Source organism: Rhinatrema bivittatum, chromosome 4, assembly GCF_901001135.1.
Source record: "Rhinatrema bivittatum chromosome 4, aRhiBiv1.1, whole genome shotgun sequence".
Classification (NCBI taxonomy): Eukaryota; Metazoa; Chordata; class Amphibia; order Gymnophiona; family Rhinatrematidae; genus Rhinatrema; species Rhinatrema bivittatum.
Window position 1 is genome coordinate 240,263,559 of NC_042618.1, and position 62,049 is coordinate 240,325,607.

Genomic DNA, 62,049 nt, shown 5'->3' on the forward strand with positions numbered 1-62,049 from the left:
CTCGATATGATGGCTGCCACCCTAGAGGTAGTTCTGTGGGCAAGGGCACATATGCACACTCTTCAGCACACTCTGCTGGATCGTTGGAATCCACAGTCTCAAGACTATTTGATACTTCTTCACCTGCCAGTGGAGGTTGCAAGCAGACCATCTAAGGAAGGGGGTTTCCCTATGATCACAGGACTGGCTAGTACTCTTGACGGATGCGAGCCTCCAGGATTGGGGGGCCCACTTTCAGGAGTTGATAGCACAAGGGTGGTGGAGTACAGAGGAGTCCCTCTGAAGTATTAATCGGCTGGAAGCCCAGGTCTTCCACAAGAATATAAGAACATGCCATACTGGGTCAGACCAAGGGTCCATCAAGCCCAGCATCCTGTCTCCAACAGTGGCCAATCCAGAACATAAGAACCTGACAAGTTCCTAAAAACTAAGTATATCCCATGTTACTGTTGCCAGTAATAGCAGTGGCTATTTTCTAAGTCAACAATTAATAGCAGGTAATGGACTTTTCCTCCAAGAACTTATCCAATCCTTTTATAAACACAGCTACACTAACTGCACTATCCAAATCCCCTGGCAACAAATTCCAGAGTTTAATTGTGCGTTGAGTGAAAAAAAACTTTCTCCGATTAGTTTTAAATGTGCCACATGCCAACTTCATGGAGTACCCCCTAGTCCTTCAATTATCCGAAAGAGTAAATAACCGATTCACATTTACCCGCTCTAGACCTCTCATGATTTTAAACACCTCTATCATATCTCCTCTCAGCCGTCTCTTCTCCAAGCTGAAAAGTCCTAACCTCTTTAGTCTTTCCTCATATGGGAGCTGTTCCATCCCCTTTATCATTTTGGTCACCCTTCTCTGTACCTTCTCCATTGCAACTATATCTTTTTTGAGATGTGGCGACCAGAATTGTACACAATATTCAAGGTGCGGTCTCACCATGAAGCGATACAGAGGCATTATGACATTTTCTGTTTTATTCACCATTCCTTTTCTAATAATTCCCAACATTCTATTTGCTTTTTTGACTGCCGCAGCACACTGTACCGACGATTTCAATGTGTTATCCACTATGACGCCTAGATCTCTTTCTTGGGGAGTAGCTCCTAATATGGAACCTAACATTGTGTAACTATAGCATGGGCTATTTTTCCCTATATGCATCACCTTGCACTTATCCACATTAAATTTCATCTGCCATTTGGATGCCCAATTTTCCAGTCTCACAAGGTCTTCCTGCAATTTATCACAATCTGTTTGTGATTTAACTACTCTGAACAATTTTGTAACATCTGCAAATTTGATTACCTCACTTGTCATATTTCTTTCCAGATCATTTATAAATATATTGAAAAGTACGGGTCCCAATACAAATCCCTGAGCACTCCACTGCCCACTCCCTTCCACTGAGAAAATTGTCCATTTAATCCTACTCTCTGTTTCCTGTCTTTTTGTTATGAATCTTGCTAGGGAGTTAGCAATCTGCTAGCGCTCACCCCGCCAAGAGGGCGGAGTGAGCAATCTGATATCGATCAACTTCTCCCAAGGGGAGGAGATAGCAATCTGATAGGCTTGGCTCCTGTAGGAGGAGGAGTTTAGCAATCTGTAGTGCTCTGCTCCCCCAGAGGGAAGGAGTAGCAACTGTTATGCTTTGTTCCTGTAGAAAGATGAGCCAGCAACCTGTATGATCCCCACGGGGAGTTAGCTATCTGATATGGATCAGCTTCCACAGAGAGAGGAGTAATGGTCTGATGTGGGTTGGCTCCCACAGAATGGCAGATGATAATACCGCTCTATTAGTGTAAGGAGTAACACTTAGTAGAAATAGTGGGGTAGATTTTAAGAAAGTGCGCCTTCGCGTACTTTTGTTGGCGCACCAGGCGCCAACAAAAGTACGCTTGATTTTAGTAGATACGCGAGTAGCCGCGCGTATCAGCTAAAATCCAGGATCGGCGCGCGCAAGGCTGCCGATGTCGTGTAGCCGGCGCGCGCCGAGCCGCGCAGCCTGCCGCTGTTCCCTCCGAGGCCACTCCGAAATCGGAGCGGCCTCGGAGGGAACTCGCTTTTGCCCTCCCCTCACCTTCCCCTCCCTTCCTCTATCTAACCCACCCCCCCCCCCCGGCCCTATCTAGACCCCCCCTCTACCTTTGTCGGGGGATTTACGCCTCCTGGAGGGAGAAGTAAATCCCCACGCGCCAGCGGGCCGCTAGCGCGCCGACACGCGACCTGGGGGCGGTTCTGGAGGGCGCGGCCACGCCCCCGGGCCCGCCCCCGAAATGCCGCGTCCCGCCCCAAAACGCCGCGCCGATCCGACACGCCCCCAACACGCCCCCGACAAGCTCCCCTCGAAAAACCCCGGGACTTACGCGAGTCCCGGGGCTCTGCACGCGCCGGTAGGCCTATGGAACATAGGCGCACCGGCGCGCAAGGCCCTGCTCGCGTAAATCCGGGCGGATTTATGCGAGCAGGGCTTTTAAAATCCGCCCCAGTGAATCCCTGGGCCGATGGCAGATGACAGCGCCCTCAAGTGGAGATTCTGAGAGGGGCCACCAGCTAGGCTGGAGTATTGAGACAATACTCCACCTAGCAATTGAACCACCAGAGGTGGCAGTAGTGAGTTGATGTGCCCGGCAGGGCTGAAGTCCCTCTGATACTGGAACTACGATCTCTGAGTTGCTGAGCTGTAAGAAGAGAATATAGGTAGTGAGTAGACAGGGTATGCTGGACATAACCAGTGGTAGATGATACATTCACACTTGTAGATATCTGTAATGTCTTCTTATGCAACTGAGAGTCTTCAGTATTTCAGGAACAGGAGCTGCAGGCAAGTACTGGTTCTTGTAAGCAGTCTGAAATAGAACTCACAATAACTGTATATGGGATGGCTTCTGGAAGAGAAGAGAGGCTAGGAGAGATTTAGGAACATAGGCCCTCGTGGCGCGAGTACCGGTTCCTATCTCAGCATCCTTATTTTATGTGCCCTATTGTAAACCGTTGTGACGGATCCTTCTTAATGACAGTATAGAAAAGATTTAAATAAATAAATAAATAATCATCTGTAATAGTAATCCATAAGATATAGGTATGCGATATCTTCTGAGGAAGAAGAGAGTCTGAGAAAGGTATTAGGAACATAGGCCCTTGTGGATTGAGTACCGGTTCCTATCTGCAATCTGCAATGGTAACTCACGATCTCCATACCTGCGATAACGTCTTAGACTGAAGGAAGTCTTAGAGATTAGGAACATGGGCCCTCATGGAGTGAGTACTGGTTCCTGTCTGTAATAGGACTCACTGTGTTCACGTCTGCGATCGTCTCTAGGCAATAGGAGTCTTCTGGGTATTCAGGAACGTAGACCCTCGAGGAGCGAGTTCCAGATCCCGTCCAGCAATCTGAAATCAAGAAGAGAGAGACCAGGGCCCCCAAGGAGCGGGTACCCCTAGGTGAGTTTGTAGAGGCAGAGCAGCAGAGAAAGGATTCCCCGAGAGTTGCGAGGAAGGGATTCCTACCCTTGTCCTTGCTAAATCGATTCGAAGTAGCAATCAAAGACCTTTTATGTTGGAAGCGGATGACGTCACTACGGGGGGATGCCCCCAAGGTTCAAGCCCTTTCTGGTGCAAAGTCTGGAGCGTGCGCGCACCCTTACGTCATCAGGAACATGGCGGATCAGTGGCGTCAGGCCAGCCCGGGGATTCCAGGAAGAAAATGGCGAGAAGAAGCCGCTGCAGCATCTGTCCGTCAGACCTGAAGGGAGTCGCCACAAGGTAGAGAGGTTGGGGCGAGGGCGAGAATAGGCATGAATGCAACACTTTTAGCCAGTTTGTAATCCACGAAAGGACATCGCCACCTATCCCATGACTTTTTACTTTTCCTAGAAGCCTCTCATGAGGAACTTTGTCAAACGTCTTCTGAAAATCCAACTACACTACATCTACTGGTTCACCTTTATCTACATGTTTACTAACTCCTTCAAAAAAAGTGAAGCAGATTTGTGAGGCAAAGCTTGCCTTGGGTAAAGCCATGCTGACTTTGTTCCATTAAACCATGTCTTTCTATATGGTCTGTGATTTTGATATTTAGCACACTTTCTACTATTTTTCCTGGCTCTGAAGTCAGGCTAACTGGTCTGTAGTTTCCCGGATTGTCCCTGGAGCCCTTTTTAAATATTGGGGTTGGCATGCTTACAATTTTTGACTGACTGCAGGGTCAAGTGGTCCAGATAATGTCAGACAATGCAACGACAGTCACTTACATCAATCACCAGGGAGGAACCGAGAGCCAGCAAATGTCACAGGAAATACCCCAACTCATGGAATGGGTGGAAGTGCATCTTCAGGAGATTTCAGCCTCCCAAATTGCAGGAAAAGACAATGTAAGAGCTGACTTTCTCAGCAGAGTCTGGACACAGGATAATGGCAATTGTCAAACAAGTCATTCCAGCTCATAGTGGACTATTGGAGCTTCTTGTTTCTAGACCTGCTGGCAACATCTCACAATGCCAAGGTTCCTCGTTTTTTCAGTCGCAGGATAGATCAAAATTCCTTGGGCAACAATGCCCTTGTGCAGGAGTGGCCGGTGGGTAAGCTCCTATATGTCTTTCCCCCATGGCCCATGTTGGGGAGAATGATTCAGAGGATCGAGAGTCACATGGGGATGGTGCTTCTGGTGGCACCAGATTGGCCCAGGAGGCTGTGTTATGCAGATTTGCGAAGATTCTTGGTGGACCTTCCTATCTGATTACTGGTTCACAGGGATCTACGGCAGGGACCTGTTCTTCACGAAGATCTGACTCGATTTTGTCTTATGGTATGGCCCTTGAGAGGGCTCGGATGCTGAAGTGTAGATATTCCACTGTGGTGATTGCCAACTTGCTATAAGCAAGAAAGTTCTCCACTTCCTTAGCCTATGTGCGGGTTTGGCGAGTGCTTGAGGTTTGGTGTGATCGAGGGATTCTCCCTTGTTCGGTTAAAATCCCAATCATTTTGGAATTTTTGCAGGATGGATTGAGAAAAGAGTTGGCCCTTATTTCATTGAAGGTACAGGTGGCGGCTCTTGCCTGTTTCCGAGGTCAGGTGAATGGTGGATCCTTGTTGGCTCATCCAGATGTGGCTTGTTTCTTAAAAGGGGATGAAGTATCTTTGTCCTCCCCTTCAGTTGCCAGTACTCTTGTGGAGTCTTAATTTGGTTTTGGATTTCCTGGTGGGTCTCACCTTTTGACCGCTGCGCAGCCTTTCCTTGAGGATACTTACATTGAAAACAGTGTTTCTTGTGGCAATTTTTTCTGCGCGTAGTCTCTGAACTGCAAGTATTGTATTGCCGGGAACCGTTTCTGCAAGTGATTCCGGGGATGATACAGTTGCGTACTGTTCCATCTTTTTTGCCAAAGGTGGTCTCAGACAGGGAGAGAGATGTGGATGAATATCGCCTGTTACGGTCCTTGGATGTCAAGAAACATATCTTGAGGTATTTAGAGGTTTCTGAATCTCTCAGGAAGACAGACTGGCTGTTTATACTCTATGGTGGCAGCAGGGCCGGCAGAAGCACTAGGCGAACTAGGCGGTGGCCTAGGGCACCAGGGTCTCAGGGCAGCAGCTGCAGCAGCTACTGATGAGCAACCCGTCTGTCCTCACCTGACCCAGCACTTCTCTCTCCCTCGCAGGCACTGACAGCTCGCCAGTCATGCAGTAACCTGGTCCCACCCCCCACCTTACCTGCGACGGCTCCCTCAGGCCAGACCCCGGCTCATGCTGCCTCCCGCCATCTTGCTTTGGCTTTCTCTGTGCAGAGGAGTGGGAGAGAGTGCATGAGCCCGGGCGGAGCAGGGCAGCTTGACGGGGGGGTTTGTGCTATTGTCCTCCTGCATGGCTGCATGTTCCAGGGATTACTGGTGTCAATCCAGTCTCTAGATTTTCTGAGCTCAGTGTTTTCCTGTTAGCTGAGGGCTAGAGTGGTTGCCTGTTAATAATCAAGAAAGAATTGCCAAGGAGGTAAAGAGAGGTGACAAAACATTTTTCAGATACATCAGTGAAAGGAGAAAAGTCCAAAGTGGTATACTGAAATTGAAAGATGAAAAGGATCATTGTGTGGAGAGAGATGAAGAAATGGCAGAAATATTAAACAAATACTTCAGTTCAGTGTTCACTAAAGAGGACCCTGGAGAAGGACCATCGCTAGTTAACAAGAAACTGGAGGGGAATGGAGTAGATGTAACTCCATTTACAGTAGAGAATGTATGGGAAGAGCTGGGGAAACTGAAAGTGGACAAAGCCATGTGGCCTGATGAGGTTCATCCCAGGATACTGAGGGAGCTTAGAGATGTGCTGGCGGGTCTGCTGTGTGACCTGTTCAATAGATCCTTAGAAACGGGAGTGGTGCCGAGTGATTGGAGAAGAGCGGTGGTGGTCCCACTTTACAAGAATGGGAACAGAGAAGAGGCTGGTAACTACAGACCGGTCAGCCTCACTTCGGTGGTGGGAAAAGTAATGGAATCACTGTTGAAAGAAAGAATAGTGAACTATCTACAGTCGCGAGAATTGCTGGACCAGAGGCAGTATGGATTCACCAGGGGAAGATCCTGTCAGACAAATCTGATTGACTTTTTTGACTGGGTAACCAAGGAATTGGATCAAGGAAGAGCATTCGATGTCATCTATTTGGATTTCAGCAAGGCTTTTGATACGGTCCCGCACAGGAGACTAGTGAATAAAATGAGAAGCTTAGGAGTGAGTGCCGAGGTGGTGACCTGGATTGCAAACTGGTTGACGGACAGAAAACAATGTGTGATGGTAAATGGAACTTACTCTGAAGAGAGAGCAGTGTTAAGTGGAGTGCCGCAGGGATCGATGTTGGGACCAGTCCTGTTCAATATCTTTGTGAGCGACATTGCAGATGGGATAGAAGGTAAGGTTTGTCTTTTTGCGGATGACACTAAGATCTGCAACAGAGTGGACATGCCGGAAGGAGTGGAGAGAATGAGATGGGATTTAAGGAAGCTGGAAGAATGGTCAAAGATATGCAGCTGAGATTCAATGCCAAGAAGTGCAGAGTCATGCACATGGGGTATGGAAATCCGAAAGAACTGTATTCAATGGGGGGAGAAGGGCTGATATGTACGGAGCAGGAGAGAGACCTTGGGGTGATAGTCTCTAATGATCTGAAGTCGGCAAAACAATGTGACAAGGCGATAGCTAAAGCCAGAAGAATGCTGGGCTGCATAGAGAGAGGAATATCGAGTAAGAAAAGGGAAGTGATAATCCCCTTGTACAGGTCCTTGGTGAGGCCTCACCTGGAGTACTGTGTTCAGTTCTGGAGACTGTCTCTCCAAAGGGACAGAGACAAGATGGAGGCGGTCCAGAGAAGGGCAACCAAAAAGGTAGAGGGTCTTCATCGAATGACTTATGAGGAGAGATTGAAAAATCTAAATATGTACATCCTGGAGGAAAGGAGGAGCAGGGGTGATATGATTCAAACTTTCAGATACTTGAAAGGTTTTAATGATCCAAAGACAACGACAAACCTTTTCCGTTGCAAAACATTCAGCAGAACCAGGGGTCATGATTTAAAACTCCAGGGAGGAAGACTCAGAACCAATGTCAGGAAGTATTTCTTCATGGAGAGGGTGGTGGATGCCTGGAATGCCCTTCTGGAGGAAGTGGTGAAGACCAAAACTGTGAAGGATTTCAAAGGGGCATGAGATAAACACTGTGGATCCATAAAGTCTAGAGGATGTGAATGAAGAGAAGAGGCAAGGGGGTGGCTTGCTTGTGGGAATGACAGCTACTACCTGGAGATTAATATCCTTATTCAATAAACATACACACGGTTAATGTGACTCCAACATTGCTATATGCTTCAACGGCAAGAGGAAATGTGGAAAAAAGGATTTGCATCCACAAAAAAAGCAGGGGAGTAGCTTGCTTGTTACGGCGGTTACTACCCCAAACCAAATAAGCCTGATACTTCATTTTCAATGCACATCCAGCATAGCTCTCTGCTTCAACGGCAGGGAAAATGAAGAAAAGATGATTTATATTCAGCATCAACCAACAAGGAATGACTTACATAGTCTGGGTAAACAAATAAGCATGGGTGTAGCTTGCTTGTTACGGCGGTTACTACCCTGAATCAATTAAGCATGATACTTCACTTGGAATACATATCCAGCGCAGCTCACTGCTTCAACAACAGGGGGGAATGAAGTAAAGATGATTTATATCCAGACAACCAACAAGGACTGAATTGCACAGGCAGGGTAAACAAGCGGGAGTAGCTTGCTTATTACTGCGGTTACTACCCCAAACCAATTAGCTAGATACTTCACTTAGATGCAGCTCCAGCACTGCTGTCTGCATCGATGGTGGGGGTGGAAGAGAATTGGAACCAAAAAGTTACCAATAAGGGCCCTGACCTCAGCGGTCAGAGTAACAGATAAGTATGAAAACAAATAGGTGTGAAAGCTTGCTGGGCAGACTGGATGGGCCGTTTGGTCTTCTTCTGCCGTCACTTCTATGTTTCTATGTTAAGATTTTGTTAGTTTGTCCACAGTTGGCTTTTGCAGAAAATACTGGCAGGCTGATGTCAGAGCAGGAGTATATATACCGTGATGTCAGCTTTGCTCCGTCTCCATCTTATGGTAGAAGTGCATATCCCACTGGTTGTGGATCCATCTATCCTCCTTAAAGAAAAGGAAATTATCAGGTAGGTAGTTACTTCTCCATATAGATCCGTTGTGCAACTGCACTTTGAGTATTGCATGTAGTTCTGGTTGCCCCAGATCAAGAAAGATAGTAAAACTAGAAAAGGTGCATTGAGTAGCATCAAAAGTGATAAAGGGAATGGAACTGCTCCCTTATGAAGAAAGGTTAAACAGGTTAGAGCTCTTCAGCTTGGATGAGAGACAATTAAGAGGGGATTTGATAGAGGTTTATAAAATCATGAGTAGGGTGGAACAGATACATAAGGAAACTATTTACTCTTTCAAATAAGTGTCAAGCTGGTCCTGGAATACCTCCTAGTCAGTCGTCCATAATAACCAGTACCATCTGGGAAATCAGGGATGCAGAAAAAGTACATTATGCCCCATAAGTATGGGAGAATTTTGGGCAATCCTGTCAGTAACATTGAGATGTTAAGATTATTAGTTATGTGATGAGAAGGTTTCAGTTTGCAATGTCAAAATACTGTACATAATGTAAATGCTGTATATATGTAAATATTTTTTGTTTAGAAACAAACTAGAATTACCCTCGCCAGTCAGGTTATCAGAATATCTACAATGATTATGCATGAGAGAGATTTGCACTGCCTCCATTGCATGTAAATCTTTAACGAATAACATCCGATGTGTGTTAAATGAAGTTAGCATGGGGCACATTTAAAACTAATCGGAGAAAGTTCTTTTTTACTCAATGCACAATTAAACTCTGGAATTTGTTGCCAGAGAATGTGGTTCGTGCAGTTAGTATAGCTGTGTTTAAAAAAGGATTGGATAAGTTCTTGGAGGAGAAGTCCATTACCTGCTATTAAGTTCACTTAGAGAATAGCCACTGCCATTAGCAATGGTTACATGGAATAGACTTAGTTTTTGGGTACTTGCCAGGTTCTTATGGCCTGGATTGGCCACTGTTGGAAACAGGATGCTGGGCTTGATGGACCCTTGGTCTGACCCAGTATGGCATTTTCTTATGTTCTTATGTTCTTATGTGTTATCATCCTAAATGTGAGATTCTTTTAATAAGTCAAGAGAAAGTCACTAGTATGTCCACTGGTGACATAGGATGATCCATAGGAAAAATCTTCTGCGTTTTGACAAAAATATAAATTACTGCTTAAGTACATCCTCCACACAAGCCAGCATTTGATTTCAATCCTGAAGTGGATGGGAGGATTTTTTCTGTGTTCAAATATTTCTTCATCTTTATATCATTAGAATTTCTCTCTCCTGTATCACTTTATCAGACTTTCTGTTCCTCCGTGTCTTATAATCGTGGTCTCTTTGCCCTGTCTGACTGAATTCTTCCTCCATATATTAAGCGTGCTTGTCTCTTTAAGACGTTGCTCCATCCTCCGTTGCTTGGAGAACAGACACAAACATGAAGTGAGAAGCTTTGCATCAGGAGCAGGTTTTTTTTTTCCTCTTTCTTATTGCTGATTTAGAGATTGAATGTATTTGTGAGCAAAAGGAGGCACTGAAAGATGTTTCTGGGGAATGGAATACAGAGTAACCTAATTTCCTAAATTTTTTTGTGTGTCTTTAAGGGAAAAGAATGGGGGTGCAAATTTCTACTACCATTAAACCCAGCTGCTTATGTTCAATATTGTGCATATCTGGAGGATTTTGAATGGGGTTGACGCTTTTTCATGTAGTAGCAGGGAGAGTCTGTGATGGACAAGATTTGGGGGGGGGGGTGGGGGGGTCTGTTGGCAAGGATCGGACACAGGCATGGATGGGGGGGTGGGACCCTGTAATGGACAGATAAGGGGAAAAGAGATGTATGAATGGAGGCATGAGCCCTGGAAATGAAGGACTCAAGAATGGCTAATAGTGTTAGGGTAGCTTTTTTTCTAGCTAGAGGAAGAGAAATCTTTACCAGCAGGGCTCAATGATCCCTGTGGCCCTAAGCAATCTCACCAGCAGAGCTTTATAAAGACTAGTGATGGAAAAATTCACATTCTAAAGAATGAACAAACTAGTCTAGAATTACATGGCAATTTACAAGAGCACATTTTATGACTGTGGCCTGTAAGTGTGTATCACACTTGCTTCGGGGGGAGGGGGAGGAAAAGTGTGTGTTAGAGAAGCTACGTGTGTATGTGTGAATGTCTTATCCTTGCTTTGGAGGAGGGAGAGGTGTAGACTGTGGGTGTCAGGAGACCGGTAGATGGAGAAATAGAGGTGGGGTGGGAAAGGGGTGTGGGTGTGTGTGTCTGGGATGGTGGATGTGATTGGGGCGAGGTCAATGTGTGTCAGTGGAAGAGGAAAGTGTGTGTAGGAGAAGAGGTGGAGCTATGGTTGTAGTAGTATAAATGACTGCGGTGGGAGTAGGGGGTGTGTGGAAGTGTGGATGAGGGTGGAAGTGTGTGTTGGGGTGCAGGGTGGGTAATGGGTGTATATGGGTGGAGAGTGAGGTATTTGGTGGAGATGGGGGAGTCAGGATGTGATTATAATTGGGGAAATGTGGGGGACTGGGTTGAGGGTAATTGATGAGAGTGTGTACTTATGTTAGGGTTGGGGATGGGTGTGGGGGTATGGTTGGGGGACTGTTTGGATGTAGGTGGAGTATGGGGTAAGGCAATGGAAAAGTAGGTGCATGGTGTGGGTGGAGGAGTATAAGGGTGTGTGGTGTGGAGATGAGTGGCTCGCTCCTTCCTCCTACTTTCCCTCACACCCTCTTTCCGCCCTCTCCCCCCACATTGTCTCCCCTCTCCACACTCTCCTCCCTTTCCCCTCCCACCCTCACAGCCTCCAGCTTGGCTGCCTGCTCTGCCTTGGAAAACCCAAGCCCAGCTGCCTCCTCTGCCAGCAACTCCTCCTCGAGAATACTTATGTTCTGGGTTTGTCTTCCTGCTTAGCACTACTCCCCCTGCCTGTGATGTCAGTGTCATAGACATAAGCTTTTTTTATTTTTCATAAGTATGCCAAAAACTGCCCTTCCTCTGCACTCAGGCAGGCCAATCCACACAAGTGGGTTATGCACCTCTAGCAGCAGATGGAAACGGACATATAGCTCTGCTCCGACATCAGCTCACTAGTATTCTCCGTCTCCAGCATGTGGTGGATATACATTTCCCTACTGGGGATTGCTTGTAGTCTAAAAAAAATGAGGAAGATTAAGAAGAAAAGGAGAAGTTTGATAACACTGCTTGAACTCCTGACACTGGTGGCTTTCACCCTCTCCCCCGTAGCCAGAGACCTGTACATCCTGTCAGCCAGGAAAAGCTGAGCTCAGGTAATAAATAAATAAATAAATAAACGAAGAAAGAAGAGAGAGACTAGGGATTTTTTATTTCCCCTATTCTTTCCTTACCGGGCTATCTTCCCTCTGCATTAGTGATCGGCGTCTTTTCCCTTCTCCCCTCTCACTTCTCTGGGGACTTTAGTGAAGTGCAATGGTGGTGCAGGCATGGCAGGTTGAGAAGCCTTTGGCTAGGTCCCGCACCCAGGTGTGGTTTCTTGAAGCTGTGTGGTAGGCTGCGGCATCATTTTTGCACGCTTCTTTGTACGCATGCTTGTAGTGCGGTAGGGTAGTGACATAGACACACACGTGTGCAACTACTTATGCACACAAGGCCGCAGCCTATATTTGAGGAGCACACAACTTGAGCGCACACTGTGTGCCTACTTGAGTGCGCACTGAGCGCGAGCATACTGTCTTTTATTTGGGTACATGAGAAAAACAAGGCAGTATGGTGCTGGTGACAAAGAAGTCTAAACGCTTAGCGATCTGTACTGCTTGCCAAATAAGGGCAATACAGCCAGGGATTTCTACGAGTCTGTGCCAACACTGCCTGAATGCTTGTTGTGATTTGCCTCCTACTGATTTTGCTGATGCTGGTCCATCCCCTCGGTCAAGGGGGCCTGGAGCTGAAGGCGACACAACGGGGGTGTCCTCTTTTTCAGCTGACCCTAGGACAGAGACGTTTTCAGGGGATGTTTGATCCAAGGACATCAGATTGGGGCCTATAGGGCTTGGTATGGTCCCATCCTCCTTTCTCTGGGTAGAATTTTTCCAGGGACTACAGACGTTTCTGCAGGGGCATCCAACAAAGTCGGTGATGCCTTTGAAGTTGGGGTCAAGTACTTGGAGGTCCTATTTGTCTGCCACCATATGCAAGTGCCGCAGTATAGTGGTCCTTGATGATATTCAAAAGGATGTGGATCCTCCTGATGAGGATTTATGTTTTTTCCCCTCTGGAAGAGGGGGAAATTTCCCCCGGATTTAGAACTGCATAGATCTCTGCTCCGTTTCTTTCATAGAGACGAAGTGCCGAGTCTGTTATCTCAGACTCTGAAGTTGCTTGGTGTGGCTGGGGGTGATTTTATGTGCATGCAAAAGAAGAATCCCATTTTGGTCACCTACAATAAGCAACGTGTTTCTTTCCTCTCCTGGATGAATTCAAGAATTGATTGACCTTGATTGGAGCGCTCCAAAAGCAAACTTTAAAGGGGAGGGGGGGGGCATGCTTTGGCGAGTCTATACCCCTTGGAATCTGCGGCAAGGGAACATTTGCATTTCCCAAAGGTGGATACGCTGGTGTGTTCTGTGGCTAAGCGAACCACCATTCCAGTGGCAGAAGGGGTAGCTCTAAAGGATGCTCAGGATAGGAGAATTGAAGCTATCCTTAAGCAGTCTTTTGAGGCTATGATGATGAATTTTCAAATTGCCTCTTGTTGCTCCCTGGTGACTCGGGCTAGTCTGCGCCTCTCTCATGAGACTGAAGGAGCTGTGTCGAATAGCAGAGCAGTGATGGAACCAGGAGCCGCCTTCTTAGCTGATGCGGGCTGTGACATGGTTCGCACTGCTGCCAGAGGGTGGCTTCTGTGATAGAGGCTAAGCATCAGCTGTGGCTGCGAAATTGGTCGCTGGATACAATATCTAAGTCCAATCTCACGATATTACCCTTTAAGGGTTCTCTTTTATTTGGAAGTGAGTTGGAGAAAATAGCAAATAGATGGGGTGGGGGGGGGGGATCCCATGTCCCTCATTTGCCAGAAGATAAGAAGCTGTCATCACATCCTTTTGGGGCAAGAGGCCGTGCTAGAGACTACAGGTGCTTTCAACCCTATAGGGAAGCTACTACTCAGAGGTCTCGACCTTTTGGTAAATTTCGGTTCTTTTGGCCCAGGAAGTCTCAGAAGAATGCGGGCTCTGGGAGTGGAGCACCTTGATCTTCACAATGAAGGTGTATGGACCCATCTGCTGGGGTTGGAGATAGGCGGGCTCTATCTTGTTTTTATCAGTCCACTTCATGTTGGACCAATGGGCCCTAGAAGTGATAAGAGAAGGCTATGCTCTTTTGTTTGTTCGCATTCCTCTGGATGCCATTATGGTCTATCCTTGCAGATCCCCACAGAAGAGGGTCACAGTGGAAACTTCCTTAAGGAGGCTGTTGGACTTGAAGGCTATAATTCCTGTTCCTGATCGCTAATCCATTTATTTTATTGTACCCAAAAATAAGAGATCCTTTTAGCCCATCCTGGAGCTCAAAGGAGTCATTTGCGGGTGATTCATTTCCGTATGGAAACGCTGCACTCCGTAATAATGGTAGTGCAATTAGGGGAATTTCTCATGTCTCTAGATCTGATGGAGGTATATTTGCATATTCTCATTTGCCAGGAACATCAATGGTACCTGCAGTTTGCCATTCTGGGACGTCATTATCAGTTTCAGGCCTGCCCTTTGGGCTGGCCACTGCGCCTAGGTCTCCTTACACAGGGACGTCATCTTGGTTTACCCGTATGATGACTGCATGATTTGAGCCAAAAGTGTGAAAGAGAATCATCTGGCTTTTCACAATGTGGTCTCATTACTTCAAGAACTTGGCTGGGTGGTGAACTTGGCTAAGAGCAGCTTACAACTGCCTCAGACACTGGAGTATCTCGGCGTTCATTTTGATACAAGCAGGGCAGAGTGTTTCTGCCAGAGAGTCACATTCAGAAGTTGATTGCGTAAGAAGGACTATTCACCCGATAGTGTGGTCTTATCTACAGGTCCTGGGTTTGATGGCAGCCAAGTTGGAGGTTATCCCCTGGGCTAGGGCACACATGCAGCCTCTTCAGCGCACATTGCTTTCCTGGAGGAGTCCACAGTCTCAGGACTACATGGTAAGGTTTCACTTGCCTTTAGAGGTGAGCATCCACTTCCAGTGGTGGTTGCAAGTGGATTTTCTTAGGAAGGGAGTTTCCTTAGAGACCCTGGTATGGTTAGTACAAGGTCGCTGGAGCACTGAGGTGCGTCAGTAGAGCATCAGTTGTTTGGAAGCATGGGCAGTTCAACTCACGTGCTTGAGGTTTGCCGAGCATCTAGAGGCTTGGGTGATCAGGATAATGTCGGACAATACGAAGACTGTGACTTACAACATTCATCAGGATAGAACCAAAGCCAACAAGTGTCAAAGAAGATAGATGCACTCATGGTATGGGCAGAGCAACATCTTCTAGACATATTTACCTCCCACTTTGCCAGAAAGGACAATATAAAGCCGACTTTCTCAGCAGACAGAGCTTGGACCCAGGAGAGTGGGAGTTGTTGGACGAAGCCTTTCAGCTCAAAGTGGTGCGCAGGAGTCACCCGTTTCTGGATTTGCGGGTGACCTCAACCAATGCGAAAGTTCCACAGTCGCAGAAGGGATCCGAAAGTTCTGGGTACAGAGGCTCTCATTCAGGCATAGCCACGGTATGGGATATCATATGCCTTTCTGCCATGGTCAGTAATAGGCAGGATCATTCGAAAGATCACAAGCCAGACCGAAACTGTACTTCTGATGGCTCCAGATTGGCCCCGGAGGCCATGGTTTGCTGATCTGCCAAAGCTGCAGGTGGACAGTCCTCTCAAGCTACTGCTGTGGACTGATCTATTGTGGCAGGATCCCATTCTACAAAGTGTAGTTATTCTGCTGCAGTGATTTCCACTTTGCTCTGGGCTAGAAACTTTTCTACATCTCTGGTTTATGTTAGAGTTTGGAGAGGTGTGAGGAGCGAGGTTCTCAGCCTCTCAAAATGGAAATTCCATTCATTTTGGAATTTTTGCAGGACGAATTGCTTGAAGGCTTAGCCCTTAACACCTTAAAGGTTTAAGTGACAGCTATCACCCTGTTATAGGGGTGAGTCAATGGTGGGCCTTTGTCTTCCCATCCAGATGTGTCTTGGTTCTTGAAGGGAGTTAAGCCTCTTCGTCCTCCCTGTGGCTACCAGTGCCTTTGGGAAACCTTAATCTGGTCCTGGATTTCTTGGGGGATCCTACCTTTCTACCGCTACATAGTCTTTCCTTGAAGCTACTTACCTTGAAGATAGTTTTTCTAGTGGCAATCTGCTCAGCACATTGGGTTTCCGAGCTGCAAGCTGTTTCTTGCCATGAGCCGTTTCTATGTGTGACTCCGGGGGGTGGTACAACTGTAAACTGTACTTTCCTTTTTGCTGAAAGTGGTTTCAGAGTTTCAATTGAATCGGTCTATTTCTCTGCTCACGCTGGACAGGAATGGAGATGAGAGTGAATATTGTCTCTTGCATGCCTTGGATGTCAAGAGGTAGGGGTGTGCATTCGTTTTTGCCGTATTGGCGATCTGCAACATATATTGCACTATTCGTAGTATTCGTGGGGAAGCGAAACGTATCGCAATTCCCCACGAATACACGAACCTTCGCCGAATTATACAGCCACCTAAATAAAAATTTAAACAAACCCCCCCCACCCTCTTGAACCCCCTCAAAACTTACCAAAACTCCCTGGTGGTCCAGCGGGGGGTGCGGGAACCATCCCCTGCACTCACACCCTCGGTGCCGGTTTCATCATGGCGCCGATAGCCTTTGTCACAGGGGCTACCAGTGCCATTGGTCAGCCCCTGTCACATGGCCATCGGCGCCATCTTGTGCTCCTACCATGTGACAGGGGCTGACCAATGGCACCGGTAGCCCCTGTGACATAATATGGGCAAAGGCTATCGGCGCCATTTTGAGTACTGGCATCGGACAGCTGGAGTGCAGGAGGTCGCTCCGGGACCCCCGTTGGACCCCCAGGGACTTTTGGCCAGCTTGGGGGGGCCTCCTGACCCCCACAAGACTTGCCAAAAGTCCAGCGGGGGTCCGGGAGCGACCTCCTGTACGCCGGCCGTCTGATGCCATTACTCAAAATGTCGCCGATCGCCTTTGCCCTCACTATGTCACAGGGGCCGACCGTCGGTACCTGTGACATAGTGAGGGCTCAGGCGGTATCATGGGTGGAGCCTTGGTTTTTGTCTCTGGCCAAGATTCCCGAGCAGCAACGTGGTCTTCCTTGCATACCTTCCCAAGAATTACTGCTTGGTTGTTTGGGCTCCGAAGCGTTCTGCGTTGACTGGACTGCGGGTAGCCTCCTGCCCTGTTCAGGAGTAGCTGTGGTATATCCCACTTGTGTGGATGGGCCTACCTCAGTGCAGAGGAAGGAGAAATTACTACTTACCTGATAATTTCCTTTCCTCTAAGGAAGGCAGGACAATTCACAACCCTCCCTTGGCTGTCTACTTGCTTTTAGCTCATTCCTTCCTTGTGGACGATGCAGACTGCTATTCTGTTCATTCCCTGAAGGGCTGGTAAGTGACATAACCAGTTCCTGAGATTACTGCATGTTAATTATTTTGACTGATCTCTGTGATCCCAATTGAGTGGGAGCATGAGTGTTGACTGTTAATAATCATGTGCACATATAATCAATTTGTCCACAGTTTGGCTTTTCCAGGGAATACTGGCAGACTGATGTCGAGGCAGGGCTATATGTCCGTGACGTCAGCTTTACTTCATCTCCATCTGCATAACCCACTTGTGTGGATTGGCCTGCCTTCCTTAGAGGAAAGGAAATTTTCAGGTAAGTAGTAATTTCTCCTTATAAGCAACTGTCTGTGAGTAGTACATTACAAATGATCCAGCCCTATCATGATGTTTGTTCACAGAATTTGCTTTATTTACAGTATCTAGATTATTTCTCATGCTGATATATTGTACAAGTAATTGTTCTGGGATCTTCTTCATGGGATATCTTTGGCATATTTTATGGTCAGTTTTACTGTCTATGATGCTAGTAATATTTAGTAACCTATTTGTCTGTATTGCGCAATGTATGTTTCTGTTTGTGTTTTATTACTGTCATTCCTGGAAAGGAAATTTTACATTGTGCCGAATCTGGAGCATTAATCTGATCAGGCAAGAAACAAATTTAACAAACAAATTATAGCATGAAATATATTTTTTTTTAATTTAAAAAATGTTTTTTTTACTTTCTCTCTATTGATAATGAATTATTTAATACTTCAGTCTTCAAAAAAAGAGTAAAGCAAGCTATCATATAGCAAGCTTGAATAGCGCTATGCCCCACTCACCACTTAACACCTCCCCTCAGCCACTAAATTATTCCTCCCCCCAGGTATTACCCCCTTCCGCTCTCACCCCCCCCCCCCCTCCCAAACCCTTGAAATGCACCACAGGCACCATCCCCTGTATTGAACTTGTACCATTGTAGCGAACTTGTAACTTTTACCATTGTAGGGAATTTGTATCATTGTATCCGCAAATGCTTTGCACTGTATGTACGTATTAAAGCTCTGTATGTATATCCTTACTTAGTGGTATATGCATCTCCATGCCCATGAGGTAATACCTACCCCCATTTAATGTTTTACCACCTCCAAGTTCCTATACCTACCCCCATTTAATGCTACACCCCCTCCAAGTTCCAAGCACCCTGTTCCATGTATTACGTTTTAAGTTCCGTGTAAACCGCTATGATGTTTCTACGAATACCGGTCTATAAAAGCTTTTAAATAAATAAATACATACATACATACATACATACATACATACATACATATTGGGGGGGGGGGGGAGGAAATCAGGTTATTCATATTCAACAATCTAAAGAAACAAGAAAATGACAACATCTTTAAGTTAAATCCCGTAAAAGAAGGGGAGATCCAAAGAAAATTAAAGAACAAAGCAGAGGAAAGCTGTTACTGTAATCAGGAAAAAGGGAGATATACAATAGTTGCCTCTAATCAAAATCTCCATAAATATATCTAGCCTAGTCAAGTCTAACCAGAACCAGTACTGACTACCAGCAAGTCAGATTCTGTTGCTCTCAGGGGTGGACCCTTGTCCTGAGGCAGAGGTGGAACGTCCCCTGAAAGGGAACAGGAGGCAACTGCCCCCAGGGGGAGGAGCACTGGAGGAGACAGAGGCTGTGAAGAGCTTCACCACTGGAAGCCCGAGGTCCCCCCGGGAGGAGCCCATAGGGACCCGGGCCACTTGGACTTAGGTGGGCCTCACAGGGTCTCCTAGGAGAGTGAAAGTCCGGCATGCCCACGGAGACAGGAGGAGTGCGATCGGGTTCAAAGGTGGCTGCTGGTTGGAACAGGGAGAACCAGAACAGTGTTGGTGATGACAAGGCGAGGAACAGAGCCAGAATCTGGAGACGAGGTCAGGCAGGCAAAGATCAAGATCCAGAGGTCAGTCCGAGGAGTGGTCAGCAAAGCAGAGGTCAGGTACCGGAGGTCAGACGAGGTGAAAGGCAGGCTGAGGTCTTGAGGCAGGCGGCAGGCAGGCAAGCAGATCAGGAACAAGATGAGGTCTTGAGGCAGGCGGCAGGCAGGCAAGCAGATCAGGAACAAGATGAGGTCTTGAGGCAGGCGGCAGGCAGGCAAGCAGGTGAGGAACAAGATGAGGTCTTGAGGCAGGCGGCAGGCAGGCAAGCAGGTGAGGAACAAGATGAGGTCTTGAGGCAGGCGGCAGGCAGGCAAGCAGATCAGGAACAAGATGAGGTCTTGAGGCAGGCGGCAGGCAGGCAAGCAGGTGAGGAACAAGATGAGGTCTTTGAGGCAGGCGGCAGGCAGGCAGGTCAAGAACAGGCTGAGATCAGTACCAGAAAGTCAGTCCGAGGGTACCTCCTGGGTAGACAGACAGACGAACACAGGAACGAGCAGGCTACAGGAACCAGGATGCAGGAATGAGTCAGGAACAGAACTGGAACAGAAGGATCCTGGAATGAGACTAGGAACAAGCAGGAACAGGTACAAGCGCAGAGGCAATCTTAGAACAAACCGACCCGATTGCCAAGGCAAGGAAGCAGAGACAGGAACTTCCTTATATCGGGGAATCAATCAGGGCGTGCCGCGGAGCTAGGACCCGCCCTTGGCCCTGCATGAGTCTGGGCAGTCCGCACACTCGCGTGTATGGGTGTGGCTAACATGGCCGAGGACGTCGAACTTCGGCGTGAGGCCCGACGTGCAGTGGAAGGCCAGGCGACCTCCTCCGCGGGATGCCGGGGCCAAGCAGGACTGGCAACTACTGTGAGGGAAGTCGTCCTGGGACCCGCTGTGGAACCATGAAGGTGGTAACTGATTCATTCTCACTTAAAAATAAAAAAAACTACAGAATTATAATTTTTTGATTCAGTTATACATGGAGTCTTGGCCACGTTCAAGAAATCTTCCTAAAGGAATAAGAACACATGTTGCACAATGCAATCTGATTAGCCAATGGGTAAATCAAGGGGTGCGCACAAAGTGGAACAATTTCCGCTTCATTTTATTTCTTGTATCAGTTTGTTCTTTTTGCTATTTTTTGTTTAATTTGCCCAACCGGCAAAAATAAATTGTTCCCTTAGGCCTCCCCCTCCCCCTACCCTTGGACCTTCACCCTTAAACCTTTACCCCATCTGTGGGTTTAAATTGGTCAACAAAATGGCACCAGCCGACCTCTTCCTTTTTTGTTAGTTTGAGGGCAGGGTCCCTTTAAAAATGAAACAGCACATCCATCACTAAAACCGAACATATAAAAACATTACTAGTTCTAATTCTTAGTTCTAATTCTTAGCAAATAACATCCTTTTTAGCTTCAAACGGCATTATACACTAGAGAAGCTGGGGAAAATTAGGTCCTTTTAACTACTTTAATTTGTGAATATTATTGCAAATCCTTTTTATTTAATTTCCTTTCTTTGAAACTCACCTCCCTGTAGAGCTGTAGTGTTGTATTTGCAGTCCTGAGGAGATTAACGTATGATAGCAGCAAGTCTTATTATTTATCAGAATTCATTTGTTCTGGTCTATGCTGCTGCTGTTTTGGTTTTTTTTTTTTACATCACCGGTTTTCAGATCAGTGTGTTTTCATCTTTCTACAGGAGAATGCAGATAAAGTACGAGTGCAGCCCAAATAAGAACATAAGAATTGTCATGCTGGATCAGATCAAGGCCCATCGAGCCCAGCATCCTGACCAATCCAGGTTGCAAGTACCTGGCAGATCCCATAAAGCAGATCTAATTCCTGTTACTTATTCCCAGGGATAGCAACAACAGCTTTCTTTAGTCTACCTAGTTAATAATATGTTATGGACTTTTCCTCTAGGAACTTGTCCAAAACCTCTTTTCAACCCCACTGTGCTTGTCACCTTGATCACATCCTCTGGCAGCAGATTCCACAGCTTGATAGTGCGCTGAATGAGAAAGTACTTTCTATGATCTGTTGGTTCTTAGTCTCCTTTATTGTCCTCTTGTTTAAGCATTATTTGAAAGGGTACCCCATTCATGATTTTATAAACTTCTATCATGTCCGCTTTCAGCTGCCTCTTTTCCAAGCTGAAGAACTCTAGCCTGCATAGGCCTCTCATCCTAGGAGAGATGTTCCATTCCCTTTTGCCATTTTTATCACCCTCCTCTGCACGTTTTCTAGTTCTACTGTGTCTTTCTTGAGATGGGGTGAGCAGAACTGCAAACAGCACTCCAGGTGTGGTCATACCATAGGCTCGATGCAGGGGCAATATGATAGTTTCCATTTTATTCTCCGTTCCTTTTCGGATTATTCCTACCGCCACACACTGAGCTGAGGATTTCAATGTACAGTGTTGTCCACAAGATCCTTTTCCTGGGTAGTGGCTCCCAATACCGAACCCTGAAGATGAGATGGTATTTCCCTCTGTGCATCACTTTTCCACATTACATCACTTTTCCACATTACATTTCATCTGCCATTCAGTTGCCCAGTTTCCCAGCCGCAGGTGTGGGTTTGTTCAGTCTTCAGCAAAGTCTTGTCATACAGGGTGTGATTTTCAAAAGCCATTTACACGAGACATTTGGCCACCCTGTAAGCATGTAAAAGTACTCGCATTAGATCGGGGGAGAACACAAGATCAGTCAACTGACCCCTTAGAGGTCCAGTTTTTCTCATTTTCCAAACCAAGCACATTGGGTTGGCGGGAAAGAAGGAGGTGCAAATCTCTGAGTGTGCATTTTCCTTGGGCAGTTTTGAAAGGGAAAGTTTGCGCATATTTTAGTCTTTGAAAACTGGCACAGAACCTGCAAGTAAAAGTAGCTAAGGCCCTTCCACCTACCTGTGCAGTTTGGGGGGTGATTTTCAAACTGGGCAAGCACTGCATGTGCTTTTTTCCCCGCAGGCTTTGCGCCGATTCATGAAGCAAAAGTCCGCGTGGATTTTCATCTTGCAACGCACCGCGGATACCAAGCACGTGCGGTCACTTGCGGCTGCTTTTTCTCCAGAGAGAATCTTGCAGGGAAAGTTTGCGTGAAGATTTGAAAACGCCACAGCTATGCGTGTACCTCTTCCTCCCACAACCTAATCTCGCCCTCCCCACTGGAAACGCCTCCCTTCAATGCAGCTAAAAGCTTGCAGCTAAAAGCATGATTGGTCACAGTACCGAGGGACCTCACTAATTCACTTCTTTCCTTCACCATCTCTGCTCTTTCTCCCCTTTCCCTCCCTATCTTGGCTCTTTCCCCCACTTCTCCCCCTGCAGAGGATCTTTCCTCCCTCCCTCTGGATATTTCTCCCTCTTCTTAGTTCTTCCACCATTCCTGTCTCTCTAGAGATTATTCCCCTTCTTCTCACCCCTTAGTGAATCACTTTCTCAGCTTTTCCCCCTTCTCCCCCTCTTTCATTCTTATCTTAGCTTTTCCCCCTCTCCCTTCTCCTAGAGGCTCACTCTCTCCCTCCCCTCTTCTTACCCCTTCCTATGCTTTCCTCACTTTCTTCCTTCTCCTGCTTCTTACCCAGTCACTTCCCACCTCTTTCCCCCTCCCAGGCTCTTCCTCCTGAACAAGTGGAGTGGAAGCCGCAGGGCTGCCTGGCAGAATCCAAATAGCAGCCTTAGCAGAGAAAAGGCTCCAGGCTGCTCGCGGCCTAAAGCTCAGGCTTAGGCATTGGATTGGGTAAGGTAACCCTAACCTCTGCCCAATGCGATACAGAAACATGCAGATCCCCCATGCAAACTAGCAGCAGCAGCATTTCAGTGATGTCATGACCTGCTGCTGACCTCTGCAGGACCTGTTGCATGACCTCTCGTGAGAGGAGCAATGAGATTTCGCAGCTCCTACGGCAAGACCGGCCCCGCAACAGTAGAAGATGGCTTCATTGCTGTTGCCAGCTCGCACGGGGGATCTGCATGTTGCTACATTGCATCTGGCAGGGGGTTCGGGTTACCCCTGGCCAATCTGATGACTAAATCTGAGCAGGCAAGACTCCCTCAGGGTGTCCTAGGCCACGGGCAGCCCAGAGCCTTTTCTTTACTTTGATAGCTGGTGGGGTAGATTCTGCCAGGCAGCACCCTGGACTCTCCTCCATTTTATCCACCGGTGTCTCCAGGCTGCCGCTACCCCCTCAGAGCCATCGCCCTGTACAAGTGCACAACTTGCACAGTGGGTTGTGCCAGCCCTGTGCATATAAACTCTTTCTGTTCCCGGATTTATTCACTACTTACTTCTGGATTAATTCATGGGGCTTCCTGCCCTCATTCTAGTTCACAAGGAAGCTACTTTTGGGAATAGAATGAGGATCACTTTCCCATTTTGTTTTTATAATAAATTCCGGCACTAGCTCCTTGAACGCACACTTCATCTGGATTAATTACTGCAAGACCGAAGCTACCTCCATGGGTGATGTTAGCTGCTCCAGGATTAATGTGGAATTGCCACGGTCCGTCTTACAGTGAAAACACAAACAGCAGAAAGTTAGTGCAAATGTGCATTTGCTTCCATTAATTAAAAGGAAATATGACAGCAGTATCAGGGTTGTCATATTTCTGTGCCTATTGGAATAATAATAATGAATGAGACTATTTAAATCAAGGCATAAGAAATATATTCAGCATCTCTTAAACATACACAATCTATCCAAAAAGGTTTTCAAGTCAATAACTGTACCAAAACAGGGGTGGCCAACCACGCGCCTCAAGTGCTGCAAGTCAATCAAGTTTTCAGAATATCCACACTGAAAATGCATGAGATACATTTGCATACCCTGCCTCCACTGCATGCAAATGCATCTCATGCATATTTATTGTGGATAATCTGAAAACCTGACTAACTTGGGGTACTCAAGGACTGGAGTTGCCTACCCATGCATTTATTAGGTCTTCTGCAATTTGTGTCTAGTCTAGGCTAGGCATATCTGGCCTGAAGTGAAGGGAGCCAGCGGGAGGTGAGATAGATAGTGCCTCCCACTACGGAGAGGATTTCTGCTGCCACTGGAGGAGCCGTAGCCTGTGCCCAAGCAGGAAGAGAAGGAAGCATATGGGCATCCCGCCCAATGTCATCAGTTATAAGTTTTGCCATACTGGGTCATTATTTTGCAAAATAATGGTTGACTTAGTAATATTCATCACCGTCTAGGAACCAGAGTTTTTCTATGTTTTGCAAACAGAATGTTAGGAATTATTAGGAAGGGAATGGTTAATAAAACGGAAAATGTCATAATGCCTCTGTATCGCTCCATGATAAGACCGCACCTTGAATACTGTGTAGAATTCTGGTCGCCGCATCTCAAAAAAGATATAGTTGTGATGGAGAAGGTACAGAGAAGGGCAACCAAAATGATAAAGGGGATGGAACAGCTCCCCTATGAGGAAAGGCTGAAGAGGTTAGGGCTGTTCAACTTGGAGAAGAGATGGCTGAGGGGGGATATGAAAGAGGTCTTTAAGATCATGAGAGGTCTTGAACGAGTAGATGTGAATCAGTTATTTACACTTTCGGATAATAGGAGGACTAGGAGGCATTCCATGAAGTTAGCAAGTAGCACATTTAAGACTAATCGGAGAGAATTATTTTTCTCAACGCACAATTAAGCTCTGGAATTTGTTGCCAGAGGATGTGGTTAGTACAGTTAGGGGTACATTTTAAAAAAGAGCGCGCGCGCGTACTTTTGTTCGTGCATCAGGCGCGAACAAAAGTACGCTGGATTTTATAAGATACGCACGTAGCCGCGCGTATCTTATAAAATCCGGGGTCGGCGTGCGCAAGGGGGATGCACATTTGTGCAACATGTGCGCGCTGAGCCCTGCGCGCGCTGCCCGTTCCACCCCCCTGCACCTTCCCCTCCATTCCCCTACCTAACCCACCCTCCCGGCCCTATCTAACCCTTTCCCCTACCTTTATCAGAAAAGTTACTACTGCCTCCGGGCAGTGGTAACTTACGCGCGCTGGCGTGGCAGGCCCCGACACAGGCCGCTGTGTCGGGGCACTCGGCCACGCCCCCGGACCACCCACATGCCCCCGAACATGCCCCCGATCGAGAACCGTGCCCCTAGGCAACACCCCCAACCACTCCTTTTTGCAAGCCCCAGGACTTATGCGCGTCCCGGGGCTTGTGCGCGCCGCCGAGCCTATGCAAAATAGGCTCGGCGCGCTCAGGGGGGTTTTAAAAGGGTTACGCGCATACCTTATGCGCGTAACCAGGTCTTGTGGCCTGGATTGGCCTCTTTTGGAAACAGGATGCTGGGCTTGATGAACCCTTGGTCTGACCCAGCATGGCAATTTCTTATGTTCTTATGCTTTCGAACAAGGTTGGCTATGTTGTCATGCTGCTTGTGGCTAGGCCACAAGCAGCCTCTTACCTTTCCGCTGCCAGCTTTCTGACGCCATTCCTCGTAGCCTGGAGGATGCCAACATCTCCCTCACTGCCGCTGCCATTCCGCAGTGGGCCGCTGCCATCGTCGCTGCTGCCGCTTGTCCTCTTCACGGTCTGGGGCTGTCCCTGCTCCTTCTTCGCTGCTAGGCCACCGCCAACGTTTCCTTCTTCCGCGGCCTGGAGGCCGCCGCCAGCACCATCTCTTCCACGGCCAGGAAGCCACCCTCGATGCTCCTCTTCGCAGCCTGGAGGCCGCCGCCGACTCCACTGCTTCCTCTGCGGCCTGGGCGCCGCCTCCTCTGGCTCTTCACGGCTAGGCCACCACCAACATTCTTCTTCCACGGCCTGGAGGCTGCCATCATCCGGGTCCTCTTCCGCAGCCTGGAGGCCCTCCAGAGCTCCTCTTCACGCGGCCTGGAAGCCGACATCATCTGTTCTTTGCGGCAGGGAGCTGCTCTTGTTGGGGCTTGCATCCTCCTTCTCTGCAGGACGTCGCTCTCCATGGTACTGCCTCCTTAGGCGTGAGGCCGCGCTTTCTCTCTGCTCTTAAAGGGCCAGCGGTGGGCAGTCCTTCTGAGCTCTTTCTGCTGACATCCTTAAGCGTTTCCTCTTCAGCCCTACAAAAGGGCTCCGCCTTCGCAAGAGTTGGTCATGGAGTCGGACCCCTCCTGGATCTTCAGTTCCAGCTTTTCATTCCAGGAGTCCTCCATGATCCCTCTTCACTTCTTCAAGGCACTCTGTTCCCTGTTGGTCCTCCTTGTCTTCGTCCATGGTTCTTGAACCTCTGTCATCGTCTTCATTCCATGTTCTGGTCTCTCGTTGGATCCCGTCCTCTTGTCTTCAGGTGTCCCGATGTCTCCATGTCCAGACGTCTCCCTATCTCCGGATGTCCTGACATCCCCTTGTCTTTGGATGTCCAGATGTCTCGGCCTCCTGATGTCTTCATCCGTTATGTTCCAATCGTCCCTTGGGTCCTCCTCTCTAGAAGTTCCCTGCTGTCCAAATGCCATATGTGTCCTGATGTTCCAAGGTACCAGTGTCCATTCATATCCGATGTCCTACATTCCAACCCTGATGTTCCAAGTCTCACTTCTTATAGAAACATAGAAACATAGAAATGACGGCAGAAGAAGACCAATCGGCCCATCCAGTCTGCCCAGCAAGCCTCACACTTCTTTTTTTCTCATACTTATCTGTTTCTCTTGGCTCCTAGTAACCTTTGGTTCTATTTCCCTTTCACACCCACCATTAATGCAGAGAGCATTGATGGAGCTGCATCCAAGTGAAATATCAAGCTTGATTAGTTAGGGGTAGTAACCGCCGCAATAAGCAAGCTACACCCATGCTTATTTGTTTTACCCAGACTATGTTATTCAGCCCTTATTGGTTGTTTTTCTTCTACCCTGCCATTGTAGCAGAGAGCTATGCTGGATATGCGTGTACTATTAGTTTTACTTCTCCCCTGCCGTTGAAGCAGAGAGCAGTGCTGGATATGGGTGAAGTATTAGTTTTTCTTCTCCCCTGTGTTGAAGCAGAGAGCTATGTTGGATATGTATTGAAGTGAAGTATGCATTGAAAGCCACATTATCTATCAACAAATATTGAAAAAGCCTAATAATTGGTAGTACCTATAGCTTATGAACTCTTCGTTAATTATACATACTCTTTCCCACCCCTGGTTTTTTTTGTTTTTTTTTAAATATGGAGATGGCAGGCCTCCATCCAGTACATCACCTGTCCTTGACCTCTGTCTGTCCTGCTGCATCTGCCGCTACCCAGTGGCAGGTCCGAAAGGGCTATCGAGTGGCTGGAGTGCTACCCCAGAGACAAGCATTGTGTTGTTGGGTCTCTACCGGTGTGTGCAGTTTTGGCAGAGGTTAGGGTGGTGGTCCTTTGTCAGGTTCCGATCCTGAGTCCTTATCCTCGCCTGAGTCTTTCCAAGTTCCAAATCCTCATCGGAGTATCCGGAATCCTCGCCTGACTCTTTAGAAACCACTTCTGATCTTCATCTATGTCTGAACATCTGAGTTCCAAGCTACCTCATGTCCTCGTCACGTCTTCATCTCGTCTGAATCTCTAAGTATGAAGCGTCCTCGTCTCGTCTGGGTCTTCAAGTGTCCTCGTCTCGTCTGAGCCTTCAAGTGTCCTCATCTCGTCTGAGTCCAAAGCTCCACGTGTCTTCATTTCATCTGAGCCTCCGAGCTTCCTCGCCTTCTTCAAGCCATCAGCCTAGTCTAAGGCCGAGGTCTCATCTTATTCCAAGCTCCAGTACCATCACCTGTCCTTGACCTCTGTCTGTCCTGCCGCATCTGCCGCTACCCAGTGGCAGGTCCGAAAGGGCTATCGAGTGGCTGGAGTGCTACCCCAGAGACCAGCATTGTGTTGTTGGGTCTCTACCGGTGTGTGCAGTTTTGGCAGAGGTTAGGGTGGTGGTCAGCCTGCTCCTCCCATGCTGGGACACGTCTTGCCTGCCGCGGTGCTTCCACAGAGCTCCTCTCTGCAGTCGCATTATGGTCCATGGGCATACATCCCCCCGGAATTGGGAGCACTCCCTCCCTCAGATTCCAACAGGCTAGTTCTGGTCCACAAGAGCCACAAACAGGTCTGGTTTTCAGGATATCTACAACAAACCTGCATGACATAGATTTGCATGTGCTACCTCCATTTATGCATTATGAATATCCTGAAAACTCAGCCTGTTTATGGCTCCTGAGGACCACAGTAGGCCACCTCTGCTTTAGAACAAGGGTGGACAGACTATGGATCATGAACCAAAACTGGCCCATCTCCCCCTTTTTTGCAGCCTGCACACCTTCCAGCAACCTTTAAAGTATTCAGTCTGCTGACATGACATCATTTCGGGATCCTGGCAGATACTTGAGACCTGGATTGACCACTTTTGGAAAAAGTATGCTGGCTTGATGGAGCTTTGGTCTGACCCAGTATGGCAAAACGTATTATTGATGACATCGGGTAGGATGCCCCTGTGCTTCCTCAACCTGCTTGGGCTCAGGCTGCCGCTCCTCCAGTGGCAGCAAGAATCCTCCCTGCAGTGGGAAGCACTATCTGTCCCACCTCCCACCGGCTCTCTTCACTTCAGGCTCCTTTCACTACTACCAGCCCCTTGTGCCTTGGGCCATGGCAACCACAAATAAAAAAAAAATAACAATGAGGCTTTTCTATTTTTATAAAGCCAGGAAAGCCCTGCCTCAGCAGGTCTGACTGCTGCCATTCTCTTCTCCCCATCACTTTTGGGCCATGACAGCCATGGACTTGGGCTATTACAGCCTCTGCTCAACCAGATGCCAGTCTTAGCCACTTTTTACCCCCGCCAACTGCATAGACATTTCCCACTGGCAAACAGGAACAACCATGCCCCCTTCTACAAGGTAATAAAATTGTATTCTTTTTTTATTTATTTTATTTAAAATATTTATATTCTGCCTTATGAAACTATATTCAGCAATGCATAAAAAAAAATCATAGGGACACCAGCAGGTGTTAGAGAAAACAAAATAGGTTAATATGATGCTAATCCTATAAAAACTAACCCCTAAGCTTTGTTGTGGCAGTCAATATGGTATTTAAATTAACAAACATGCCAGCTCACCCCACATTGCCTCAAGAAGCATCTCATGTACAGTACTGGGTATAAATGAAAGCTTGCATTCTATATTACAAATGACTTTGACCCTAAATATGCTTTGTCATTTTTTTCTGTAGAGATGGGATCCTGCTGTATTTTACTTCAACTAGTTTTAGTAGCTCAGCAAATGCATAACCTCTCAGCTAATAACAAAGTGTGCCCTTGAGTGGGTCGTTGCCCCTATACAATAAAATCACATGAGCTCACATTGAAGAATGGGGAATTAAGATAAGACAAGAAATAACTGAAGCTTCAGGAGGGTAATGCTCTTTACAACTTTCTTTCTTCTGAGCTGAAATTGCTGGTGGAGCTCTTCACGTGCTCTGGATGAAAGATATGCTAGTTACTGTTCTGCGCTGAGATTGGATTCAAAAAGAGTTTGGCCAGCTATCTGGACAACAGATCTTCAAATTTATTCATGAAGTTTGTCTGTCTGTTGGGGTGATCAACTTCAAAACAGCATCTGGATGATGCCATTCTGATGCTGGTTGCCAAAGGGGTTTGGCTGGAGGGTTAATTTTGCCAGCCTCAGATATCATTAGTTGCCTAAATGCACAATGGTAAAGGTATGTAAAACACTTTCAAGCTGCCCATAAAAGCAGGCAGTACCTAATTCTGATTCCCAAATCTAAAATGTAGCAGCACTGATGGGATAATTCTCAGGCACGTTAATGGCAAACACAGATGTCTGGTTCCCCATCTCACTCTCATGATCATGATGTGGTTATGGAGCTAGGTACCTTTAGCTTGACTTTTCAACCTAACACTTAGCTATATGCCAAAGACATACAAAGCTGTTTCAGCACCAGTAACAACTGAAGTAAAGAGGAGAGGGTCTGTGCAGTGGAGGACACTTTTAATTCTCTTGTAGACTTTGTTTATAACACTTTCTATTGTCATGTTCTTTTAGACTGAATTGTTCTGGACTTCAGTGGCCGTACAGTGAAAATTGGATGCAAGTAACCCATGGGATTCATTTGCATCAAAGAGACAAAGGCTTGTTTCATAATGTTGCTAGAAAAATGAATTCAGACAGAAAAGAGAAAATCAGGATCTGAAATTTATATACTACTAGAAGAGGAAGCATCGCTGACATTGCAGAAGGGATTAGAGCTTGCAGGGCCTTTGAATTGTCAGGAATGTAGAGGAACAGAAGAGATGGGAAGGATTCCAGTAAGGAAAGTCTAACACAAGGCAAATCACTCGGTCCAAACTGAATACTGAAATGCCAAGCAAAGGGTCATCCAGAAAAAACAGAATCAGCATTTCCAGTACCATAAGCTCATTTGCAGAGCAGGAGGCAATAAAGCAAGTCTTCAAAACTTTGCAGAATGGCAGGAGCCAGATGTCAGACCACAGGGCTGGTAAGACTAAGTCAAGGAAAATGGAAGAACCCCCAACTAAAAGCAAAGCTGAAGATGGAAGCAGGGAGGGTCCAGCTCTCACAGAACCAAAATTAGTGATGGTGGTTCTGAGACCATTTGGTCTAAGGATTTTAAGATATAATCCAGTGCCAGCAGTCAATGCGTCTGTCCAGCACCTGAAAAAGCTGGCACTAAAGAAGACACCTAGAGAAGAGAAAATGCCTGAAAGGCCCCCACGGGTGAGAATAAAGAAGCCAACAGACAGCAGGCTGGAAAGCTCCAACAGTGAAGCTCTGAAGGAATGGCTGAGGAAGAAAACAACTCTGCTGAGGAGAGAGAGAGCAGCCCAGAAGAAGCAGAAGAGGCTGGAACGAAGAAAAGAAGAAGAAGCAATTAAAGAGAAACAGTTAAGAAACGAGGAATCAGAAAGGATGGTGAGACAGTGGATGGACAGGAAAAGACAAGAGCAGAAATTGAGCAGCATGCAGTCAAGGGGCAGCATCCCTGATAAACCACGTCTTCCACCAACTGGCAGGGTGATGAGCACCAGAGTGAACCCAGAATCAACTGTCAGCAAAATCGTCAGAACAGAAAGAAAGGTTGCAAATCCTGCAGAGAGCACAGAGCCCCAAAAGTCAGGGTCTGATGCAGCTGAAGGGGAAGGAAGCATCTGTGAAACCACCATAAAACCCACAAAGACTACGCTTGTTCTACCGGCACTAGCCCCAGGAGGCAATGGAGATCTCTGTGGCGCGTAAGACTGAGATGATCTCAGCCTGCAATACCATTGACAGAAACAAAAGTTTAAGGTGTTTTAACAAAAATTCTTTGGGTATATAATATAAAAATGGACACTTAAAAATCAACTGAAGAAGAAAAAACACTTTCTTTGTAATTTTTTTATTTTTTTAAATCATTGATCCCATCACACCTTTTGTTGATTTTTTTGCACAGGACAGTTCAATGTGCACTCACATTTTTCTACAAAACAACTCCAAGACCAAAAGTGCAAGGAAAACTGTGTATTTTCCAACCTGCCTTTCTCCAACCAACAAAGTTCCAAAAGACATAATGGCAACAAACTCCCTCAGTTAAAGAGATGAATTCCAGTCCTGATCAGAGTAACCAGGAACAGGGGCGAGATGGGAAGGCAGTTAGAAATGTGCTATCTCTCTATAATCAGCATGTTTTGTGCATCCCCAATACGTGCTTGTCCAACAGCAGCACAATAGAACGACCTTATTTTAAAATATTTATATACCACCTAGATTCATTTCAAAGTGCTGCAGGAAAGTTAATTGGGGGGTCATCAAATTGGGGAGCAATTAACCCCATATTTGAAAGACCTCCATTGGCACCCAGTTGTTTACAGAGTACAATTTAAGATACTGATGTTAGTTTGCAAGGCACTGCAAGATGATGGGAGAGGATATTTGACAGAGCATTTGTGTATTTCTTGCGCTACCTGCCGTTTATGTTCAGCAGAAAAAATGACTGCTTCTGGTCCCTTTCATTTAAGAAATTTAGACTGCAAATAACTAGAAAAAGGGCATTTTTAGAAGTCACTCCCACATTGTGGAATTCATTTCCCCAAGAGATTAAGAAAGAGTAAATGCAGGGTTTTCTTTTAAAAAGAAACTAAAGACATAATTATGTAGACAGTAGGGATGTGAATCGTTTTTTGACGATTTAAAATATTGTCCGATATATTTTAAATCGTCAAAAATCGTTAGGGCCACGATACAATACCAATTCCCCCGATTTATCGTTAAAAAATCGTAAATCGGGGGAAGGGGGAGGGCAGGAAAACCGGCACACTAAAACCCCCTAAAACCCACCCCCGACCCTTTAAATTAAATCCCCCACCCTCCCAAACCCCCCCCCAAATGCTTTAAATAACCTGGGGATCCAGCGGTGGTCCAGAACGGCGGCGGTCCGGAACGGCCCCCTCAATTGAATCCTGTTGTCTTCAGCCGGCGCCATTTTGCAAAATGGCGGCCGCAAAATGGCGGCGGCCATAGACAAAAACGGTCCGGACCGCCGCTGAACGACCTCCTGCAGTCGATCTCCTGCCGGTGCCATTTTCCGTACGGAAAATGATTCGCGGCAAGAAATCGCTTCCTGAACCCCGCTGGACTCCCAGGAACTTTTGGCCAGCTTGGGGGGGCCTCCTGACCCCCACAAGACTTGCCAAAAGTCCAGCGGGGGTCCGGAACGACCTCCTGCGTCGAATCGTTTTTGTCTATGGCCGCCGCCATTTTGCGGCCGCCATTTTGCAAAATGGCGCCGGCTGAAGACAACAGGATTCAATTGAGGGGGCCGTTCCGGACCGCCGCCGTTCTGGACCACCGCTGGATCCCCAGGTTATTTAAAGCATTTGGGGGGGTTTGGGAGGGTGGGGGATTTAATTTAAAGGGTCGGGGGTGGGTTTTAGGGGGTTTTAGTGTGTCGGCTCACGATTTTAACGATTTTCACGATAGTTTACACACCCAAACGGCAACAATACGATTCCCTCCCCCTCCCAGCCAAAATCGATCGTTAAGACGATCGAGGACACGATTCACATCTCTAGTAGACAGCCATTTTGCCAGTTGTCAGCTTAAAGATTTAGTTATCCTTTTAACCGTATACCTCCAGTGCTTTAAAATGCCATCTGTAATTGGTTAGGTTGATCAGTGGCAGATTTCTATCATGTTATTTATGTAGGGGTAGATTTTCAGAGCCCTGCTCGCCTAAATCCGCCCAAAACCGGGCGGATTTAGGCGAGCAGGGCCCTGCGCGCCGGGAAGCCTATTTTACATAGGCCTCCCGGCGCGCGCAGAGCCCCGGGACTCGCGTACGTCCCGGGGTTCTCGGAGGGGGGCGTGTCGGGGGGCGGGCCCGGTCGTCGCGGCGTTCCGGGGGCGTGTCGGCAGCGTTTTGGGGGCGGGTACGGGGCGTGGCTACGGCCCGGGGGCGTGGCCGCGCCCTCCGTACCCGCCCCCAGGTCGCGGCCCGGCGCGCAGCAGGCCCGCTGGCGCGCGGGGATTTACGTCTCCCTCCGGGAGGCGTAAATCCCCCGACAAAGGTAAGGGGGGGGTGTAGACAGGGCCGGGCGGGTGGGTTAGGTAGGGGAAGGGAGGGGAAGGTGAGGGGAGGGCAAAGGAAAGTTCCCTCCAAGGCCGCTCCGATTTCGGAGCGGCCTTGGAGGGTACGGGGGGAGGCAGCGCGGCTCGGCGCGCGCAGGCTATACAAAATCGATAGCCTTGCGCGCGCCGATCCAGGATTTTAGTGGATACGCGCGGCTCCGCGCGTATCTACTAAAATCCAGCGTACTTTTGCTTGAGTCTGATGCGCAAGCAAAAGTAGGCTGATCGCGCTTCTTTTAAAATCTACCCCGTAGTGTTTTAGTATTGTAATATTTGTGATATGTAATTTGTCTATTTTTATAATGTTTGTGTAGCTGCGTTGTCTGCCCAGAATGACTGTGAGTTGCACGAGGCAGACTATATACATTTTTTTGAAATAAATGAGTCATTTCAAAATTCTTGTTTAGAATTTTATTTTGGGGGAAGTGGACTGACCTTGCAGGAGGTAATGAAATTATGGAAAAGGAGAGGAAATAGCAACGTGCGGAGCTAGATACGGTTAGGTCTTCTAGAGAGGTTGTGTGAATATTCTGTTATTATGGGTTGTGTTTCTCTCTGTTCATTGTAGCTTCTCAGGTTCACATAGATAATTGTCTTTTTGTCTCTATATATACAAATTTTGGTTCGGGAAATCTCTGTGTAACTTTGTACTCTGAATAATGCCAAACACCTCTTGGACAGGGCCAGATTTATCTTTTTGGCATCTTTAGGTAAATGGGGGTGGATGGTTTCCTTTCAAATCTGCAGTAGTTGGAAGTCCCCCCCTCCAGGCCCCTCTCCCTCTATCCAGTGGCACTTTTGTTCTAAGCACTGCTCAGCAGTTTCCCATTGGACCTGGGCGGCAGCATTCACAGTATTGTAAAATCACTGACTGCCTGCTTCAGAGTCTTTAAAGGGCTTAGAGACTAATAAAGACAGGGCCAGTGCAATGGTCTGAGATGCCCTAGGCAGAATGAACAGAGCCCCCCACCCCCCTTCTTTCTCTCTCTCTCTCTCTCTGATGCTGCTTATTTCCAATATGCACATCCAGCCACTGCTCTGCCTCTGTCTGGCCCAGGGCACAGGCTCCTAAAGACCGCGCCACCTGATCACTGACAGTGGGAGCACTAGGCCACCTCCCCACCTCCCCCAAACTTCCGGTATTCTAGGCAGTCATCTACTCTATCTAGTGCTTCCACTGGCCCTGGATAAAGACACTGCTGTATGAGCAGCTCTTAGAAAAAAAAAGTGCCACTAGTGTTACCAGAATTCCTCTAGGTTCTTTAAACCAGGGGCGGTCAAAGCCTGCACCAGTAAGATAAAAGATAATAAAAGGCAGATAAGAATATTGGAGTAAGGAATGTGCCCTGTATTCTTCCACTGTCACTCTTGTCTCTGGAATATATGGCAGTTTCCCATATTCTCTGTTTTTCTGGGAAATATGATGGTCTCACACAAGCCTACATTACTAATGGAACAATAATGGAATTGCTATTTTTAAGGCAATGCTAGAAAACTAAAATAAAGCAACAGAAACTGGAATCTCTTTTGCCATGTGGTTGGGCATCTTTTTTCTCATCCCTCTGGTCTGGTTTAGTCTTGTCAGCACTCTCCCTCAATGTTCTGGCTCTCTCTCTATCTCTGGCCTGGATTTATCAACATGCACTAAATATCGCATGCGATAGGAAAAGGGGTGTGTTTTATGGTAATAGGCAGTTTAATGCAATTTGCACTAATACCTATGTGAAGTGCTATGTTAGTGCAAATTGCTGTGGGGATCATGCTCCCTCAACTTTTCTTGAAAGTGATTATCCACTTTCAGACAGTGAAATAAGGTCTTCTAGTTTGCTAGATGTTTCCTGGCCAGTCAGCTCATCCTTTATTTTATCTGATAGGCCCTGCCAAAATACAGATGGCTGTGCCTCTTCATTCCATGAAAGCTCAGAAACAAGGGTGCAGAACTGGATCGCTCTGACAGTGCTGGATCCTTGACATAGAGTAGCAGGGTGGTGGCTGCTGAGGAGGTTTAGCTGTGCTTTTAAAAACACCTTCTGAAACTGGGCCTGGAAGGCCTGGAGGTCAAAGAGGATGGGATTCTCCCTTTCCCAAAATGGGGATGTCCATGCCAGGGCCCAGGCAGAAAGTAATGAAATGATAAAAATCACTTTGGCCCTGTCAGATGTACAGCTGGATGAATGGAGATCAAACTGTATGAGGCACTAGTTGATAAAGCTTTGACAGGTCTTGAGATTACTGTTGTAGTGAGGCAGCAGTGTCAGGCACAGAGTCATTATTGGTTGGGTGGTACAAGTCAATGGAGCAGGGGGTGTTGCGACTGTCGCTGCCCGACGTCTTCACTCCGCCCTCTTTACCTCTGTGGCGACTCCCTCCAGGTCTGAAGGACGGCTGGCTGCCGCGGCGTCTCCCTGCCTTCGCTCTCCAGCGTCTCCAGGCCGGCTCGAAGCTGCAGATCCGCCATGTTGCCTGAAGCCTTGGGCGCTCCGAGTGAAGTACCAGCAAGGGCGCGAACCTCAGGGGCATCCCCCTGAGATGATGTCATCCGCTTTCGATATTTAAAGGTCTCTGATATCACTACTAGTTGAGTTAGCAAGGGCTAAGGTTCAGATTGGGTTCCCTGCCTAAGCTACTCTGCCTCCTCGGACTTACAAGAGGTACCCGCTCCTTGGGGGCCTCGCTCTCTCTCTTTGCCTTTCAGGTTATAGACAGGAACCGATACTTGCTCCTCAAGGGCCTTCGTTCCTGACTATCTGCTGATTCTCTTCTGCCTGGAAGTCATCATTATCTACATCATTGTGAGTTACCATTGCTCTCTCAGAGCTTTCCCTGGAACCAGGTACTCGCTCCTCGAGGACCTATCCTTTCCAGCTCCTGAGCTCCCTGAGACCAATTTGTGAGTGTTGTCATCTAGTTCTGTTCATGAACTCTGCATACCCTGCCTACTCATTGTCTACAGTTTCTCAACAGCTCAGCCATTCAGGGATCGCTGTTACAGTATCTGAGGGACTTCAGCCCTTCTGGGCACTTCAGCTCACTACTGCCACCTCTGGTGGTTTCAAGACCTGTTTAATAAAAGAACTAGTGTGTGTCTGTCTCCATACTCTAAGCCTAGCCGGTGGTCCCTCTCGGGATCTTCCCCCGGGGGCGTGGTCATCTGCCACCGGCCCAAGGATCCACTTACTACTATCTCCGGCAGTCTATAACAACAGATTGCTAAGTCTGCCTACGGAATACCTCAGATTGACACCCCTATCTGATTGCTCCTCCCACCAGCATAGCGGATCATGACGGGGGTAATGTGGACAGAAGTGTGACCAGTGACCTAGAGGTCTGCAGGTCATTCATGTAGAGCATATGGTCTTGCAGTCCAGTAATGTGTTCCAGGTGTAGCTGTTACCATTGGACCATCTGCACAAGGCCCTGCAGGAAGTCAGGAGTGGGTATATCAGTGGAGCTCATGGCCTCAGCAAACTGTCACACTTCAGGAAGGGGAGTCCTTGGACTGCTGTCAGATTGGTGCATCCTAGTTCATGTGAGCACTGAATAGGCCCAAACAGGTAGTGGCTGACATGATGGAGACTTATAGACTGGATAGACAGAGGCTAGATAGAGATGAAGAGTGAGCCAAGGTCAGGGCTAGCAGTGTTCTGGCAGAAACAAAAAGCAGGTTAAGACCAGGGCTGGCAGAGTTCAGGCAGAAACTAGAAGACAAGCGGAGATCAGGGAGGGTAGCAAGCAAGGCAACATCAAAGGGCCAGGCTGGTTCAGCAATAAGAAGTCAGTCCAACGGCAAAGAAAAGGCAGGGCAAATAAGAACCAGGACAGGTGAGGAGTCAGGATCAGGCAAGGAGACAAATAGACAAGCAAGAACAGGAGACAGGATCAAAAGCAATGACAATAATGAGGCAAAGGAATCTCCAAGCACCTGTTGCTGAGGCATTGGTCTGTTGCACTGAGCTTCCTTATATGCCTGAGAGATGCTGATGTCGTCAGTGAGTGCACAGGATGTCACAGCTGCTCGGCCTATAAAGGCTCAGGAGCAGCTGGCTTGCCTTAAGTCAAGGTCCATAGAATGAAGCACGATGCTAGGGGGCCATATTGGAACAAAGGGAAAGTAAGGAGCATTGCCACCAGTGTATGTAGTGGGTGGTGCATTACACTGACAGATTGAAGTGAAGAAAAGCTCTGCCAAAGTGTCAGCCTTCTTGGTTCTGTTTTTAACAGTTTTTTGGTGTGTAGAAAAGGAGTCAGACACACACATACACTGTGTGTGTGTGTGTGTGTGTGTGTGAGTGTGTATGTTTGTGACAGCATTTTTGTACACACTAGAGTGCTATTGAGTGGTAGCCAGTATCAATAATTTCCTTTGTGATATCAAAAGCCCCAATAGGCATTTCAAATTCCATCATGCCATTGTGAGGAAAGGGGAAATGATTTGCTGCAGTCAGCTCAGCCTAGAAATAACAGAAAAGAAAAAAGACAGTCCTGCCACTAAATTGAAAACAGACTTTTTAAACTGCAGAATTCCAGCCAGTTCAAGTCAGAAGAAATTGAAATTTGGAGAGTACGTGCCATCACCACCTGTTCCTCTCCCTCTTGTTTTGGAAGAGGGGCAAAAGATGAGCATTAGCAGGGCAGGGACAGCATAAGTGCAACAGCAAAAACCAGCAGCATGCTCCTCTATGATTACTGCTTCTCAGGCAATGGAGGCAGTATTTTCAACAACTGTTTCTGAGGAAGAATTTTCTCTGGGATTCCTGAATCAGAAATTGAAAAGCTAGTAGCTGAAGAAAATTTTGGAAGTTTAGTCAGGAGCATCTTAGTCTCCAGTGAAGTAATGGGGGAGATAGATAATACTGACAAAGTTGAAAGCAACCCTATGGAAGAGAAGGCAATGCAGGTAGAGAGCATGAGTGATGCACCTGGAGTTTTTCTTCATTGTCCACCCTCAGCCTCAACTCCAGTGCCAACATTAGCTCCCAAAGATGTAGAGAAGAGATTGCGTAAGATATTTCTGGTCTGGAATCACTGAAGTGATGGAGGACCCATGTTTTGTTCAGTGTATTCATTGCAGATAGGCCTTTAGTTGAGGGAAAAAATTGTGCCATCTGACAAATGCTGGTATGCAGCATCACCTGCAGAAGCAGCACCCACTAGCATTGGCAAATGGGAGGGTGGCAGTATTAGCCTGGGGACTCCCTTTGCCATTCAATGCAAAGTGAGAGGAAATGGGTTGAAAAAGGGCATACTTTTCCCCAAGCTTATCCCATGGCCCCTTTCAGCAGTCAGGTGGCAGGCAAGCAGCCTCCTTTCATGTGTCTGCAGTGGTAACCCACCCCAGAGGAGATGAGAGTTCCATATCACTGTCCTAGGGCAAGAAGTAAAATTGAAAGTAGTAACAAGGTGCATTGGAGAAATGATTACCCTTGATGACAGCCCATGCTAGAAGTGGAGAACATGGGCTTTAAGTGACTGTGTTACGACTGTCACTGCCCGATGTCTCCATTCCGCTCTCCTTACCTCTTTGGCGACTCCTCCCACAGTTGATGGACGTCTGGCTGCCATGGCATCTGCCTGCCGTCCTTTCTGGCGTCCCCGGTCTGGCTTGGGTGCTGCCTCCTGCCATGCTGTCCAATTGCCTTAGGGCGCGCGCGCTGCACGGCCCTGCTTCAAATACTTTATTTGGCGTGAACCTCAGGCGTCCCCCTGTGATGACGTCATGCATCCCGGATACAAATAGCCTACTCTACTGCTAGCTAATCGAGTTAGCAAGGGTAATGGTGAACGGTGAAGGGATTCGCTCTCTGTACCTAGCTACTCTGCCTCTCCATTATTGGACTTATCTATTTGGGGTACCTGCTCCTCGGGGGCCTCTCTCTTTTCTTTCAGGTCGCTGTCTGGAACCAGTACTCGCTCCTCGAGGGCCCATGTTCCTGGACTAGCCTGAACTCCACTTCTGCCTGGAAGATACCGCCTCCTACACCATCAGTGAGTTACTATCTACTTCTATCTCAGAGCTGTTCCCTGGAATCAGGTACTCGTTCCTCGAGGGCCTGCCTCTATTCCAGCTCCTGTGTTCCCTACCGAGAGAAACTGCTGTCACAGCCATTGAGGGATCGCTGTTCCAGTGCCCTGAGGGACTACAAGCCCAGCCGGGCTTCATCTCTGCTCACTACTGCCACCTCTGGTGGCTCCTCAATACTATTAATAAAAGATCTATCTGTGTTGTGTGTCCTAAGCTGAGTCTGACCTGTGGCCCCTCACGGGACTTCCCCCCATGGGCATGGTCAGTAGCCACAGTGTCCAAGGATCCACCCAAAACCTTACAAACAATAACAGTCTGCTGCATATATTAGCTCCCAATTACAATGTCCCCTCCAGGACTACCTTTAGTAGCCAGATTAACGTCACCTGTATAACCAGTCATATACAGGTGCAGCTGGCTAAGGAAGAGGGATACAGCATGCATTTCAACAGCAATATCTGGATCAATGCAAATGCTATACACACTGACACATGGTCGAGACAGGGGAAGGCAGCATCTTAAACAATGAGGGGTAGATTTTAAAAGAAGCGCGCATAGCCTACATGTGCGCTTGCTACCCGGCGCATGCACATATACGCCCAATTTTATAATATATGTGCGCGTCCCGGGGCTTTATGCACGTTGCTTGGCCTTTTGGAAATAGATCTGGCGCGCGTAACCTTTTTAAAATCCGGCCCGGAGTGTGCATCAGGGTGTAGGTGGACTGTGCTGCACATCCAGGTGATGGGTAGCCATGCAAATTTCTGTAGCCATAAGAAAGATACTGGAGGGTTGGCAGCTAGACCAGAGAAGCAAGAGACTTCAGGCAAGTTTCTTTGTGACAGACGGTGGGAAAAATATGAAAAGGGCAATAGAAATTGAGGGTTTTTGAGGGATCCATTGCTTTGCACACTTGCTAAACACAGGGCAATGATGGATGCCCTAGGGCTGGGTCCCAAAGACCACAGGAATCTATTCCTAAATGACCTGATAGAGAGGTACAGGAAAATGGTGAGACATCTTCATCGAAGTGTGAAGGGGAGCAGCTTCTCCATGAGAAGCAGGAACAATATGGGATGCCTCATAAGCGCCTAATTGAACATGTTGGCACCCACTGGAATTCCACTCATCTGATGCTGCAGAGGTTAGAAGAGCAGCAAACACTCCTTAATGATCTGTTTCTGGAAACAGATAGGTGTGGATCACTTCCTGGGCATCATGATTGGGTAGTGATGAGGCAGCTTATGCAAATCCTGAAACCCTTCAAGGATGTCACAGAGGATCTGTGTTCCAGAAGTGCAATCCTGGGTAAATATTCTGGAAAAAGAGGTACAGAGTTTCCATTAGTAAGAGAGAATGGAAGCAGAGGTGTTACAGTTTGTGGACTCCTTGCGGCAGTAGGTGTGAGAGAGACTGAAACACAATGAAACACTGGATGGTACACATCCCAGAGTGCTGAGAGAAATGAGAAATGAAAATGTGGACCTGCTATTGGAAATATGTAAACTATCAGTAACATCATCTATGGTATCTGGAGGATTGCCAATGTGACCCCAATTTTTAAAAAGGGATCAAGGGGAGATCCAGAAAACTATAGACTAGTGAGTCTGATGTCTGTGCCAGGCAAAATGGCAGAAACTATCATAAAGAACAATATTGCTGAACATATAGATAAGCATAGTTTAATGGGACAAAGCCAACATAGATTAAGCCAAGGGAAGTCTTGTCTCACAAATTTGCTACATTTTTTTAGGGCATAAATTAACATGTGGAAAAAGGTGAGCCAGATAATAGAGTGTATCTGGATTTCCAGAAAGCACGTCTTAGGAAATTAAAAAGTCATGGGATAGGGGGCAGTGTTCTATTGTAGATTGCCAACTGGTTAAAACATAGAAAATAGAGAGTAGGGCTAATTGGTCAATTTTCCCAATGGGAACAAGTGAATAGTGGTGTACCCTAGGGATCGGTTCTGAGACCACTGCTTTTTAATATATTTATAAATGACCTAGAAATGGGAACAAGTTAGGTGATCAAACTTGCTGATTACACAATTATTCAAAGTTGTTAAATCACAAGAGGATTGTGAAAAATTACAAGAGAACATTGCAAAACTGGGAGACTGGGCATGCAAATGGAAAATTAAATTTAATGTGGACAAGGGGCAGATTTTATAAAACTACAGCGCGCGTACTTTTGTTCACGCACCAGGCACAAACAAAAATATGCCGAATTTCAATAGATACGCGCGTAGCCGCGCGTATCTGTTAAAATCCAGGGTCGGCGCGCAGCCTGCCTCCGTTCCCTCCGTAGGCCGCATAACCTACAGGCATAACCCTTTGAAAATCTACCCCTTAGGGAAGAGTAACCCAAATTATAGCAGCACAATGCAAGGTTCCAAATTAGGAATCACCACTCAGTAAGAGGATCTTGGTGACATCGTTGAAAATACGTTGAAATCTTCTGCTCACTGTGCAGCAGCAGCAGCAATCAAGAAAGTAAATAGAATTCTAGGGATTATTAGGAAAGGAATGGAGAATAAAACAGAGAATATCATAATGCCTCTATGTTGCTCCATGGTGTTACCTCATCATGGTGTTACCTCATCATGGTGTTACCTCATCTTGAATACAGTTTGCAGGTCTGGTCACCGCATCTCAAAAAAGATGTAGCAGAATTCAAAAAGGTCTAGAGAAGGGCAACCAAGATGATAAAGGGATTGGAACAATTCCCCTATGAACAAAAGCTAAAGAGGTTTAGACTCTTCAGCTGGAGAAGAGACGGCTGAGGGGAGATTATGATAGAGGTCTATAAAATAATGAGTGGAATGAAACGAGTAAATATTAATTCGTTGTTTACTCTTTCAAAAAGTACAAAGACCAGGGACACACAATAAAGATACTATGTATTACATTTAAAACTAATAAGATCTTTTTTTTTTTTACTCAATGCATAATTAAGCTCAGGAATCTGTTGCCAGAGGATGCAGTGAATGCTATTAGTGAAGCTGCATTTAAAAAAGGTTTGGACAAGTTCCTGGAGGAAAAGTCCATTAACCATTATTAAGATAGAGTTGCAGAAATCCACTGCTTACTCTTGGGAGAAGCAGCTTGGAATCTATTTACCCCTTGGGATCCTGCCAGGTACTTATGACCCGGCTTGACTACTGTTGGAAACAGGATACTGGGCTTGATGGACATTTGGTCTAACCCAGTATCGTAAGTCTTATGTTTTCATGTTCTTATGGATGTCTCAACCCTATTTAGCCCAGCCATTTTAGGACTCTTGGGGACCAGTTTTAGGAAGCCTTGTGACAGTGAGGATGGTTTGGTTTTACACTCTAGTGAGGCCTCCCAGCTTCACCCTGGAGTTTCAGTTAGAAGTGATACCTCATCGTGCACTCCCTGCCAGAGGGTCCTTCTCCTACTATTTCACAGAAAGATAGATTTTTATGCCTGATTCCCTTTTGGGGCATAAGCGCTCTCACCCAGAGAATCAAAGACCCGTGAGTCCACTCTAAACCCTAGGGGGCCGATGCAATATCGTGCGCTCAGGCTAGTGCACAGGTTGGCCCATGATTGGATGCGCTAGGCTAACACCTGATGCAAAAAGGAGATTAGCGCATCAAAAAAGTGCATCTAAACATACTTGTAAGTAATAGCACGCATCACATGTAAATGCCATGTAGATGAGGCTATAAGCTATTGCCCCCAATGCAAAAAATCACCATGCACTCAATGTGCATGTTTTTATACACAGTGACAGATCCTGTTGTAAGAGACAGTGTTGGTTGAAGATGTATCCAGCTTTAACTTTAGAAGTATTTTTTGGACATGAACAGAGTGGGTAGGATTTTTTATACCCCTCCCCACTGGGATGCAGCACTGGTATAGTCTGATCCCAATTGATTTTTCCCCAAGAGAAGTCCCCAGAAATATCAATTAAGGATAGAAGAACAAGATTGTGAAACCCCAACTGGATCTCCACCTGTGGGATCAGGACAGGCTGGGTCCCAAAAGGAGATGGATTAAGGTAGGACTGATTTTGCAGTGAAGTGGGGACCTCTCCAATACAATTCGTGGTTAGCTACTGGTGAGCTTAGCACAATAAAAATCACCATGGGAACTCTACCCAGAGGCCTGAAACAAAAGACACCTACTTATAGAGAAAATCATATATGTATCTTCACTATGTATGGACAAATGGACTTTTATTTATTATCAAATCAGTAAACTTTAACACCCTAAGCCTGGTCTATGGGATGCAGCTACACTCTAATAAACACACTGAAAGCAAGATACCATGGTCCGGGCCATAAGGAAGAGCTTCCCCCCACCCCAGAAAAAGTCCACCCTGGGATAAAGAGTTTGAGCATGGGAGTTAGTCGTTAACCAGAGCAGCTCCGAAGAGGAATAATTTGTGTGCCCTTGGGATTAAAACCTCCACTAAGGGTTACACCAGGAAGGATAGCAGGCAAGAGTGCTGATTGTAGAATCTGCAGTCTTTTGGAGATAGGAATGGAGCCAGAGTATGAGGAAAGAAGGTAGGACTAAGCTCTGGCAACTGACTGATGAAATTGCTTCAATATAAATACAAGTCTATATAGGAAACAAGATGGCTGCCAGAGGGAAGCAAGGGGCACTGGGTTGGAAGGACTGGATAGACAGTCCAAAAAAGCTTACAGTGCCACCTGCAGGCCAGAGGAGAATCCAGCAATGGATCCTTTCACCTGGAGCAGTTGGAGCCAGACAAATTGTATATAATTTTGGCCATCAGAATTTAGCTTGCTCTAGCTATTTCACTTTTGCATTTTCAGTGGCCCAGTGGCTAGCTCCGTAGGCTGAGAACCAGGGAAATCAGTGTTCAGATCCCTCTTCTCCTACTGACACCCCTTGTGACCATGAGCAAGTCACTTTATCTCCCATTGCCTCGGGTACTCACTTAGGTAGTCATTTACGAAAGCATTTTTTCCCCATAGACACAGAATGGGAGAAAAGCCTTAGAAAATCAGGCCCTTAGATTGTAAGCTCTGCATACTTATTACCATTATTCAGTGCAGTGTGCATTCAGTATAGTGCTATAACAATTATACGTTTTATTTACTCTTTCACTCCTAGTTATCAACTCATTCTCCCTAAAACAGGACCTCAAGTTTCAAAGTTTTGGCCCTCGCTAGTCTCTTTTTATTAGGGGGTCCCAGCAGTTTCCTCCTGCTCTTTTGAGCTTCCAGCTCAACTAGAACCAAACTCTGCACCATGATCCTTCATCCATAATTAGATAGCATTTTTGCCCCACTCTGAACCATCTCCCCCTTCCCATTTAGCCCAGCCAATACAGTGACAGTGTTCAGCCAAGAGATAATGAGGACGATTCCCTGCAGTATATGCATCCAGGCGGCTGGCTAGGTGTTGCCGATAGCATTGTGCAACGGGCTGGGACTCTCTTCCCCTTGGGGACTGTGATCGCCTCCTCTACATCACTATCAATTCCAGCCTGCCCAAAGTTAAGAAGTGGGGTGCCCTGAAACTGAACTCAGATCTTTTGCATGGCAGCGTACAGCAATTGCTTCTTAATTCTGACAGGATGACTTGCACAGAGATCCCCTCTCTTCTTGTCTCTCAATCTGAGGGCAAAATGTAGCATTAAAACCAACTAAATGCAAGGAATATTAACAAAGTTCTTTAAGGAGAAGAACTTTGTGTTTCTCTTTCAAAAGTTACATTTATTATTTATGGATTATTCATAAATCATATTCTAAATTTCAGTTGGCACCTTAGTAATGTGATAACGCAACACTTTGCTTTCAGCTGTGCTATTTGTCTCCTGAAATAAGGTTATTTCTCTGTAACATCACACTCACATTGCTATTGTAATGCATTTATTGCCTGTTTCAATAGCTTTTCTCTAAAAAAATTCCAAACAAACCCCAAATAGTTTTCTGATGTGCGCTGTGCCCAGCTGTTTCGTTTGCAGTGTAACACCGTTGTGGCATCCTGAAAACAGTGGGTGGATTTTCAATCAAAAGTAAAAACGAACTCATCCTTTTTAGCCAGAACAGATTTATAGCAGAGGACACTGATGAAAGACAGATGGATAGAAGGTTTCGATTTTACAGGCAAAAGACACCGTTTTCCTAGACTTACACAGAGGAGGTCTCTTTGCAGTAAAAAGACACACATTCTGTCTTCCTGCTACAAATGGATAGACTGAGGCAAAAGGCTGAACATTAAAACTGTGCGCTGAAATTCAGTGCACAGTTCCCCAATAAACAAACTAATTTTATTAAACTCCGGATGCAGTAAACTACTGTTATGTTAATGCATTGGGAGTTAACTATGCGCAAACACAACCATGCATGCACAAATCGGAGTTAAATGTGCACTCAGCATAAGCTGAATGCACACAACTACTGAGCGCACCTTGTTGCATCAGCTTGATGGAGAGTCATTTAATTCCTAGGAAAAAGTGAGTTATCCCTAATCTAGGCATATTGCAGGGTGTTAGGCACCCTAAGCAAAACTTCCATCTTGTGCCCTCCCTCTTACACAGCTGCCTCTCAGGCCGATACAGTAAAAGTCGAGGGAGAGCAGGCAAGCGCCCACTCCCCCGGCGCGCACACAGGCCACTCTCCTGTGCGCGTGATTTAGTATTCAAATGAGGGCCCACGGTAAAAAGAGGCGTTAGGGACACTAGCGCGTCCCTAGTGCCTCTTTTTTGACAGGAGCGGCTTCGCTGCACATTTTACTTACTGTATCGCGCGGGAATGACTAATAGGGCCATCAACATGCATTTGCATGTTGCAGGCGCTATTAGTTTCGGGGGGTTGGCCGTGCATTTTCGACGCGCTATTACCCCTTACTGAATAAGGGGTAAAGCTAGTGCGTCGAAAACGTGCATCCAAACGCGGGTTAACAGTGTGCTCCACTGGAGCGCACTGTACTGTATCGGCCTGTATGTGAGGCAGCTCTGGCACGGCCTCTACCTCTCATGCTCGTCACAGCCTCTGCCAATTCTTGCATCCCCCTCCCATTATCCCTATCCACAGTGCCCTGCATCCTTTTCCCTGTCCAACATCTCCATTCACTTCATCTCCCTTCCAACATCCTCCTCTTTCTCCCCTTCACTCCCTATTCAGCATAGCAACATCTTGACCCCATTTCTGCAGTGTCCAGAACCTTTTCTCTCCACCCCTACCTAGCCAGCATCTTCTCCATCCTTTCCCTCTCTCTGTCACCCCACCCTCACATGTCCAGCACCCTCTCTCTCTCTCTCCACAACTCCTCCACCTACCTAGCTTCCTCTCTGTCCCCATCCTCATCCCTCCCCGCACATACACATCTACCCAGCATCCATTCCTTCTCTCTTGTTGTATCTTAAATGTGGGTTGGTGGTACGAGGAGGTTCACACCATCCCAAAAAATGTTGGCATCTTAGGTGATTGCCTGGTTCACTAAGAACTGGTCCAGGCTTCCAGCACTCACACTGGAAGCGCATATAACAGGAAGATTGCAGAGTTGCCAACTGTCAGTAAACTTACTGACAGTTTAAAAAAAAAAAGTTTTAAAAAATTACATATCTGTAAAATAATGTCATTTCAGTAAAACTGTCTCCACTGCCATGGACTCGGGGTCTGTGAGGCTGCACTGCTTGGGAGTTGAGAACTATGTCCCAGTGCTTAAAAGTCCATCTGTGCACTAAATGGCAATGGTAAAACATGTATCTGTAAAAGAGTTAGATTATCAGCGTTTAAAAAACATTTTTTTTGCGACTTGAAACCCTGTGGGACAGTCCCAGACTCCTCTTATTCCGTTGGTTGCGGAAGAGGCTTGCAGAAAATCATGCAATTTACTGATGCTGTGGTGCCCTCTGCTGGTAGCCAGAGCACATAACAGAACTGCAACAGAGAACCCAAGTTAATGCTATGCTAGACACCTTCTGCACCTTCTCGTCTTTCCCACTTCCGAGGACCGAATCTCTTCAGCTCTCATCATGCCAAACTATGAACACACAGGCACTAGCTCTTTTACTGTAGATGCCATGGCAATAATACCCACTAATGCTTCATTTATATAGTCTTTGAAAGGTTAAATCTTGTGTTTATTCATTGTAATCACACTGTGCGTCACTATGCTACTTGTAGAAAGCTACACAATCACAAATTACTGTGGACTGTATCATAGTAAGAGTAGGAGGGCAATTTTCAAAGCCAACTGCCTGGTCAAATTGAGGGCCTCCTCTGGCCTTGCAAACAGTTCAGCTTACTCTTAGCCAGGTTATAAAGAGCCATTTCCAGGGGGTGCTTTTATGTCAGGGGAGACAATCGGCATGTATGCGCTGGATTTTCAAAAGCACCAGCACCGGGTTACCCCCCGCCCCCTCCTTCTGCTTCCCTACGCGAATTGCTGCCGCCCCGGGGGTTTTAGTGCGCACGCTTTCCCCTGGCGGATTGTCAAAGAGAGTTGAGCTGCATCTTTGCTTTATGAAACTTTAGCTACGAAAAAGTACGCATGCAACTGTAGAATTTTACAATTTACAAGTTGTCCCCCCCCACCGGGACAGTCAGCAACGAATTGCTAGGATAGAAATTCCTTTTAAATTCGACGTGCAGAGTTGGCACTGGCCCTCTTCAAGGTCATGGGATTCAGGAGATTGTACTGGCCCAACTCAAGGTCATGAGATTCAGGAGATTGTACTGGCCCAACTCAAGGTCATGAGATTCAGGAGATTGTACTGGCCCAACTCAAGGTCATGAGATTCAGGAGATTGTACTGGCCCAACTCAAGGTCATGAGATTCAGGAGATTGTACTGGCCCAACTCAAGGTCATGAGATTCAGGAGATTGTACTGGCCCAACTCAAGGTCATGAGATTCAGGAGATTGTACTGGCCCAACTCAAGGTCATGAGATTCAGGAGATTGTACTGGCCCAACTCAAGGTCATGGGATTCAGGAGATTGCACTGGCCCTCGACAAGGTCATGGGATTCAGGAGATTGCACTGTCATTTACCTTCCGGACTGCTGAGGGCACTTACAGTGTGGAAGAAGGCCATTACCAGAGCATAAAAGCCCATTTTTGGAGGAGTTCCGGTGATGACGTCACCGCGACTGGCAGGGAAAACCTGAGCTCCGCGGTCCCCCGCGGGTCCCTCCCCCCCTCGATAACCCTCGGACTGACGGCGATTTGAATAGCCTTTACCTCGGGGACCTTAGGTAATCGATGGGGCACCGAGGCTGTCGATATTGAGCTTGTGGGTGCCGGATGCCGATGGATTTGGTCCGGGAGAGGAGCTGCTGCGGCGCGGCCAAGATGGCGGCCGCCATGCTGCACGGCTTACTCGATTAGTGGCCGTAACAACGTGGCCCAGTGGCGTTTTCGTAGAAGAGACCCAAAAATGCCTTTCGGAGGGTCAGAAGATCTACCAGTGTGTTTGGGGGAGCAGTGACTTGTAGGGACAGCTGCTGGACCTAGAGGGCTTTGTGACCACGAGGTAGGGAGGCTGAGCCTGCTGGGGAGCGGGGGCTGGATCTGGATCTCTGAGACTGCCTTCAGTGTTTAACACTCCGGGCGCTGTTACCTCCTGGGCCTCTCCTCCTCTTCTATTTTTTTTTTTGGTGTGGAGTACGGTTGGACTGAGTTATTTCATGTTCCCTGGAGGTTCTCTGCCCTGCCCCGGTTTGCGGCCCGGCCTCGACAGCTCTAACTCCAATGGTGGTGGCTGCCTGTGCTTCCAGTTTCACTGTCGTATCCTGCTAGTTCCATGGAATTCTCTCTCTCTGATATCTCCTACTACACTCCTGGAATTCGCTGTTGCCTGTTCTGAATATTTGGAACTCTCTTTCTCAGACGTCTGCACTCCCAGATTTCACTGTGACATACCGCTGGCTACTTGGAATTCTCTTCCTCAGATATCTCCTGCTGCATCCCCAACACTTGCTGTTGCCTGTTATTGACTACTTGGAACTCTTTTTCTCAGACATCTCATACGGCATTCCCAGACTTCACTGTGGCATCCCGCTGGCTACTTGGAATTCTCTTCCTCAGATATCACCAGCTGCATTTCCAACATTCGCTGTTGCCTGTTATTGACTACTTGAGACTCTTTTTCTCAGATATCTCATACTGCATTCCCAGACTTCACTGTGGCACTCCGCTGGCTACTTGGAATTCTCTTTCTCAGACTTCTCATTAGTGTACGTTCCTCACCTGGTGGTTGTACTGCTGCCCAGGGGCCTCTCTACTGGTCGGAGGGGGGGCGATGCGACAGAGAAGTGCGTGGAAGAGTGTCGTCTGCCGGTCCCGCACCTCAGTTGCAACGATGGCGGAGGCTCCTGTAGGTACCAAGGTTCTTGACTCGCTGTCTGCAGAGGCTCTTCTTCAAATCTCTCAAAGTGTCACAGCAGCCCTAGACCTCCGCCTCACTAAAATACAGGCATCCATGGACGACATCAAATCAGCCTTGGAAGGTCAGACGAAACGGCTGGATGAAGCAGAACATGTCCTGTCAGACCATGGGGACCAGTTGGGCGAGTCGGAGCGTACTGTGGTAGCGCTACAAGCCACCCAACGAGACTTGTTGGCAAAAATAGAGGATTTAGAAGACAGAAGTCGGAGGAACAACATACGTATCATCGGGATCCCTGAGTCAGTCAAGGACAGCGGATAATCAGAATTTGTGGAAGATTGGCTGCCGAGGCAGCTGGGCCTGGAGTTCTTTGCGGCACCAATGGTCTGTGAGCAGGTTCATCGCATTGGAATATTGCGAGAGGGAGCGGTTAGGCCCAGACCGGTGCTAGCAAAAATCCTGAACTGGACGCATAAAACACAGATTATGCGGGCTTCCAGGCAACAGGCGTCTATGGAATTCCAGGGCCATAAGATACTTCTTTTCAATGATTTCTCAGCGGCAACGACAGGACAGCGAAAGAGTATGTCTCCGGCGTGTACTGAGTTACATAAGAGGGGCATCAAATTTGGGCTACTTTATCCAGCCAAGCTGCATGTCTTCCACGATAACAAAGTTCTCCTCTTCACCTCTAGGGATGCTGCGGACCAGTTTATAGCTACCTTGCCTGCCGCAGGGGGAGAATAACAGCTAGTCATTGGAGAGGCGCCTTCTTCGTTATCGTCGAGGGGGTGGTTTGTTGATGATTCTGGCTCCTGTTTATGGATCTTTCCCTGCATTGGCTGATCAAAGGGACACATCTTAAGTTTTGATCACGGGAAATTGTTCTGGCCTGAATTTGCCATGATACCCGTGGCGTTGAAGCGAAGCTGGAGTGTTGGGGTCCTCTAGACTGGGGGTCCGCAAGGCTCCATAATGATCCCAAAGTGCTGTTGATCTAGCCTGACAGTTTGAAAATGTTCAGTAGTTGTGTTGGGGGTGGGGGGCGTGGGAGGTCTAGAGGGAGTTCCTCTCTCCATTGCTCCAGAAGTGGAGGGGGGGGGGGGAGTGGCTCTGAGCCTCTTGGGGCAAGCGATTGTGTTGTGGGTTCTGTGGGTAAGTGGGTTGATATGGATGTGGTATGTTTGGTGTGAATGTTGTGTTAGGGGTGAGAAGTCAGGTTTGGTGGGGGAGGGGTGGGGGAGGGGTGGGGGAGGGTGGAAACACTGGGTGACATTCCTCTCAAGATGGTACTAAGGCAGTTTTTTATGGCTAATGGCCTATGTCCTTTGCTATTTTTTCCCTATGATCCCGATGGCTTAGGCTGGGGAGCCCCGGGATCCCTTATTGTCGCAACCAATTCGGCGCATCCTCTTGGTGATGCTCGTTAAGTAACCCTTGTTATGGCCAAGGGAAAATGCACATCTCTTAATGTAGATGGCATACACTCCCCTATCAAACAGAAGAAACTATTAATGGCTTTCAAACGTATGGGGTCGCAGGTTGTGTTTCTTCAAGAGACCCACTTGTCAGCGAGTGAACATTCCAAGCTACAGAGAGAATGGGTGGGGCAGTGTTTTTTTTCCTCATACTCATCCCGAAAGCAAGGGTGGCTATATTAATTCATAAACAACTGCCTTTTCAATCAGAAAGAGTATGGCACGACCCTGAGGGTCGTTATGTTATAGTCCAAGGATTGTGTAACCAGCAAAGAGTGGCCTTATGTAACGTATATGCTCCTAATGTATATCAGCATGCGTTTTTTACTCGTCTCCTGGGGATCTTAGGTGAGCTTACGGACTGTGCATTGCTGGTGGGACGGGACTTTAATATGGTAGCCAATAAGTTGGAAGACTGCAAACCTACTAAACCCATAGAACCTAATGATATGCATAAAGGTCCCAACTTTTTATGCCAGGAACTGCGCCTGCTGGACATATGGAGGGCATTGCACCCGGGAGAACAGGACTACACATTTTTTTCTCATCCTCACGGGTCTTATTCCCGTTTGGACTACTTTTTGATCTCGGAGTTCTTGTTCCCCAGGGTGACAACCGCTACCATAGGCACTTTTGCCCTTTCGGATCATACGCCGGTCTCTGTCACGGTGTCATTTGGGCGCTTGCCTAAAGCTCCTTTTTCTTGGCGCATGTCTCCGGGTTTGTTTTTGGATAAGGAGTTCTCCCGCTTCCTTACAGACCGCTGGGAAGACTATATGCTTCATAATAACACACCTGGTATTATGCCATGGGTTTTGTGGGAGGCCGGAAAGGTAGTTATGCGGGGCCACATTATAGCCTATGTTGCTACCCAGAATAAGAAGCGTAACGCTGAGATTCTTAAGCTAACAGAGGAACTGAAACAGGCGCAACTCAGGCATATTAACACAATGTCGGAGCTTAGCAAACGTGAAGTAGAGGAATTGAGGGAAACACTGCACGTGCTATTGTTCCAACGAGCATCCAAATCTATGAGATATTATAAATATCAGTTGTACAGATATGGTAATCGGCCCAGTAAAATGTTGGCTAGTTTGGTTAGAGCGCGGGGCCCCAAATCTCTTATCACTAGTATTAAAGATAAAAGTGGGGACCAGCCAGACAACCTCTGCAGCCATTACAGCCCGTTTCCTTGACTATTACAGCAGGCTTTATGGGAAAAAGGCTAGTCATCTCCCCTCCAGAGAGTCTTTCTTTTCTAGCTTTCATAGAAACATAGAAACATAGAAATGACGGCAGAAGAAGACCAAACGGCCCATCCAGTCTGCCCAGCAAGCTTCACACATTTTTTTCTCTCATACTTATCTGTTTCTCTTAGCTCTTGGTTGTATTTCCCTTCCACCCCCACCATTGAAATATCTAGCTTGATTAGTTAGGGGTAGTAGGGGTAGTAACCGCCGCAATAAGCAAGCTATACCCATGCTTATTTGTTTTACCCAGACTATGTTATACAGTAGGGATGTGAATCGTTTTTCAACGATTAAAATTATCGTCCGATAATGTTTATATCGTCTTAAATCGTTATAGAACACGATACAATAGAAATTCTAACGATTTATCGTTAAAAATCGTTAAATCGTGTTAGTGCGCACTAACTCGAGTTAGTGCGCACTAACACCCCGTTACTGCGCACTAACTCGAGTTAGTGCGCACTAACTCCCCGTTAGTGCGCACTAACTCGAGTTAGTGCGCACTAACTCCCCGTTAGTGCGCACTAACTCGATTTAGTGCGCACTAACTGAAAATGATACAAATAAACACTTTCCAGGTCACTGAAGGTCAGTTAGGAATGAATATGTGTTCCTATTGGCTGGCTGCCCTCTTATCTATTGATGTTACCAAGGTTACCACTGAGGTGATGGTTGGGGGGATGGGAAATGGAACTGGAAACTAACGAACACCAACAGAAAATGAAACAAAGTGTTCACACTTCCCAGGTCAGTAAAGGTCACTTAGGAATGAATATGTATGTATGTATTCCTATTGGCTGGCTGTGCTCTTATCTATTGATGTTACCAAGGCTAATACTGAGGTAATGGTTGGGGGGATGTGAAATGGAAACAGTTGGAAGCTTGACAAAAAAAGTAATGTAATGATCAGCACTCACGTGACTAGAACTTGTTTGTTTATTATTTTTGTTAGCAGGCACCTGAAATGCTAGTGCATGTTGAATTTGCCAATCACTGTGCATTTTAGAAAGGTGGTCCTGGCTGGAACTGTACACAGTTCAAATATATGTAATTGATTGTTGGTAAGTGTATTTTTTAAGTAGCCACACTGGCACAAGTATGTTTACTTTTCCTCTACTTAACTCACTAGCTCAGCTTTGTAAGAAGGGCTTCTCTGCTTGTGTGTTGTTTTTGTTTGGTGTGAGGAGAGCAGAAACATCAGATCTTTATTCAATCTACTACAGTCATCTCTTACAGTGCCCTATCCCTATTAATACCAGGAGTGTTGTGATCTTCCTGCACACAGTGCCCTAACCCTGATACCAGTCTGAGACAGCTCCCTCCCTGCATTACTAGTGAGAGGCTGGCTTCACAGACAGGGGGGAGCTGCCTGACCCTCACTCCTGACTTCCCCCATGTCCCAGCTAGTGAATGGTGTGTGGGTGAGGGGGGGGGGAGGATGGTGAAGTCTGAGACAGCTCCCTCCCTGCATTACTAGTGAGAGGCTGGCTTCAAAGACAGGGGGGGAGCTGCCTGACCCTCACTCCTGACTTCCCCCATGTCCCAGCTAGTGAATGGTGTGTGGATGAGGGGGGGGGGGGAGGATGGTGAAGTCTGAGACAGCTCCCTCCCTGCATTACTAGTGAGAGGCTGGCTTCACAGACAGGGGGGAGCTGCCTGACCCTCACTCCTGACTTCCCCCATGTCCCCAGCTAGTGAATGGTGTGTGGGTGAGGGGGGGGGGGGAGGATGGTGAAGTCTGAGACAGCTCCCTCCCTGCATTACTAGTGAGAGGCTGGCTTCACAGACAGGGGGGAGCTGCCTGACCCTCACTCCTGACTTCCCCCATGTCCCAGCTAGTGAATGGTGTGTGGGTGAGGGGGGGGGGGGAGGATGGTGAAGTCTGAGACAGCTCCCTCCCTGCATTACTAGTGAGAGGCTGGCTTCACAGACAGGGGGGAGCTGCCTGACCCTCACTCCTGACTTCCCCCATGTCCCAGCTAGTGAATGGTGTGTGGGTGAGGGGGGGGGGGGGAGGATGGTGAAGTCTGAGACAGCTCCCTCCCTGCATTACTAGTGAGAGGCTGGCTTCACAGACAGGGGGGAGCTGCCTGACCCTCACTCCTGACTTCCCCCATGTCCCAGCTAGTGAATGGTGTTTTGGTGAGGGGGGGGGGGGAGGATGGTGAAGTCTGAGACAGCTCCCTCCCTGCATTACTAGTGAGAGGCTGGCTTCACAGACAGGGGGGAGCTGCCTGACCCTCACTCCTGACTTCCCCCATGTCCCAGCTAGTGAATGGTGTGTGGGTGAGGGGGGGGGGGAGGATGGTGAAGTCTGAGACAGCTCCCTCCCTGCATTACTAGTGAGAGGCTGGCTTCACAGACAGGGGGGAGCTGCCTGACCCTCACTCCTGACTTCCCCCATGTCCCAGCTAGTTGAATGGTGTGTGGGTGAGGGGGGGGGGGGGGGGATGGTGAAGTCTGAGACAGCTCCCTCCCTGCATTACTAGTGAGAGGCTGGCTTCACAGACAGGGGGGAGCTGCCTGACCCTCACTCCTCCGGGGTATTGTGATCTTCCTGCACACAGTGCCCTATCCCTGATACTAGGGGTGTTGTGATCTTCCTGCATGCAGTGCCCTATCCCTATTAATACCAGGAGTGTTGTGATCTTCCTGCATGCAGTGCCCTATCCCTGATACCGGGATGTGTGCAAGAAGATCACAACACCCCCGGTATCAGGAATAGGGCACTGTGTGCAGGAAGATCACAACACCCCCAGTATCAGGAATAGGGCACTGTGTGCAGGAAGATCACAACACCCCTGGTATTAGGGATAGGGCACTGCGTGCAGGAAGATCACAACACTCCTGGTATTAATAGGGATAGGGCACTGTGTGCAGGAAGATCACAATACCCCTGGTATCAGGGTTAGGGCACAAGTTCTAGTCACATTGACTGATCACATTACTTGTTTTGTCAAGCTACCAACTGTTTCCATTTCCCATCCCCCATATACTGTCAGTAGGAAACTTGGTAACATGAATAAATAAGAGGGCAGCCAATAGGAATACATATTCATTCCTAAACTGACCTTAACTGACCTGAAAAGTGTCAAATTGTATCATTTTCAGTTAGTGCGCACTAACTCCCAGTTAGTGCGCACTAACTCCCGTTAGTGCGCACTAACTGAAAATGATACAAATAAACACTTTCCAGGTCACTGAAGGTCAGTTAGGAATGAATATGTGTTCCTATTGGCTGGCTGCCCTCTTATCTATTGATGTTACCAAGGTTACCACTGAGGTGATGGTTGGGGGGATGGGAAATGGAACTGGAAACTAACGAACACCAACAGAAAATGAAACAAAGTGTTCACACTTCCCAGGTCAGTAAAGGTCACTTAGGAATGAATATGTATGTATGTATTCCTATTGGCTGGCTGTGCTCTTATCTATTGATGTTACCAAGGCTAATACTGAGGTAATGGTTGGGGGGATGTGAAATGGAAACAGTTGGAAGCTTGACAAAAAAAGTAATGTAATGATCAGCACTCACGTGACTAGAACTTGTTTGTTTATTATTTTTGTTAGCAGGCACCTGAAATGCTAGTGCATGTTGAATTTGCCAATCACTGTGCATTTTAGAAAGGTGGTCCTGGCTGGAACTGTACACAGTTCAAATATATGTAATTGATTGTTGGTAAGTGTATTTTTTAAGTAGCCACACTGGCACAAGTATGTTTACTTTTCCTCCTACTTAACTCACTAGCTCAGCTTTGTAAGAAGGGCTTCTCTGCTTGTGTGTTGTTTTTGTTTGGTGTGAGGAGAGCAGAAACATCAGATCTTTATTCAATCTACTACAGTCATCTCTTACAGTGCCCTATCCCTATTAATACCAGGAGTGTTGTGATCTTCCTGCACACAGTGCCCTAACCCTGATACCAGTCTGAGACAGCTCCCTCCCTGCATTACTTGTGAGAGGCTGGCTTCACAGACAGGGGGGAGCTGCCTGACCCTCACTCCTGACTTCCCCCATGTCCCAGCTAGTGAATGGTGTGTGGGTGAGGGGGGGGGGAGGATGGTGAAGTCTGAGACAGCTCCCTCCCTGCATTACTAGTGAGAGGCTGGCTTCACAGACAGGGGGGAGCTGCTGACCCTCACTCCTGACTCCCCCCATGTCCCAGCTAGTGAATGGTGTGTGGATGAGGGGGGGGGGAGGATGGTGAAGTCTGAGACAGCTCCCTCCCTGCATTACTAGTGAGAGGCTGGCTTCACAGACAGGGGGGAGCTGCCTGACCCTCACTCCTGACTTCCCCCATGTCCCAGCTAGTGAATGGTGTGTGGGTGAGGGGGGGGGGAGGATGGTGAAGTCTGAGACGCTCCCTCCCTGCATTACTAGTGAGAGGCTGGCTTCACAGACAGGGGGGAGCTGCCTGACCCTCACTCCTGACTTCCCCCATGTCCCAGCTAGTGAATGGTGTGTGGGTGAGGGGGGGGGAGGATGGTGAAGTCTGAGACAGCTCCCTCCCTGCATTACTAGTGAGAGGCTGGCTTCACAGACAGGGGGGAGCTGCCTGACCCTCACTCCTGACTTCCCCCATGTCCCAGCTAGTGAATGGTGTTTTGGTGAGGGGGGGGGAGGATGGTGAAGTCTGAGACAGCTCCCTCCCTGCATTACTAGTGAGAGGCTGGCTTCACAGACAGGGGGGAGCTGCCTGACCCTCACTCCTGACTTCCCCCATGTCCCAGCTAGTGAATGGTGTGTGGGTGAGGGGGGGGGGGGAGGATGGTGAAGTCTGAGACAGCTCCCTCCCTGCATTACTAGTGAGAGGCTGGCTTCACAGACAGGGGGGAGCTGCCTGACCCTCACTCCTGACTTCCCCCATGTCCCAGCTAGTGAATGGTGTGTGGGTGAGGGGGGGGGGGGAGGATGGTGAAGTCTGAGACAGCTCCCTCCCTGCATTACTAGTGAGAGGCTGGCTTCACAGACAGGGGGGAGCTGCCTGACCCTCACTCCTCCGGGGTATTGTGATCTTCCTGCACACAGTGCCCTATCCCTGATACCAGGGGTGTTGTGATCTTCCTGCATGCAGTGCCCTATCCCTATTAATACCAGGAGTGTTGTGATCTTCCTGCATGCAGTGCCCTATCCCTGATACCGGGATGTGTGCAAGAAGATCACAACACCCCCGGTATCAGGAATAGGGCACTGTGTGCAGGAAGATCACAACACCCCCAGTATCAGGAATAGGGCACTGTGTGCAGGAAGATCACAACACCCCTGGTATTAGGGATAGGGCACTGTGTGCAGGAAGATCACAACACTCCTGGTATTAATAGGGATAGGGCACTGTGTGCAGGAAGATCACAATACCCCTGGTATCAGGGTTAGGGCACAAGTTCTAGTCACATTGACTGATCACATTACTTGTTTTGTCAAACTACCAACTGTTTCCATTTCCCATCCCCCATATACTGTCAGTAGGAAACTTGGTAACATGAATAAATAAGAGGGCAGCCAATAGGAATACATATTCATTCCTAAACTGACCTTAACTGACCTGAAAAGTGTCAAAATTGTATCATTTTCAGTTAGTGCGCACTAACTCCCAGTTAGTGCGCACTAACTCCCGTTAGTGCGCACTAATCGGAAAAAACGATTTTTAACGATTTTTTAACTAAAAAATCGTGCCTAAGACGATTTTCTTGCCCTGCCACATGATTTCTATTGTTAAGACGATATGGAAAACGATTCACATCCCTATTATACAGTCCTTATTGATTGGTTTTCTTCTCCCCTGCTGTTGAAGCAGGGAGCTATGCTGGAAATGCATGATGTATCAGTCTTCTCCCATGCCGTTGAAGCAGAGAGCCATGCTGGATATGCATCGAAAGTGAAGTATCAGACACATTTGGTTTGGGGTAGTAACCGCTGTAACAAGCCAGCTACTCCCCTCTTTGTGAGTGTAAATCCATTTTTCCACATTTCCTCTTGCTGTTGAAGCTTAGAGCGATGTTGGAGTCACAGTAAGCATGTGTATGTTTATTGAATAAGGGTATTGTCTCCAGGCAGTAGCCGTCATTCTGGCGAGTCACCCACTCTTCATTGGCGGCCTCTTGACTTTATGGATCCACAGTGTTTATCCCACGCCCCTTTGAAGTCCTTCACAGTTCTGGTCTTCATCACATCCTCCGGAAGGGCATTCCAGGCGTCCACCACCCTCTCCGTGAAGAAATACTTCCTGACATTGGTTCTGAATCTTCCTCCCTGGAGCTTCAAATCGTGACCCCTGGTTCTGCTGATTTTTTTCCTACGGAACAGGTTTGTCATTGTCTTTGGATCATTAAAACCTTTAAAGTATCTGAAAGTCTGTATCATATCACCTCTGCTCCTCCTTTCCTCCAGGGTGTACATATTTAGATTCTTCAATCTCTCCTCGTACGTCATGCGATGAAGATCCTCCACCTTCCTGGTCGCCCTTCTCTGTACCGCTTCCATCTTGTCTTTGTCTTTTTGTAGATACGGTCTCCAGAACTGAACACAGTACTCCAGGTGAGGCCTCACCAAGGACCTGTACAAGGGAATAATCACTTCCCTTTTCTTACTCGATATTCCTCTCTCTATGCAGCCCAGCATTCTTCTGGCTTTTGCTATCGCCTTGTCGCATTGTTTCGCAGACTTCATATCATTAGACACTATCACCCCAAGGTCCCTCTCCTGCTCCGTGCACATCAGCTTTCCCCCCCCCCCCCCCCCATCGAATACAGTTCATTCGGATTTCCACTCCCCATATGCATGACTTTGCACTTCTTGGCATTGAATCTGAGCTGCCATATCTTCGACCACTCTTCCAGTTTCCTTAGATCCCGTCTCATTCTCTCCACTCCTTCCGGCGTGTCCACTCTGTTGCTGATCTTCGTGTCATCCACAAAAAGACAAACCTTACCTTCTATCCCGTCCGCAATGTCGCTCACAAAGATATTGAACAGGACCGGTCCCAACACCGATCCTTGCGGTACACCACTTAAAACCGCGCTCTCTTCAGAGAAGGTTCCATTTACCATCACACATTGTCTTCTGTCTGTCAGCCAATTTGCAATCCAGGTCACCACCTCGGCCCTCACTCCTAAGCTTCTCGTTTTATTCACCAGTCTCCTGTGTGGAACCGTATCAAAAGCTTTGCTGAAATCCAAGTATATGATATCAAGCGCTCTTCCTCGATCCAATTCCTTGGTTACCCAGTCAAAAAAGTTAATCAGATTTGTCTGACAGGATCTTCCCCTGGTGAATCCATGTTGCCTCTGGTCCATCAATTCTCCGGACTGTAGATAGTTCACTATTCTCTCTTTCAGCAGTGACTCCATTACTTTTCCCACCACCGAAGTGAGGCTAACCGGTCTGTAGTTGCCAGCCTCCTCCCTGTTCCCACTCTTGTGAAGCGGGACCTTTCCTTGGCCAAAGCTCACTGAGGCGCAGCTCCTTTCATTAAATATGCCTATAACTGATTCTGAAATCCATGCCATTATACATGGCCTTAAATTGGGAAAGGCGGCTGGCCCAGATGGCCTCGGGCCAGAGTTATTTATTTATTTATTTAGAATTTTTCTATACCGACATTCTTGAACAAAATATCAAATCATATCTGTTTCCATAGAACAGAACAGTCGCGGCTATGGCGTTACATAGAACATTTGAGCAATTGAACATACAAGATTTTGAAATTTCCCATTTTGCCAGCGCTGCGACCATATTATAATGGTTTAGTTCAGGGGACCCCGGTTACACCCATGGAAAATCAATCCACTATAGTGTTGCTCCCTAAACCGGGGAAAGATTTGCAAGAAGTGGGCTCGTATAGGCCCATATCTCTCATCAATGGGGATTTAAAAATACTGGCGGCAGTGCTGGCGGCCAGATTAAGTCTTCTTCTGCCTTCTGTGATTCATGGCGACCAAACAGGCTTTATTAAAGGGCGCCAGGGCGTTAAAAAGGTGAGGCGCCTGATTGGCCTTTTAAATTTTCATCCTCGGACTGAGGCCCTGGTGTTGAGCTTGGATGCCGAGAAAGCCTTTGATTCCCTTTCATGGGACTATTTGTTTTGGGCTCTACAAGCATATGGAATATCGGGCGCCTTTCTTTCTTGGCTGCAGGCACTATATGCTAGTCCCAGTGCCCGGGTACTTATCAATGGTACCTTGTCGGAATCTTTCCCTATTTTATGTGGGGTGCGTCAGGGATGCCCCGTGTCTCCTTTGCTATTTGTATTAGCTATAGAGCCTCTGGCTATCAAGCTACGATTGGAGGATGGGTTTCGGGGCCTTCGCTCGGCCGTCATCAGCTGAAATTAGCACTGTTCGCTGATGATATCCTGCTGTTTGTGGGGCAACCCCGGACTAGCATCCCTGTTATCGTTCAATGTTTTCATGTTTTTCAATCCATTGCAGGCCTGACTATTAATTTTTCCAAATCGGAGGCGCTTGCCCTGGACCCCGGAGTGCAACACCATTGGCCGGGAGGGTTCCCGTTTAAGTGGGCTCAAAATAAAATGAAATACTTGGGGGTTTGGATCTCCCGAGATCCTCTTGCTCTTTATGCCCTGAATATAAAAAACACATTAGCAGAATTGGATGCTCAACTCAAAGCTTGGCGCACTTTACCTCTTTCCCTTTTTGGCAGAAGCGCCCTCCTTAAAATGGTGCTCATGCCTAAACTGCTTTATAAATTGCATATGTTGCCCTGCTGGCTTACAAACAGAGATATACGGTGGTTGCAGTCTTCTTTTCAAAAATTTCTGTGGGCAGGGAAGAAAGTGAGGTTACACTATCAAGCGTTGATGTCTCAGAGAGGGGAGGGGGGCCTTGGCCTTCCAGATGTTCGGTTATACAATGCTGCCTGCCAACTCAGATATGTGGGGGAATGGCTCCTTGATGAGTATGCATATTGTGAAGATGGCCTGGTTATTAGCATGGTCGCCCCATGGTCCCCTTTGTACCTGATCCTGGCCAGCCCTGCAGCTTATCGGACCTTAACTATCCCCCGCAGTTTGGTGCAGCCATGTCGTCAGGCTTGGCGCTGGTTGAGGTCACGAGGGGGAGTGGTTGGGCTTCCATCTCTCTTCAGGCCCTTAATGGGTAACCTGGATTTCCCCCCAGGCTGCAACAACTATTTTCTTTTTGATGCCTGGCTGCAGAAAGGTTTGGCATTCATTTTCCACTTTTATGTTAATGACTCGCCAACAG

At 47.4% G+C, this 62,049-nt stretch overlaps 1 protein-coding gene across 2 annotated transcripts; it reads left to right on the plus strand.

The window, feature by feature from the left end:
• The first annotated feature begins 10,078 nt into the window (after window positions 1-10,078).
• LOC115090614 (stress response protein nst1-like) lies at window positions 10,079-32,347 on the plus strand. 2 transcript variants are annotated; one of them, XM_029599958.1, is made up of 2 exons: window positions 10,079-10,126; window positions 30,159-32,347. In XM_029599958.1, exon 2 carries the CDS (start codon window positions 30,474-30,476, stop codon window positions 31,368-31,370), a length of 897 nt encoding a protein of 298 aa, XP_029455818.1. In that variant the 5' UTR covers window positions 10,079-10,126; window positions 30,159-30,473; the 3' UTR covers window positions 31,371-32,347. The 2 variants fall into 2 exon arrangements, with proteins under 2 accessions (XP_029455818.1, XP_029455819.1); XM_029599959.1 differs by lacking the exon at window positions 10,079-10,126 and adding an exon at window positions 16,980-17,563.
• Window positions 32,348-62,049: the final 29,702 nt, after the last annotated feature.

What these genes read in the sequence shown, in the direction of transcription:
- LOC115090614 (XM_029599958.1), top strand. Translation starts at nt 30,474, where the DNA reads ATGCCAAGCAAAGGGTCATCCAGAAAAAACAGAATCAGCATTTCCAGT.